General features: G+C 37.0%; 3 protein-coding genes and 1 pseudogene across 3 annotated transcripts; all 4 read right to left on the reverse strand.

The window, feature by feature from the left end:
* Positions 1 to 14,724: 14,724 nt before the first annotated feature.
* On the reverse strand, positions 14,725 to 17,619 carry LOC132936379 (tigger transposable element-derived protein 6-like). The gene is made up of 3 exons (XM_061003130.1): positions 17,014 to 17,619; positions 16,177 to 16,674; positions 14,725 to 14,811 (listed from the first exon to the last, which is right to left on the reverse strand). The coding sequence occupies exons 1-3, from the start codon at positions 17,617 to 17,619 to the stop codon at positions 14,725 to 14,727; spliced, it is 1,191 nt and encodes a 396-aa protein (XP_060859113.1).
* Positions 17,620 to 26,291: 8,672 nt separating this feature from the next.
* LOC132933619 (uncharacterized) lies at positions 26,292 to 27,182 on the reverse strand (annotated as a pseudogene).
* Positions 27,183 to 28,355: 1,173 nt separating this feature from the next.
* On the reverse strand, positions 28,356 to 29,175 carry LOC132936465 (uncharacterized). Its single transcript, XM_061003233.1, has 2 exons — positions 28,497 to 29,175; positions 28,356 to 28,441 (listed from the first exon to the last, which is right to left on the reverse strand). The coding sequence occupies exons 1-2, from the start codon at positions 29,173 to 29,175 to the stop codon at positions 28,356 to 28,358; spliced, it is 765 nt and encodes a 254-aa protein (XP_060859216.1).
* Positions 29,176 to 33,103: 3,928 nt separating this feature from the next.
* Positions 33,104 to 38,200, reverse strand: LOC132936562 (uncharacterized). Its single transcript, XM_061003336.1, has one exon. The coding sequence runs from the start codon at positions 38,198 to 38,200 to the stop codon at positions 33,104 to 33,106; it is 5,097 nt and encodes a 1,698-aa protein (XP_060859319.1).
* Between the last annotated feature and the right edge of the window lie 33,889 nt (positions 38,201 to 72,089).

Consider the following 72,089-nt stretch of genomic DNA (forward strand, 5'->3'; position numbering starts at 1 on the left):
GGTACAATGTGGGGTTTGCACACAGATTATTCCGAAAAAACAGTTTTTAGTCATATCAGTGGATTAACCAATGATAAATGTATTGTGTTTATTGCCCCCAACGTAGCTAAGGTAAGAGTTTTACAATTAAAAGAGTAAATTTGTCACATTTAATATTTATTGATGGTCATAAACGCATATTATAGGTATTTATAAGAGAGAAAGAAACAAACATTGAAGAATATATTGAGAAACGTGATGATATTGAAAATTTATTAAGTAAAATTAATTTGTTAAATATTTGTTCTGGTATTAATTTAAATCAATGGTCTTCAAAATGTATGTTGTACGTGGAAAGTAAATGTGTTAGATGTAATTACTGCAAAAATCTCAGCAAAAACCTAAATAGAAAAAAAAACCAACAGAAAACTACATTAAGAACACAATTTAAGTATAAAAGTAATAATGTGCCATACAAAATTGAATGTGTTTGAGCCTTCATCGGGTAGTCAGCGCTCCTGGTGGCAGTTACAAGTGGTGTACTTTTTTCGGCCCACTATCATAATGTAAAAGATGGGAAGTGTTTACACCTCTATATATCCACCTTGATTATAATTATTTAATTATTATATTATAACTTAAATCAATACCATAGATTAAATATATAAAATAATATAATCTATGTTAATACAAAAAAACACAATTTCTCGCATATTCTATAGAAATTCACCGCATTATAGTGAACGAATGACGGACCGACCGACATTTTAAGAGAAGCTTCGTAAAAGTCGGAACGCTGCTTAATGTTTGTGCATCGACTATAGATGAATTGTCGAATATTCAAGATGCCTGCATTTAAATAGTAAACAGTACTAATAATAAGTAAATTACTAATAATAACTTACTTTTAATTTAATTTAATTTCTATAATTTTTAAATTTTTATTCGTTTCTTTTAATTATTAAAATTTATCACAATGAAAAGGAAAATTAATTTAGGTCGTTCATCGAATATAATAAAACGTCAACGTTTACTTAGATTAAGTCAAAATAACAATGGCTCGCCAGATAACTGCAATATTAACAGCGATAATAATGATGATAATATAAATAATATATCTGTTACCAATAGTGTTGGTAGTATTAATGAAAACAATATTAATAACAACGAAAATTTAGACAAACAACAAGTTCCATGGCGTCGACGTGAAATGCCGGCATTTACTTATGATAAATTAATAGATTATAAAAATAATTCTCACATTATCATTGGAAATATGAATTTAAAATGTAATTATTGTCGTGCATTGAAATGGTCCAAAGAGCCTGCAGGTTTTTGTTGTTTAGGAGGAAAAGTTGTTTTGGAAGACATTGCTGATCCACCCGAACCATTAAAAAGTCTCTTAAATTTTTCTCACAATAATTCAAAACATTTTTTTGACATGATACGTGTTTATAATTCGGCTTTTCAAATGACATCGTTTGGTGCAACAGAAATTAGACATGGAAATTTCATGCCAACATTTAAAGTTCAAGGTCAAGTCTATCATTTGGCTGATATAAATATAATATATAATATATATAATATATATAGGTATATATAAATGAATGTTTGTGTGTAGATTAGACCTCTAGGAAGAAGAAAGATTAATTTAAAAAGGGTTAAATTTTGTTTTTTTTTATTCATCGGATTTTAATACGGTTAGGTTAGGTTAGGATTTTGTAGTAATTGATTATATTAATCCACCGTAGGTGGAATTAAGTAAAAACGACAAACTTCGTATAACTTTGATACTTAAGAGTTAAATCATACATTTACGTACAAACAGCACGGGGTCCGCGATCTACCGCAGGTAGATTGCCTACCTGATAATCTACTGCTGTAAATTAGAATTTTTATTCCAGGTAACAGAAAAGTTAAGATAAATGTTGAACACCATACACCAAATATTAAATAACGGATTGAACAAAATTTGAGTCATATAGAGTTGGTACATTTAACTGGCAACGTAGTGCATGGGGATCAGCTATTTTAGATAAAAATATATTTATCATTAATACCGCTAGAAACATTTCAATGAGTTTTCATTAACCATTTTTTAATTTACTTGCCGATAACATTAAACGATAAAATTTGAATACAAATTGAACATATCATCCTCCGGAGGCAAAATAAACAACCAATCACGGGCCATAGATTGCCTACCTGATAATGTACTGCTGTGAATCAGAATTTTTATTCCGGGCAACGGAAAAGTTAAGATAAATTTTGAACACCATACACCGAATATTAAATAACGAATTGAACAAAGTTTGAGTCATATAGTGTTGATGCATTTAACGGGCAACGAAGTGCTCGGGATCAGCTATATTTTATAAATCTGTGATTTCCATAGACCTTACACCTTAGTATAATGTCTATGCAGTGTATTTCTGTGTAACAAATAATAATTATGGACCTTATCGGCTTATTGTGCCAAAAAAAAACTTATAAGACGTACAACTAATATATATATATATACTAATATATTTATATATGTTTTTCATAATATATATTATAATATAATTATTGTTATTAGGTCGCTTTAAAGTCAATATTCTGACGTACTGTAGAACGATGTCAGTTTTTTGAATTTTTTTGAACTTTGTGTTTTTGTAATTCGCTTAAGGTTTCTTCAATGTCGTCTAATTCTGTGATCCCTTTAAAATATTTTGATAATCTATCCCTTAGTTTATCTACGGTTACTACGCTTTTTAATTGTTTAGATTTTCATAGGTCAATAAGTTCTGATTTTTATGTTAATATCTGATTTTAGATTTATGTGAATATAAATATCTATTAATTTAGTAATTTTCGAACCTAAGGCTATAAGCTCTTCGTCATTCATATCATATTAAGATTTAATTGAATTAAAGAACAATTTTGTGATGAAGGAGGTTGATTTTTATTAATATATTTATACTTAACAATAACTACTTAATTTTTGCATAATTTAAGAATTAAAATTAAATATTTTTTTGTTTAAATAAACTGAATACTATTTCAAAAGACGAAAGAAAATTAAACTAATAAAAAAACTATTTAAATTATTAAAAAAATAATCTACAATCCTAAAATTAATATGCAAGTATATTTCAAAACGTTGCTCACCTTGGCGTATATGTGTAGACGCACGGATAGCAAAATTGTACTCACGCGGCACAAACGTTGTTTTGTCGGTAAGATAAATCGAATGCGTATTTGTTAATTAATCGGTATACACGCACACAATTGCGTTCTGGGCTTCTACTGCATCTAAAACACGCAAAAAGTATATTTTACTTCAACAGGTAAATACACTAAACTTGCTCCGCATTTAACTAACCTGAATTTTGCTCAATCATAATGTGTTGGCCGGCGTATTAAATGGGCAAAATAGGTATATTATACATAGTGTTCAACCAAATTTAATTGTGTAGAAAATAATGCATGCACTATAAGTTATATTATTATACAATGTTCTTTTAATAAAATATATTATTTTAATTAATTTAGACTGCAGCCTTTTACCCTGTTAGGTGCGCACTTTTACGCCGTGATTGGGGTAAAAGGGTGCATTTTTTATTAATTTCTAATTATTTCTAATTTTGGATATTTACTTTGGTAAAATTTTCAGAACTATGGTCTATGGTTTGATATTGGTTTTCTAATCAACGGTGTTGTGACCGTGATAACGCGTATAGCACCAGATACTGAATCTGCTTCAGTTTCAATAATATCTGTCTTGTCATAGCTATTTATTGACACATTTTCGTTCGGCAAGCGATGTCTAGATATGATATACCGTCAATACAGTAACTACGGAGTGAAAGATGAGACGTTTCGATTTCAGTTGAATTAACAAAATGTACATACCAAAATGTACGGACAACAAGAAATGCAATGATATAAATTGAATCAATAACAAACAATGTACCTAATAGTTACTAGGTTACAATAACTTAGTTCTTTATATTGTATAGATACATATATTTGCCGCTTAGAACGTAACATTATATTATATTAATCATGTCAACAAATAAAAAAAATTCTTTTTATGTATTTATTTTGTTAAAATAATAAAAAAAACTCATGGGGCCTGGGAGCTGATGAAAAAAAAGTGACTTTTAGACCAATAAGCTAGTAAAAACTGGAAGAATTTGGTTTAACAGATTTTAATTTTGAAATCGCATTATGATTGATCAACAAGTTCACTAGGGTAATGATCGAGGCGATTTTGAATATTTTTTTTTCAGCTGTGATATCCAAGAATAAAAATATCAAAATATATGATATATTTGTATTTATATTATTCATTATGACACTAACAATAATTGGAATATCCAAAATCACCTCGATCATTCCCTAGTTGTTGATCAATCATAATCCGTTTTCAAAATTCCGTTCCAAAATTTATATTTATAATCTAATTGATACAGGCAAGGGTAGCAGCTGGCCAGCCGTGCACCGGCAAATTGTAAGTTTTTTTAACAATTTATTTATTATATTATATTGCATTGTCTAGCCAGTAGGCCAAATTTATACTTTCACGAGTAACGGCTCAAATAGCGGCTTATATTATTTTATCTGTTAGGCCAAAAGGGCTATATATTTACACTGTGTATTATTTAAACAATTATTATATCATCGCAATTTACTACCGTTATAATTTAGGTGTACCTAATATTATTCTTATTATTTATTTAACCATACACATATTATACTTATACATATTATACACACTCACACATCCGCACACCCTAGCAATCTCTGGTCTTGCTCGGCGATCCCATCCACTTCCTTTGAATCGCTATACATGCATCACACACACAAACACAGGTCGGTTGGTGAGTAGCCGTGTATCGTGCATAAGCCATAACGCGCGAAGTATTTTGGTGACCGGGCGTCGCGGACTATTATTGTTCGTTCCCGGCCCGTACAGTTATTTTATGTTCAAGTTTGGACGAAATTAAATATTTAAACGAAGAAGAACGATTTTATTTTTGTGTTATAATTTAAAAATATTTTTTGTAAGTACTTGAAACTTATAAAGTATATATTATTTTATAATATAAAAATGAATCGCTGAATATGTTGCTAAGATCAAATCTCGAGAGCAGCTGATCCAATTTCGCTTATTCGTTTTTTATAATATTCCTTGAAATACGAGGATGGTTTGATAGTTACGGAGAGAAAAATTTAAGAAATTAAAAAAAAAAGTCTAAAAAACTAAATACAAAAACGATAATATATAAGTAATTAACTCATAACCATATTATCATGGAAAAAACATTTATGTCATAACAAATAACTATAGCAATAATAATAATAATAATAATCACTTATTTAACATTACTCAAAAACAATGGTATGTTGTATAATATAGTCTATGGTCTAAGGTAAAATGTAAACGTCTCTTTGCTGTGCATCTATAATATTATTAAATCTAAAAGCCACAAATTTCTATAAAATTAAAAAAGTGTTGTGTTTTTGTGACTTACTAAATATGCCTCATATAAGGTACCGGACAAATTTAGGCAGAAGAACCCGAAATGTAACGAACCAAATTAATTATCAATCTAATCGTACTGCCCTACGTGTGTTATGATTGAACTCTCCTAAACGGATTTAAATGAATTTTTTTGTATGCGTTTGGGTGACGCCCCGGATTTGCCAAGGGATGTGCTCAAACGGGGATTTAGAGATTTCTTTTGTTTATAAATGGTTGCCATGGGTTTCAAAACTATAATAATAATAATTATTGGTTGCCTTGAAATCAATGCGTTCGTTCAATGCATTTAATTTTTTTGTATACTGTGTTTTGATATTATATGTATCGCAATTACGTAAATTTTGAGCGTATTATTCTTACATATAATTTACGTACATACAAAATGCCACGTTTTCGTGGACGATGAGGAAATATTGGTCGACAGACTCGGCATTCACAATTATTAGTCCAGCCGTTTAGGAGGAGTTCAGTGGCAAACTTGGTATAACTTTGATACTTTAGAGTTAAATCATAAAGTTACGTACATACAGCACGGGGTTCACGATTTACCGCAGGTAAATTGCCTACCTGATAATATACTGCTGCGAATCAGAATTTTTATACCAGGCAACAGAAAAGTTATGATAATATTTGAACACCATACACCTAATATTAAATAACGAATTGAACCAAATTTGAGTCATATAGAGTTGATACATTTAACGGGAAACAAAGTGCACAGAATCAGCTAGTTATTTTTACAAATATGATAAAAAACAAATAATAATGATTTAACTTAGCCAGTTACCGTATTAATAATAACAATATAAATATAATATCAAATATCCTTTAAACCGTCTGTGCTAAGACAAAAAGTATGTACTATGCTCGTAAAAAACCACTTCCTTATAATCATAAATCTGTGTCTGATATTCATAAAGCATTAAATTATATAAATTTGACTGCATCTAAACTCTAAAGTCAAAGATTTTTTATTAATTAATGGTAATTAAAAAGAAGATTAATTAAAGAATTATTGTAAATAATCATACCTGTAAAAAAAAGTGCAAGAGCCATTCTTCGAAGCCCTTTTATAGTTAATATTATCCAGGGTCGTTATGTTTAAGACACAATGTATTAAACAAATTGCCTCAAACTTATTTAAAAATTAATTTAAAACATTTGTCTTAAACATTTTGTCCATTGTTTAAAACGAACAAAACATATGTTTAAAACAGTAAAAAATATGCTAGTAGACAACTACATATTAGCATATAATTAAATTGCTTATTAAATAAAAATTTAGTTATTTTAAATATACTGTTTAAAACATTATTTTTAACTTTTTAGACTAAGACATTTTATTTTCAAAAAAACAGTTGAAACAAAATACTTAACAGATTTTTTTTATTTTTTGCCAAAAAATGTGAAAAACACACCAACTCTGGTAATAACGAATTTTTTTTAGAAACAATTTTTAATATAAATACTCATTAATCCAACCAATATTTGTTGTATATAGGTTTATATTATGTGAATAATCTTTATTTAATTTATCTTTACTAGCACCTAATGTTTATTTATTTATTTATTTATTAAGATAAATAGATAACCTTAATATTTAAGTTATTGACTGATAATTTATTTTTGTTTTTTATACAGTTAAGTGATTATTAAAAAAAAATAATATATTATCATATCTGAGTTTACATTAAATGGAATATATTTTAAATCAATTAAAACTTATATTAAAAATGTCAGTAAAATTTCTTAAACATTTTTTAGTTAATGGATTATTTTTAAATCAATTGAGACAGCATTTAGCATGATCTCAAAAGCAACTTTTTCAGATAGTGATAACTATAACAAAACGGGAGGCGTTCAAAATCCCGACAATGATAATCCCGAATGGTCAAAAACCCGAAACCAAAATCCCGACAGTCTAAAATACCGACAGTTCAAAATACCGACAGTTCAAAATACCGACAGTTCAAAATACCGACAGTTCAAAATATCGACAAAATAAAATAATTTTATCTTATCTTATAAAAGTTTAATTTAGTACCTATATTATCTAAAACGCTCAATTACTTGTCCCAAGTCTCAGTGAACGATCGAACATTTCAACTGAACAAACGTATTTTTGCGTGTTAATTGTATAGTACCTTTGTTTTAAATATAAGTTAGGAGTTTTTTAATTATGAGTGAAATATGTCAAATTATCCCATCTCAAAAAGGAAATGCCAAAATATGTGTCAAGGGATATTTAATGACAAAAGACAAGAATCGAGAGGACATATATTATTGGTGCTGCGAAAAAAAAAAACTAATGGCCTGCACAGGTAAGTTATTATTTCATTAACCGGAAAGACAAATTAATAAATTGGTTATATGACATAAGCGCCAAAGGTACGAAAATGACATATCATTTGCGCCAAAATAAATATTGTATATAAGTAGTTTTTCAAAATTGATATATCTTATAAAAATGATATTATATGTATACTATATTATATTAATATTAATAAATCATAAATTATGATACATAACATTTTTTTTTTTTGGTACACCTCAATGACACATTACCACTGGCCATTTCTCGTAAAAATCTATATTTTTGCTCTTTAAACAAAATACACACAACACCTATATTCGTAACAGTTTTTGTGAATTTATAATGATTTTAGTTAATTTGTTGAAATTTAAAAATATTATTCGTGGGTATTTGACATTATATACGTTAAAGACGTTTATGGGTGTCAACATTCCTTATCGATATTACCGTGCCGTTAAATTGCGATATGAAATAAGGTGATTGACGTGTACCGTGTACGTTATTATTTCGTGTACATTGTCATTGTGTGGTACCGTTTATCCAAAAAATATATGTATAATAAGTTTCATTTGGGACATACTATTATGTTAATTGATAAATGAACAAATTTCAGTGGACTCGATATTTTAACTCACATTTTAATATAAATAATAATAACAATAGAAGTAATAATTAAAAATTATTTTTAATTTTTGCGTTTCATTCATAGGACGTGCAACCACTATACTTATCAACAAAAAACATTTATTACGTAAATGTTCTGATCATAATCACGCACCTGAAGCAGCTAGGGTTGATGTATGTTCTACTCTTAGCCATTTATAAGATCAAGCACGAAATACCAATGACCAACCCTGCCAAATTATTCAAAGTTGCGTTACAAATATGCCAAGTACTGCTCATCCATACATGCCGAATAGAAATGCTCTACGGCAACAAATAAAGCGTGTTAGAAGGGAAAATACGCCATCGCAACCTCAATCATTAGAAGATCTAACAATTCCCGATTCACTGAGAACTACAATTGGCGGGGAGTTATTTTTAATTAAAGATTCAACCATTAATGATGAAAAACTTCTACTATTTTGTACTAAAAATAATGTTCAACGGCTGTCGCATGCTCGTTATTTAATTATGGATGGTACGTTTTGGACAGTCCCGACAATATTTTTAATGTATTGCTTGAGTTATTAAAATAAATTATTAAATAATGATTAATGAATACATAATAGTATAAATATAATGTAATAATTACATTATATTACTACAATTATTGTAGTGTAATGTATTGTTTGAGTTTTTAAATGAAATTGTTGAATAATGAACATGATAATATTATGTAAATATGTTTGGTCGGGATTTTAAACCGTCGGTATTATGATTTGTCGGGATTTTAAACAGTCGGTACTGTGACTTGTCGGGATTTTAAACTGTCGGTATTGTGATTTGTCGGGATTTGGTATGTCGGGATTTTACATGTCGGGATTATAATTGTCGGGATTTCGACCCAGACCCTAACAAAACTATTTAACTGTCTGTATATAACGGTCGAAAACATAGCTCAAGACTTTAATCACTACGCCCAATATAATATTCCAATATTAATTTTGAAAGCAGATTTGAATTCATCACTAAAATATTGCCGGTTTAATTTTCCTGATTTTAATTTTATTTACTTAGAAATTCACTTACAAAAAGAGTAAAAATAGATCATATTCATAATTCAAATTTAAATAAATTGATATAGAATATGAAAAACAGACGACAGTCAAAGCATAGTAAATTTAGTGGAGATTTCAAATCTGCTTTTAAAATTCAAATTGGAACATTCTACTGAGCGTAGTAATTGGAGTCACGGGCAGTATTTTTTGAAAAAAAATGTTTGTAGTTTTATAAAGTAATATGTTGTGAAATGTGCATGCGCGTATGTAAAATGCAGACGTACATGTCCGGTCACTATGATGCCTCTTGTAACATCACAGCATTTTTTGCCTTATTATTATAAAAATAATGAACATACCCATACCCATATTATCGTTTACGAGCATACCTTATTGTTCTATTGTTATGGTATCGCGCGCTAATGCAGAAATGACCGCAGTATTATGTAACAATCGTCCCCCGGCCCCCACAACCCGCAGTGATCGGTGTCTGCACGTCGCAGCTGACGGCCGCCGATGCTGTCGGCGCCTCCATCGTGTCCGGCGGTACCGCACCGGCATAGAACAAACTGTGAACATCCCCGATTATTGTAAAAGTTCCCGTTACGATACGACACTGACCTGCCCCACTTCAACAAAGAGCTACATCGCCAGCTCGGCCCCATCGCCGTCGTCGGGTCTCTACAGTACTATTCTATTCGATTTCTCCGTTCAACGACGCTCCACCTGTCTGGTCGACGATTCTTTTCAACGACGCTCCACCTTTCTGGTCGACGTTCTGACCCTTGATTCACATTTGTCTACGTCAACCACGTGTCCACGTTACGCCGTCCGACATGATCACCAGCATGATGGGCTAAGTACACCACGAGGGTCCTGACTGCGGGCCCGGCTAATCCAGTCAACGTCACCACCACGCAGTCAACCGTCGTAATATAATTTTTCCACCCTGTCCCCCCTTTTTTTATAACATTTTCCCGGTAACCCTGTGAGGGCACACCATGAACAACATGGAGTGCCGCCTCCAGTGGGCCGAGAAAAATATGTCAAAATTGCCATGTGCCAACCCGTATTATATTATACCTTAATGCCGAAATTTTCATTCTACCTAATGTCAAAACTTATTATTATTTAACATAACCATGTAAAATAAATCCACATTTTTACCAAAAACTCCCATATTATTATTTAACTTAACTATGTTTCCCCAAATAAATCCTCGGCATTCAGCTTGCCGTTGCGTGTAACAAAGCCTATGAGCTCCACCGACTTGGCCCTCGGGTCATCACGCGGTGTGGCTCATAGGTCACGACGAAAGTGTTCCCCTTTGGTCGTGGGTGGTTTTTGGTAGTCTCACAAACTACCAGATTCTCACACTCTTTACAACGTGATCGGTACTACGAATTACACACACGAATGCTCCAGTCCCATTTACACCTAAAACCCTTTAACATTAACTGGCTCTAAACTGGAGCCTCATTGATGGTACGTATTATATATTTGATAGGAATATAAAATATTATATAGACGCACAATTTTTTATTTCTCTTTCCGAGTACGCGTTACGTTTAGCAGAATCATTCATGTGTAGTTGTTGTGTCGTTTGATTTAATGTCGGAGCGAATATTATGAAACTAATGTCGAGAATACATTCTCCGGTTCGGTTTTTTATTCTTATTTTAGTTTAATACACGAAGTAGTTTTAATCAAATATTATAGTATATTGTTCGTACCTAAGTCTTATCTTTAAATTTCAAGTATGGATGGTCATAAATGCTAACCAGCGCTAATTATAAAAAAAATCAAGCGTACAAAATTATTACTATATTGCAAAGAAATTTAATGTAAAATATTTAAGGCTTTTACAAAATCGATTTCAGTTTTTGAGATAGCTCTATAAAAAAAACATTACTGTATATATATGACATTTTCAACAAACGTTTATATTAGCATTTTCCATACACCATGAAAATTAAAAAATATTTTGTCTCTTTTCGAGTTAATTATAAGCATAATACAATTTCGATTTTTATTAGTTTTCTTTAAAATTATTGATGTCGATAAAAATTTATTGCTTGGCTAAAAACATTGAAAATTTAATAGAAGGTTCGTCGAAAGTTGTTAGTGGAAATTATATAAATGAAAAATGAGCATAAATCCATGGTAATTTTTATGAGCGTCTGCGGATTTAGAATTTTTGATAGAATTCGTTAAAACACAGAAAACTTCAAATTATTTCGCATTAGAAATTCTTAAAAAAAATTATTTTTGTATCCAAGTTTTGATAAATTAATATATGATTCCTCATAAGTTTTCCACATTCAATCATCGGTAGAAACAATAAGTTAGGTTTCTTAAAAAACATATACATAGGTAGAATACAATATTCGAGGTTTGTATACTTATATATTGCTGGTATGGGTCTTACACCGTCGTTTTACGTTACTTAGGATAATATTTTTTGTTAAATGTCCATATCTAGGTACCTATATTATAGTAATGATTAGTGATTCGACAACAGTTAATGTGGCCGTGAGTAACCCAGTATCCGTTAATACAATATACTCGGTGCATATTATTCACTTAAAATCGTTGTTAATACTGAACAAACTCAGGTATTGGTATACAAAATATAAATATTATAAATAATTGTACATGTATTGTCAAGTAGTACCATACCTGCATTTTGCTCAAGCATAAAGTGTTGGCCGGCGTATTGTATAGGCAAAATAGGTACATTTGCAGTGTTCAATATAATTATCCATAATTGTTACATTTTAGCACGTCGCAATTTCGTTCGTCGATAGAATATGGTTGCGCACAAAACAAACCACATCGTACCCCACAGTTAATACTTAAATACTGTTGGAGTACACAGATATACAGAAGTTAAAGTTAAATACTAATAGTATAATGATACGATGTACAATAGTGTTACGAGGCGTAATATACATCAACGACTAACTATGTATACCCCCGACTACACTACACAAGACATATATGCTGTAGTATTATAAAAATGTATAGTCAGCGTCTGCTGAACTACAGTGTCAATATAGTACTTATATACTACATTATTTAGGGTGTTTTGTTTATAATTTAAACAAATACACTAATGTACTTATATGTATATTTCAAAAATGTTAAAATGAAATAAACTACATTACTTATTTGAATGTTCTTAATTTTTCTTTAAATTTTTCTCAATAGCAGATTTACAAATTGGCTATTTTAAAAATATATTTAGATATTTTTATTTTCAGTATTAATAAACGAAAATGTTATACTTATGTGTAGACCAAGTTGTCAACTATTGTAATAATGGTTCAATAAAATTCTTAGGGGCTGTCATTTGGTTGGTTATCACTTATTTTTCAAAACTAAAACATAATTTAAAATATTGGAATGTAGAATGCATCGTAACTATACCACAGTATCAGATACAAAGGTATGGACGAATTCTTATTGAATTCAGTAGGTTAGTGAAAACTAAATGGATTTAATCGTTTTATTAAAATATATCACGTTTAATTCATCTTTTCAGGTTATCTCCTATCTAAAATTGATAGACAATCGGGAACACCAGAAAAACCACTTTTCAGCTTAGGCCAACTGACACACAGTGCATATTGGATATGTGTTATATTGGAAGATTTAGATAAATACTTAGGTAGTAATCTATATATTTGTTAATAATATCATCACTAAAATTGGTAATTCAAACATTTAGTATTATATACTAACTAGTATTATAACCTAACCTAACCTAACCTATTTATATTAACTTTTCGTATAATTTTGCTTGGTCGAGTTGAAACTGAATCGCTAGCTTTTCATTTGCAATTTTCTATGAAAACTTGAAGCTCAATATTTTGTGGTGTTATTGCTTCATGATTGTGCTCCCCGATTACTGCATTAACTTGGGATTTGTTGACAATATTTTCTTTGCATGTAAAATTGAATATTATAATTAATTGAGCGACGAGCGTTAGTAGGTAGAAGATACCTATATACGCCATCCGCCAATACCGTAACGTAAAACCTCCAACAGCCATAACTTTGAAACTATAGATCCGACCTCCAAATTCTGACTCAACCATCGTTTTAAATATAACTAACTATATAAATTTGAAAAAAAAATTAAATTGCAAAAATAGAAGGGTGTCCGGTAAAAAAATTAATATATTTTAAATATTTTAAGCTTAAAACATGGTAGACAATTAAATACCGCTCTGCTGGACAGTATGTATAGTTACAGAGCGCATGTCGTTGTAATGAGTGTGTTCTGGCCGGGACGATACAAATATAGACCGTGCCCCCGGTACCACTAGGATTTCGCGCAACTCTCACACACCGACCGACCTATGTATTTGTGTGTATATCTGTTATAGCTCAGCTAGAATTGGTTGGGTTCGCCGCGCAAATACTAGTGAGCTATGTGGTGTGGTGAAGTGTAAGGTGTGTATATGTGTGGGTGTGTATGCTTAAAAACTAGTGACAAAAAAGGTAGGTCTAATAAATAAATAAATGAGTGACACGGTTGCTGGTAAAAATGAATTGCTGTATTGTACACAATAATCAAAAACAGTAATATATAAATCACAGCAACATCAAGTATAAAATATAAAAACAATCTAGATAGATAATAATATTGGCCGTTTTAGCTGTAAGCTCGTAAAGGTGTAATATAAGCTACTGAGTACTAGCTCAACAATACAATAAACTAATAATATGGCAAGCTATTTGAGCTGCTAAGGAATAATATAAATATGTGGCCCAACAATATAATAATTGAAGGCAGCTAATTGAGCTGTAATATAAAATATATAATAACAATAAATAACCCACAGATCGTGGAGCGCAGACTGGCCAGCTGGTCCTGTAGCTAATCACTATACAATGTTAACACAATAAATTATGAGAAATATAATAATTGACAAGTTACAATAATTGCAAATTAGGTATGATATATAACAATAAATAAAATAAGTCTTCGTGGCGATTTGCGCTAACGACAATAATACAAATTCGGTGACGATTCGCGTCCACAACAACGGTATAATAGATAGTAGTTGGCGATTTGCGCTTGCACAATATATTATTATAATAATACTTTAGTAGCGATTAGCGCTCACTAAAAATGAATTAATAAAAATACAAAGATGGCAATTCGCGCCCACAATTTTCAATATAGTATATTGTAATAATATAAAAAGAACGGCGCTTTGCGCACGTAAAAATTATAGTTCTACGTTAACACTACGTAACGGACTGGTGACATCTTGGGCGGCCGTGCTACACGTACTGGCTCGTCCGGCCTTTCTAATCTACATATTATATAACTCACAGCTGACACGGACAATTATACTAAAATAAAAACAATAATATCAACATAATATAGGGACGAACGGGTAACAGATATGTGTGTGTGTGTGAGTGTATGCGTGTGCCGGCCGGTGGCGAGATATGCGTTACGGTCTTAACAGAGTGTGTTATATTTGGTATACATATACTATACCAAAGAGTCCGTGGTGAAAAAGTCCGGGACATATAATTAGGTAAAAACAAAAATACGATGTCATGCACAAATAGTCAATAAAATAACTTCCAAATATAACTAAATTATTTACCTGTACGAAATTAATAAACAATCTTGTAGGTACCAATATCGTTAATATCACAACTTTTTTGGACTTTGAACACTGCTTGACTTTTGGATGCATTGAATAATCAAATACCTCTGCATCCGAGTGTAGACCAAAGGTATGGTTAAAAATAATTTTAAACCATTTATTTATCTTGGTTTCTTTGCCATTATAAAATATATAAACCACAAGAATTTCACATGTCATAATATGATAAAAAAAATATACATATTAGGTAGGTTACTTATTATATTATACAAATAAAAACAAAATATATTTTTAAAAAAAAATTTATTTTTTATTTTGTGTTGGTAAAAATTATATATTATATATTATTTAATATTATTATTATTTAATTATATATCACCTAATTATACACTTATTATAGCATAAAAAAACAATAAAATACTAAGTAAAATTTGTTAAAATTTAAAATAATATATCTTAAATACCTAGTGATTGTCATTTTTACAAAATTAAGTAAAACTGTCATTTTTTTAAATAGATTTATAGTAAAAATAATAAAATATTCGATGGAAAAGTATGGGTACCTACTTTTCTATTTGATATTTAAATTATTATCATATAATTACAGTAATAGTGTGTACCTACTAATGAAATACAACATATTTTGTTTCATAAAATAGCATTGATATAAATGCAAATGTACGCCTTTTACATTTTGTTATTACAGTCAACTCACGATATAACGAATTTCAAGGGACCGAGAAAAAAATTCGTTATATCGAAAGTTCGTTACATCGAAATTCGTTATATCAAGAGAATATACCAATTGAATTCGTTATAACGAGAATAAAAATAAAAATTCAAAATTTTATTATTCGTATTTTATTATGTATAAAATATATGAGTCATATAAGTATATACATATTTATTGTTTAATTTCAATATAAATGTATGTAATAATATTTCTAATAAAAATATGCTATAATAATAATATGTACATATAATAAATCGCTATACATGTGTGCATTTATTTTTTAAAAAATCAGATATTTTTGATTGTTTGCAACTGCTTGAGTTTACCTTATCAATAGTATTGTCCAGATTTAAAATGCTAGAAAACACATTGTCGTCAATATCATGTCTCTGTAAGTAACTTAAGACGGCGCGAAGACCTAATTTGGCTTCCTTCGAGTTTACGATGGGGTCTTCAGGAGATTCTTCTTCGTCATTTTCTTCGTCATAACCTTCTTCGTTATTAAAACTGACAAAAATCTCATCGTCTGTAAGAGACCCACAGACAGCCAAATCATCGTCGATAGCAACATAATCTTCAAACGTCAATTGATTGTTTAGAACAGTCGATAATGTGTTATGTTGAGTGTCAACTTCTAAAGTGATAGGGAATTCTTCTTCTTCATTATCAATAGTTTTCACAAATCCACATTTTCTAAAGCAGTTTCGAATTGTTTGTGTAGTCACATTGTTCCAATCTTTGTGGCTGATTATTATAGCAGTCAAAACGGTTACTTTCGGAGAATCATTATTATCCAAGCAAGCCAAAAATTCAGATACAATTTCCTTTCGATATAGAAGTTTGAAGTTTTTAATAATGCCTTAGTCCAGAGGTTGGAGTTTCGAGGTTGTGTTTGCTGGAAGAAACTCAATTCGTACATTAGAGAGAGTTGGGGGGTTGTTATGTGCAGTGCAATTATCAACAAAAATTATAATTTTTCTATGTTGTTTTCGCATGTCATTATTGAGAGTTTCAAGCTATTCGTTCCACAGTTTGGTTGTCATCCACGATTTTTTGTTGTTTTTATACGTCACCGGCAAAGATTTGACATTTTTAAAGCACCTAGGTTTAGCGGACTTGCCTATAAATAAAGGCCTTAACTTCTCCGATCCATCCATATTTACCGCAAAAAGTAAAGTGACTCGCTCCTTACTAAGTTTCCCTCCATGGCATTTTTCATTTTTAAACGTTAGTGTTCGGACAGGTAAACATTTAAAAAACAGTCCTGTCTCGTCAGCATTGAACACATTTTTCGGATCGTACTCACATAATAAGTCTTGAAGTTTCATCTGCCAGTCGTTACAGATATCTTCATCGACACTTGCACTTTCTCCACAAATTTTTTTGAACACCAAGTTATGTGGCTTTTTAAAATTAGATAACCAACCGTCACAAGCATTAAAATCAGAGATTCCAAACATTTTAGCATAACTTTTAGCTTTTTCTTTGATTAAAATACCACTCACGGGAATATTTTGCTGCCTAACTTGATTGAACCAAGTGAATAAACATTGTTCTATACGGGGAAACTCACATAGTCGTTTCTTTTTCCGGCTACTTTGTGCGTCAGTTGTATTAAGAATTACTTCTTTCTGTTTCAAAATTGTAGAAAGTGACGAAAAAGGAATTTTAAAACTATCTACGACTTCTTTTTTCTTTTTACCACTCTCGATTTCTTCAATAATTTTTTTCTTGTCCGAAATTGACAAACACTTTAGTTTTGAACTCATAATTGTAACTCATAAAACGCGACGTATTTTCGAATGTACGGTCACGTTTAACACAATGAACAGAACTTAAACGGTACCGATAAGTTACATAGTATGTTACGTTCATTTTGCGTAGAGCCACTAATCGACATAAGTCTTATCTTAATTGCGATACTGTACTTGAGTGTACTATCGCATGATAATCATCAGAAAAACTTCGTAATCTATTATGTGGTAATAGCAACATACTTATTTTTATATATTTTTCATAGAGTTATACACTAGAGACATGTATCATATCTTATTTAAAATTAAAAATTCGTAATAGAAAGCTCCAAATTTATAAAAATTCGTTACATCGCGAGAGTTTTGATCAAAAACGCTTCGCTACATCAAGGGGACCAAAATACATTACATTTGTTCGTAATACCGCGATATTTTCAAGGGACCGGTAGTTTTATTCGTTATATCGCGAGTTGACTGTATTAAAATTAATAATTTTCAAATATTCGGCGGACTTATAGCCGGCGGAATCAATATGTAAAGAAGTTCAGCAGAGTCGATACATGGCACAATCGATAGATTTCTTAAGGTAAAAATGTAATTCCATTGCAATTGATGTACGCCATACTAGCGTAGTACTTAAAATAATCCCGGACCCAACTAGTGCAGTATCTAGTGCAAATTACATACGGCCATCTCAGGTACTTCACTAGTTGGGTCCGGGATTATTTTCAGTTGGTACTACGCTACTTGGGCGTGAGTGTATGTAATTTGCTCCACATCTAAAAATTAATATTGGTAATTTGCACCGCTTTTTTATGTTGTAGTTTCCGCCGGGAAAATATGCCAACATATATAATTTAATAATTCTATATATAATATAATTTAAGTTGTTGAGACTTGATTTAAAATGTATATCATATTGTAAAAACTACCAGAAAAACAACAAAACAATTATTATTGTAAATACTTAGTATTTTCATATACAAAAATCAAATACATTTAAAAATTATTCTAATTAGTAATTCAGAATACTGTTGGAAAAAGTATTTTAAAAGTATTCTAAATACTTATAAAGTATATATAACTTCCGAATATAACTTTATTCAGAATACTACACAAGACTTCTTATATTTTTATTTAATTTTATTACTGAAAAGTACCTGTGGCTATTGAGTTAATAAGATAAACAATAAACAATATATTGTAACGGTCGTCGCGGTCATACAATACTATAGTCAGTGTGAGGTTAACGAAAATCGTGGAATACAGGTTAGGCGTAGCCCCCACGCAGTCTTGTAAAAATACTCTTGAAAAAGTATTAAGGTACTAATACCAGTTTTCGAATAAAAAAGTATTAAAAAAAATGTTGAAATAATACGTCGGACCAGGCCAGGGGACTGTTTTTTTGTAGAGCCGCGGTTCAGGCAAATGTATTGTCCATAATTTTTGCCAATCGTGTGCCGGAAGGTGGCGACGCATTAAACCTATATATTTGGAAAGCCAGGAATTTTCTATATAAGCCGATCATAGTTCAAAAGAGTACTCGGCTTTCGGGGACATAGTTATATGCGTCAGACCAAGCCAGGGGACCGTTTTTTTGTAGATCCTATTGTACAGGAAAACGTGCCATTTATAATTTTTCCGACCGTGTTCCGGAAGGTGCCGACGCATCAAACCTATATATTCGGAAAGCCAGGAAAATTTTCCATAAGTCGTTCATAGTTCAAAAGTGTACACGGCTTTTGGGTACATGGTAATATGCCTCAGACCAGGCCAGGGGACCGTTTTTTTGTAGAACCGTGGGTCAAGCAAACGTATCGTCCATACTTTTTGCCGATCGTGTGCCGGAAAGAGTCGTCACATTAAACCTATATATTGGGAAAGCCAGAAAAATTCTCTATAAGTCGATCATAGTTCAAAAGTGTACACGGCTTTCGAGGACTTAGTAATATGCCTCAGACCAGGCCAGGGGACCGTTTTTTTTAGAGCCGCGGTACAGGCAAACGTATCGTTTATCATTTTTCCGACCATGTTCCGGAAGGTGGCGACACATCAAACCTATATATTCGGAAAGCCAGGAAAATTTTCCATACGTCGTTCATAGTTCAAAAGTGTACACAGCTTTTGGGTACATGGTAATATGCCTCAGACCAGGCCAGGGGACAGTTTTTTTGTAGAGCTGATTGTACAGGCAAAAGTGCAGTTTATAATTTTTCCGACTGTGTTCCGGTAAGTAGCGACGCATAAGGCCTATATATTCGATAAGCCAGGAAAATTCTCTGTAAGTCGATCATAGTTCAAAAGTATCCACGGCTTTTGGGTACATAGTAATATGCCTCAGACCAGGCTATGGGACTGTTGTTTTTATAGAGCTGCGGTACAGGGAAACGTAACATTTATAATTTTTCTGACCGTGTTCCGGAAAGAGTAGTCACATTAAACCTATATATTGGGAAAGCCAGAAAAATTCTCTATAAGTCGATCATAGTTCAAAAGTGTACACGGCTTTCGAGGACTTAGTAATATGCCTCAGACCAGGCCAGGGGACCGTTTTTTTTAGAGCCGCGGTAAGGCAAACGTATCGTTTATCATTTTTCCGACCATGTTCCGGAAGGTGGCGACACATCAAACCTATATATTCGGAAAGCCAGGAAAATTTTCCATACGTCGTTCATAGTTCAAAAGTGTACACAGCTTTTGGGTACATGGTAATATGCCTCAGACCAGGCCAGGGGACAGTTTTTTTGTAGAGCTGATTGTACAGGCAAAAGTGTAGTTTATAATTTTTCCGACTGTGTTCCGGTAAGTAGCGACGCATAAGGCCTATATATTCGATAAGCCAGGAAAATTCTCTATAAGTCGATCATAGTTCAAAAGTATCCACGGCTTTTGGGTACATAGTAATATGCCTCAGACCAGGCTATGGGACTGTTGTTTTTATAGAGCTGCGGTACAGGGAAACGTAACATTTATAATTTTTCTGACCGTGTTCCGGAAGGTGGCGACGTATTAGGCCTATTTATTCGGTAAGCCAAAAATTTTCTCTATAAGCCGATCATAGTTCAATAGTGTACACAGCTTTCAGTGACTTAGTAATATGCGTCAGACCAGGCGAGGGGACCGTTTTATTGTAGATCCGTGGGTCAAGAAAAAGTATCGTCCATACTTTTTGCCGATCGTGTGCCGGAAAGTGTCGACAAATTAAACCTATATATTGGGAAAGCCAGAAAAATTCTCTATAAGTTGTTCATAATTCAAAAGTGTACACGGCTTTCGGGGACATAGTAATATGCCTCAGACCAGACAAGGGTACTGTTTTTTTGACGAGTTACCGTACAGGCAAACGTATCGTTTATCATTTTTCCGACCGTGTTCCGGAAGGTGGCGACACATTAAACATATATATTCGGAAAGCTAAGAAAATTATCTATAAGCCGATCATAGTTCAATAGTGTACACAGCTTTCAGTGACTTAGTAATATGCCTGAGACCAGGCCAGGGGACCGTTTTTTTGTATAGCCGCGGTACAGGCAAACGTATCGTCCATACTTTTTGCCGATCGTGCCGGAAAGTGGCGACGCATTAAACCGATATATTTGGAAAGCCAGGAAAATTTTCTGTATGTCGATCATAGTTCATAAGTGTACACGGCTTTCGGGTGAATAGTAATATGCCTCAGACCAGGCCAGGGGACCGTTTTTTTGTAGAACCGTGGGTCAAGCAAACGTATCGTCCATACTTTTTGCCGATCGTGTGCCGGAAAGAGTCATCACATTAAACCTATATATTGGGAAAGTCAGAAAAATTCTCTATAAGTCGATCATAGTTCAAAAGTGTACACGGCTTTCGGGTACATAGTAATATGCGAAAGACCAGACCATGGGACTGTTGTTTTTATAGAGCTGCGGTACTTGGAAACGTATCGTTTATAATTTTTCTGACCTCGTTCCGGTAAGTGATGACGCATTAAGCCTATATATTCAGAAAATTAGGCAAGTTCTCTATAAGTCGTCCATAGTTCAAAAGTGTATAAGGCTTTCGAGGACTTAGTAATATGCCTCAGACCAGGCCAGGGGACCGTTTTTTGTAGAGCCGCGGTACAGGCAAACGTATCGTTTATCATTCTTCCGACCGTGTTCCGGAAGGTGGCGACACAATTAACATATATACTCGGAAAGCTAAGAAAATTCTCCATATGTCGTTCATAGTTCAGAAGTGTACACGGCTTTCGGGTACATAGTAATATGCCTCTGACCAGGCCAGGGGACTGTTTTTTTATAGAGCCACGGTACAGGCAAACGTATCGTTTATCATTTTTCCGACCATGTTCCATAAGGTGACGACGCACCAAACCGATATATTCTGAAACCCAGGAAAATTCTCCATATGTCGTTCATAGTTCAGAAGTGTACACGGTTTTCGAAGACATACTAATATGCGCCAGACCAGGCCAGGGGACCGTTTTTTTGTAGAGCCGCGGTACAGGCAAACGTATCGTTTATCATTTTTCCGACCGTGTTTTGGAAGGTGGTGACACATTAAACATACATATTCTGAAAGCTAAGAAAGTTTTCCATATGTCATTCATAGTTCAGAAGTGTACACGGCTTTCGAGGACTTAGTAATATGCGTCAGACCAGGCCAGAGGACCGTTTTTTCGTAGATCAGCGGTACAGGCAAACGTATGGTTTATCATTTTTCCGACCGTGTTCCGGAAGGTGGCGACGCATTAAACCTATATATTCTGAAACCCAGGAAAATTCTCCATATGTCGTTCATAGTTCAGAAGTGTACACGGTTTTCGAAGACATACTAATATGCGCCAGACCAGGCCAGGGGACCGTTTTTTTGTAGAGCCGCGGTACAGGCAAACGTATCGTTTATCATTTTTCCGACCGTGTTTTGGAAGGTGGTGACACATTAAACATATATATTCTGAAAGCTAAGAAAGTTTTCCATATGTCGTTCATAGGTCAGAAGTGTACACGGCTTTCGAGAACTTAGTAATATGCGTCAGACCAGGCCAGAGGACCGTTTTTTCGTAGATCAGCGGTACAGGCAAACGTATCGTTTATCATTTTTCCGACCGTGTTTCGGAAGGTGGCGACGCATTTAACATACATATTCTGAAAGCTAAGAAAGTTTTCCATATGTCATTCATAGTTCAGAAGTGTACACGGCTTTCGAGGACTTAGTAATATGCGTCAGACCAGGCCAGAGGACCGTTTTTTCGTAGATCAGCGGTACAGGCAAACGTATGGTTTATCATTTTTCCGACCGTGTTCCGGAAGGTGGCGACGCATTAAACCTATATATTCAGACAGCCAGGAAAATTCTCCATAAGTCGTTCATAGTTCATTAGTGTACAAGGCTTTCAGTGGCATAGTTATGTGCGTCAGACCACGCCAGAGGACCGTTTTTTTGTAGAGCCACGGTACAAGCCAACGTATCGTTTATAATTTTTCTGACTGTGTTCCGGAAGGTGGCGACCTATTAGGCCTATTTATTTGGAAAGCCAGAAATTTTTTCTTTAAGCCGATCATAGTTCAATACTGTACAAGGCTTTCGGTGGCATAGTAATATGCGTCAGACCAGGCCAGGGGACCGTTTTTTTGTAGAGCCTATTGTACGGGCAAACGTGCCATTTATAATTTTTCCGACCATTTTCCGCAAGGTGGCGATGCATCAAACCTATTTATTCTGAAAGCCAGGAAAATTCTCCATAAGTTGTTCATAGTTCAGATGTGTACACGGCTTTCGAGGACATAGTAATATGCCTCAGACCAGGCCAGGGGACCGTTTTTTTGTAGAGCCTCGGTACAGGCAAACGTATCGTTCATACTTTTTGCCGATCATATTGTGCTGAAAAGTTGCGACGCATTAAACCTATATATTTTGAAACCCAGGAAAATTATCCATATGTCGTTCATAGTTGTGTACACGGTTTTCGAAGACTTAGTAATACCCAGACAGCAATCCAATATTAGTAAAACTTTCTAGGAATGTTTTTAGTCAAATGATTACCTTGTGAGAAAGTTTTATTGTCATTTCCACATAATTATTCAAAGTTCCTATAATCTTCTAACAAAATTATTTGGCCACAAAAGTAACTATTTTCTAATATTTTGTCGAAAGATTCTGTTAACATAATTTTAAAAGATTCTTAAAACATTAATTCAAAAGATTCTGTAAACATTATTTTAAAAGATTCTTAAATTAATATTTCTACATATTCTTAAATTAGGTATTATAATATTTTCAGTCACATTTACTTTTAGAATATTATGTTAATATTCTAAATAACTTTTCATTTTTAAACTAGTAAAATATTATTATAAATTAATATTATGACAACTTCCACACTTTTAAATTGAGAGAGCTCGAAAGTTACCTCCACCTATATTAAAGTTTGGAATAAAAAGGATAATATGTAAAACAAACTATTTATTTAAGATCTCTTTATTATTATAATAACTTTTTATAATAATTGTATTAATACAATTATTTAATTTATCAATTTAATATCTTTGTTCTTTTTTTCATTTTTCTCCTTAATTCTGAATTTTGCATAATCCAACCAGACCCGAAGTGGAACATCAATTTTTTTATCAGGTACTTTAGTATATTGCAAATTTAATCTCACAGCATCTAAAACAAATTAAATGATTTATTAAAAATATAAAGAAATAAAGTAAAATTGCAACAATTGCTGTTTATGATCAGCAGGTGAAATATTATTGACAAACACATTGAAGGTTATATATAATTAAAGATTTTTTTGTCTGGTAGCTATTGTATATATTACACTATATAGGTGTAATTAAATAATTATAAACTATGAGAGTTGCTAGCTAATATTTATTCAGAAAGAATAGTTTATGATAGGTTATTTAAGCGCATACACTAAGAATATTTAAAAGCTATAATAAATGATACAAAATATAATAAAATAAATGTATAGATGTAAGAGAAACAATGATTTAAAACAAACTATACAACCACGTGGGCAAGAATGTTAAACTAAAATAGAGGAACCATGAAAATTACCTTTAAATAAATATATATTATTATTAATATAAAATATTAATATACAATAATACTAAAAAATAGGTAGGTAATTGTTCTGCTGTATAGTATAGATGTCGAGTGTTGGTACCTCACCATTGAGTAAGATATATCAATGCATACAAAAAACGACATTGGGAGAATATGGTTTGTCAGCCAATATTACTATAGTATAACTAATAAGTATATTTTATCATATGTTTATATTGCTATTAAAGTTAGTTTAGTTTAGTTTTAGTATATCATTAGTATTATGGTAAGTTAAATTAATTTTTGCCGAAAACATAACATTTGGAAATGTTTTTGAGTATATAAAATGTAATAATAATAAATGTAACTTTAAAGGCTTACGAAAAAATATCAAAAATAATGAAAACACATATTATCATTCATTGCTCTGAATCTAATCTAATTATATATTATATTGTATGGCCTATATAAACAAAAAACAAAATGGTTTACTGTATTGAACATATTAAAATGTATTAATTTTATTTTAAAAGAATGTAGTGTTTTAACTTATATGTGCTGGTGAAAATGGTGGTCATCATATATATATCATAAGAGTTATAAAAACTAAAATATATAAACATTTGTTATACAGAGTACTTACCAATAATAACCTGGTATATTTTAAGACTTCCAAATGGCTTATTCCAACAATGATAATTTACAAATCTAAAATAAATAAATAAAATATTAAAAATTCAATATATGTTAATATATATTATATTATTATGGATATTATAAAAACATATACTTATGTCTTATATTGTATCAATATCACAATAGAAGTGTAAGTTAAAAATAATCAACACAAAAAAATACATTTTATTTTTTTTCATTATTACCAATTCATTTCTATAATGAGTATCATCTAATTTTTTTTCTTCTGCCATAAGTCCATCATCACTAGTTAATGGAAATATGTTCATATCAATTGAATTTTGTTTTGGGGAATTGTGGATATAAAATTATTGTTTGATTGTGCCATTAGTGCTTGCACCTTTTCGTTAGTATCCTTAATAATATGCATCATAGCACTCATGTCATATTTTAAGTGAGTTAATGATGTGAATGTAAACTTTTGAAAATCTACAAATATACAAAACAAATATAAATAATATAAAATGATTGGTTTCAAATTATTATAGTTATAATAGATATTATTTTCTTGACATAGGTATTTAATTTAAATAGACTGTTTATTATATTATATAAATATATAAGCATATTGAAAAAAATTATTCACAGTCCTCCAGTTACTACCAGTTAATTCCTATTAATAAACATCGGTATCATACTAATCTTGATTTATTTTTTATTTTTAAGTATAGGTAGTTTAATTTAAACATATAGCTAGGTATTAAAATATTTTTAATGAGTATCATAATTATTATTAGTAAATAATTCAGTAATTCATGAATTTAATTTTACATTACCGTGAGAAGACATGAACATACCACCATCAAAATTAATACTTGAATGCAAATTATCTGCAGATTTTGTTGTAACGCTATCTCCTGAAATTAATTAAAAATATAATAAAATATTAAGGTGCTTCAAATGTTGATTTATAATATTAATTAATTATTTTTAGAAGATTTCGTTTGACTTATGTATTATTTACCATCATTCACATTTTTACTAAGGTTTTTATTATTTGCATCCAAAACCAAAGTTTTTGTTACATGTTTCAATGCTTCTGTATCTTCAGTTTGGTTGTTAGTACTTGATATATTTCATTTTCCAGGTGATTTGTGTACTCCTTGAAAATTTGGTGCTATTTCAGTTTGTTCATATCTATTTAAATGATTGACCTTCCAAACTTGGGTGTTTGGTGAAAATACAGCATTTGATGAAGATTGGATCAAAATATTTTCTTCTGAATTTGAATCGTCACTACCTAATATAAATGTGACAAAAAAAAAAAATGTAATTTAAGTTAAAATAGAATTAATGCATTTAATTTTAATTTAATTGGTTATAATTATAACATTTAAATACTATATAGTATACCTTTATTGCTTATGATGCTTGCATTTCCCCACGTTGGATCACAATCTGAATCATCATTATTATCACTCAGTGATTCGCGATTGTCAACATTGAATATAGATTCAACATCGTGTTTTGAATTTGTTACTATAGGAATTAAACATTAAATTTGTATTTATATATTATACTTAAAACACTGACATTATTATTACAAAACAAAACTTTAATAGTACCTAATTTAAAAACTAACCTTTAGAGCAATAATCTTTATACATAGGTGGTGGAAAATGCATGACAACTAATTCTGCAGATGAATTAAATGTTTTCTTTTTTTTTTTTTTTTACCTCATCTTCTGTTGTAGTAGACAAGTCCGAATTTGTAGTTGCTCTTGAGAGTTTGGCTTGTGCTTCAGCTAATGTTGCTATAAAAAAACAATCATAAGTATGTATACAAATAATATGATACTATATATAACAATAATATATGCAATAATAATTAAAAGAATAGGTACCATAGTTTTTTGTTCCCAAGATACGTGCTGGATAATAAAAAAAATCTGTTTTATTTGGCTTGTATCGGTTTTTAATTAACTTTTTTATATTTTTTGATGATTTCGGCCAAGCACAAAGATCTTTTTTGACCCGTGTATCAGGCACTGCTTCAATACTATTATCTTTAAGAAAATAGACAACTTCCCATCTACCCATCAGTTAATTAAAAATATTTAATTTTAAAAAAATATAACAAAATTAAATAAAAGTTAAATGTATGTATTTTTGATTTTAATATTGTATATTAAAACCACCATATTTATCTATAATTAAATCATGATAGTAAAATTATTAAACATATATAAGTAAACCGATATGGTATCTTCTAAACAAAATGTATTAAATTATCATATACCTAGAGGTAATTTATTGTTCTGTATGTATTATTGGCATTCCAATCATTAGTTTATCATGATTGAAAATCATAATTTTTCTTTTTATGTCTGTGATGTTCCAACAATTTAATGTTTCTGATAAATTGTTTACATAATAAATATCAAGTTTAATGGAATTTATTGGTTCAATGAAAAAAGGTGATGCATTATTATATTGTTTTCCAATTATTAAAATATTGTTATTCATTTCTATAAAATTAACCCATTTAACTACTTCTCCACTGTTTGTTAAAATAAAACAATCCGAATCTTTTTGTTTTTTAATAGAAATATGAACATTTCTGAATAATAAACTGTTATATTGAACTCCGACGATATTATCTATTAAAGGACCATTTGTGTGAGGTCTTTTAAGAATAGGGTTTTCATAATATAATTGTGTTCTTTTGAAAGTATTTAAATTAATCGAGTTTATTTCAGAATATCTATTTATAATCTGTTCCAGTGGCTTTTCATGTTTTCTTATAAAAGATTTTAGTTCTTTCATATGATTTTCAAAAACAAATGCACTGCATTGGTCAAGTGGTCCGAATTGATCATAATCATCACATAGATGTAATAAACCGTGGACATTATGTGATACAAGGTGTTCTCCATATAAATGTTGAAATTGTTTTACAAAGTAATCTAGTAGATGTCTTGCATAATCCACTAATGATTTGTGATTTGGGCTAAGAAGTATGATCATCGCAATATTTAATGACATAAAATGAAAATAACACTCATTATTTAATATAGATTTTAAAACAACTGGCCCTGAATAAAGTAAAAAAAATCGTAGCTCAACAGCTTTCCAGCGTCCAACTTCAAGGAGACTTCTACTCTTTCTAACAAAATCAGATGAAATATCAGTATTTAATGCCAATAATGATTTTGACAAACTTTTAATATCTTTAGAGGGTAAACGTGTTTTTAAAGGCCCAGATTTCCAAAGCAACAATAACTTTTTTGTTATTCCCAAACAGACTAAATGCATATAATCAAGTGGTAATGATTTTACTAAATCAAAATCATTTAATTTTGTTAAAACTGAAGGTAATTCTGATGTATGATAATCTTCATCCACCATATTTATAACTGAACTATGATCCCTTAAGGGAAATTTCCTGTTAGAGTATGGAAAACAAACTCTGTTTTTTTGATAATCACCATTAATGAAACAACGGGTACATGAATGAAATCCTGAATGGGTTTTAACACGTAAAACAAATGCTTTAGCTGGAGAATCACAACAAATGAAACTTATAGATATTTTTTTAATAACATTATTTATTCTAATTCCATTTGTTATCAAATCTTCAGCTTCTGTGACAAATTCAGAAAGAAATTCATTGCTGTCTTCTGGTTTACTTTGGCCATAGTAAATTCCTATCGGAAAAACTTTTTTGGTTGAACATTGTGTAATAATATAGGCCAATATTGGCCAAAACTGATTTCCACTACTTTTACTCAAGGGCAAACCATCGATTCCAACAGCGATTTTCAACTCTAATAAGTTTTCTGGTGCATATTTTTTAATACCCGAGGCTAAACCAAAATGGTGATAAATCCCAGGATTCATAGTTTTGATAGTTTTGGATATTTGTCTTGGTGTACATAAAACAGTTCTTGCATCAATTGGGAGGCTTTGGAAACATTCATGTTTTTTAAGCCAGATAAAAGGCCATTAAGCGCATTATGTGGAATTTTATATTGAATAGCCCAAGATGCAATAAAATCCTTAATGTTATCTGATTCTTCAACAATTTCAGGCAATGTAGTAGAAGTAGGCATATGCAGATCATTTGATAACCTTACTGACTCAATCTCGGGCTCAACTTCTGGTCTTAAAACTAATATATTGTTATTTTGAATAGATTGACATGCTAAAAGTTCTCTGGTTGTTAACTCGTCTTCAGTGGTGATCGAATTTATACGTGGATCATTTTCAGATGGGTTATTGTTGAATGGCATAAGCTCATTCCTGATTTTACGCCTTTTGGTCCGTTGACTTTTTATCATATTTACTAAAAAAAGTTATTGAAGTAGAAAATTAATATTAAAAAGGGGGAAAATGTCTATTTAATAATATAATATACACGTATAAAATTAATACCTATTATCCACTCTTAATAAAATTGTACAATAAACAGTAATTATTTTAAATTGTCATACAAAAACTTATAAAGGAGGTTATTATAGTAGTAATAAATACTAAATAGAATTGAAAGTTTATATTTATTGTCAACTAACTAGATTAAATGTTTACTAAATATTAATAATATATACAATAACTGCTAAAATAAATTACAAAATCGTTAACTGTAAATACCTAGGTATCTTTAATTTGGGTCTATATACGTATTTAAGACATAATAAATGTACAAATAAATTTAAAAAAATATGTACCCTGCAATACAGGGAAATAAATATATAATGAACATTTTTAGTTTAATTAAATCAAAGTAACAAATGAAAATACATTATAAATAAATACTTACTTATAATAATAAGTAAGTTTAATTTTAATTGTCTGATGTATATGTATCTTTTTTTTGTTTTTAAATTATAAAATATAAATTTGAACCAAAATATAATTTTACTAGGAAAGTTGATGATAATACTTATACTCTTGTTCGTTTTTTTATGAAAACATGATTAAACATTTAAATATTATACCTAGGTAGATAATAATATATTACTAAATTGATTAATTTTTCGGTCAACATTATTGTTGAGTATTAGTATTATATTATATTAGATAGTCTATAATATCTATTTATGTATGCATTTGTATCAAAAATAGTATATTTTACTGTATAAACAATTAACTATAGTATTCAAATTTATAATAATAATAATAATTAATAATAATAAAATAGCTACCTATTATAATAAATGTATTGTATACTTAATACTTACGATGTACTAAAATACAAAAGGCATGCAACAAAGCTCTGATTTATAGATACTGCTGGGCGCTAATGAAATTGATAAGCTGACATAAATCTAACAAAAAATCACAAAAAAATTAAAATTATTAGTAGTACCTACTTATTTGACCTGTAATAAATTATATTGAATTACATTGAGAGTTTATACTTTATAGGTACCCATTTTTTTAACAGAATCAGTGAAAATGTTTATCAATATGTAGATAGTTACTACAGATGCCTATGGAAAAAGATGTATTAGAATTAATTTAAATGTATTCAACTACGAGGTGTATGTGTTATATCTCAGAAAACATTATTAGAGTTCGTTCATGTGTTTTTTTTTAAATCTCACCGAATTCATGATAGAACCACAGAATAGAATCTATTATTTATAATAATTCGGGACGATTTTCAAACATAAACTATATTATTTTTAAGTCAGGGCGGAATAGCCAGGACGTGTGCTAGTGTACAAAGTGTATGTAGATACTAGATATTATAGACATGTATTAAGATTCTTTTACTACTTAAGTTAAAATATTAAACTATAAGGATTAGCCATTAGGTACCTATACAGTCCTCCAACAAAATATTTTAACGTAATATTCATGATTTATATTGAGTACTTCCAAGTTCCAACTTACCTAGATTGCTTCTTATTGCACAAAATTTAAAAAAAAACACAGAAACCGAACGGTCAAGAGTCAACGGCAAACAATAAAATAAAAACAAGCGTACCACACGGCGTTACACACGCTGCTCAGTTGCTGAAAGGCGAACGGTGAATGGCGGCTTGTAGAATGTAGGCTGTTCATAGATGTTGTAGACGAATCACTCACTAATTCACTATGATAAAATATGATAGGTTAGAACCTAACCTAATCGATAATAGTACATTACTGTTCGTAATCGTTGACATACGGAACACTGGTTTATTATTAAATAATATTATTTTTGTACTGACTATTATTTTTATTGCCGGTAACTCAGAATCCAATGTTTACTATAAACTATTTATAAACGGTATGAGCCGCGAATCATGATAAGATACCTGGTTAGTTGTTATATACACAATACACATAATATTACTGTGAAGTTGCGTCGATGTTTTTATTTTTGAAGGCTTAAAGCAAATTGCATGTATGCTGTATATACAGATATAATATATTATACACAGTCAATAATTTATGATATTATTATAAAACTTTTTGTTTCAAATATACGTACATATTAATGTAATATTCCAGACCTAACCTAACATAACCGGTAGGTCAATTGGCTCGGGATTGGGGAGGCGCAAAATTCGTTGAAAATTGGGTTTTTTACGTTTTTTTCGTTGGTTTTTCCACTATACCGCCAGAGTTTTCTGTACTATTGGCTTTTTTTCTTCCGGGGATGTGCTCCCGAATCGATTGGCACCTGTTTGTCGCGAATTCCGGTTCACTTGAACTCGGGTGAAAACTCGACTATATTAGGCTGGGTGCTATCTAATTTAGTATAAGATAAATAAGGATATAATGATAGTGGACTGTATAATTTATTTCTCTCCCTTTGAATAATAATTAATAAAATACAACGTAGACTTAATGCTATGTTAGTCCTATCACATCGCATAACATAAAATAATAATAATTAATCACGGAACGTGATATTGGGTTATCAAACTATTACAATAATAAGGTATGATACGTCTGACCTGGGTACCGGTCGGTTGCTGTCCTGTACTGGTCGGGGTCGATGTATCTGCACCGGAAGACTGGGGAACGTGACGATCTACGACGGCGACACTACTGACCCAGTGCGACTAACATCGCACACGTGAATTGAAATTAATGAGGATAACTTGCGATCACTCACCCCTTTCTATAATGCGAACACCAATTTTACTGTTCGAGCATGTAGAATGTGAGAGCGAGAATACGATCGAAAGTTCTTACAACGCGAATGTCGTTTATTCGAGCGTGTAAGAACCTATAAGGCGGCACATCAACGCGACGCTACAGCACAACGAACGCGACGATACGGCACAACGAACCAGCGATCGCACTTATTGAGGAGAAAAAAGACGACTCTCGTATGTGGTACGTCAACTACATACAACGATAGACAATATAAACTTGACTAATATGTCATACCGCGCAATGGCGACAATACTCGTAAAACACGTGACGATTTAAAAACAAAAAACAACGGCACTACGGACGCCTTCTTCCTGTAGCGCATGACGTGTAGAGTCCGTGATAAAACGAATTGACGACGAAAAACCGGCCGTTGGCCGGCACTGGGCTGCGCATGCGTGTCACGGAACCGGATCATTTTAAAATCGGAATAACCGGCGCGCTCTGGTAGTTAACCGAGTCCCAACATCCTCCCCCGCTTTGAAAGGGTACTTTCAAAACCGATACTTCTCGGTCAGACCATATCATTGTACAACTATTAAGTAATAAACAGAAACAAAAATAAACCTATGACAATTCAAATACAAAATAATGCATATATACATAAATAATTATACACAGCAAGAAAATTTTATGTTTGGGATGGTGGAAGATGGAACAAATGGAAGAAGGTAAGTTAAGCGTTGTCGGTGGGTAGTTTAACCAACTTTACCACTGGACGTTTCAGTATCCCTTCCGCTGTCTTGACAGTGGCTACACGGACCACTTGGTCAGCACCAGGGTGGACTTCGATGACCCGACCAATTTGCCACATCAAAGGAGGTCGAGAAGGTGAATTTATGACGACGATATCTCCGACACCGAGACTGGGATTTTGATGGAACCATTTCTGTCTACTCTGCAGCGTGTGCAAATACTCCCGATTCCACCGTTTCCAAAATGATTGAAGGGCTTGTTTAATTAACTGCCAGCGTTTGAGGCGATTCTGCGGAATGTCACTGATGTCGTGTTCAGGAATTGCCAAGATCGGTTGTCCGATCAAAAAATGTCCCGGTGTTAGCACAGACAAATCGTTCGGATCGCTTGACATGACAACCAAGGGTCGAGAATTGAGTACACCCTCGATCCGTGTAATCAATGTCGTCAATTCCTCTAAGGTATGCACCTGATTACCTACAACCTTTTTTAGGTGTAACTTTGTACTTTTGATAGCAGCTTCCCAAATACCGCCAAAGTGCGGAGCTGCAGGCGGGTTAAATCGCCACTGACACGGAACTCGTGCATGCAGAGCTTCTTGGAGTGCTGCGTCTTTAAATAATGTCTTAAGCTGCCTTGCTGCTCCAATGTAATTTGTACCACAATCCGAGTGGATCTGTGCAGGAATTCCTCTACGGGCTACAAATCGATCCAGCGCAGCCATAAAGGCTTCCGTTGACAAATCCGTTACCACCTCCAGGTGGACAGCCTTGGTGGATAGACAAATAAATAACGCAAGATACGCCTTATAAGTCCTTGAATTACGGCGTTGACTTTCTTTAACCGTGAATGGACCTCCGTAGTCCATCCCGACATTTGTAAATGGTCGACATTGTTGGACTCTTGCTGAGGGTAAATCTGCCATCACTGGTTGGGGAGCGGCAGCCTTGTATCTGACACACACTGTACATTTAAATATAACTTGCCGTATCGCAGCTCGACTGGAAACGATCCAAAAACGTCGCTGAATTAGTGAGGCCACTAGACGCGATCCACCATGTAAAGTGTTCTGATGGTAGTGTTGAATAATGATGTAAGCAAGGTGAGACGACTTTGGTAACAAGATAGGGTGTTTGGCGTCTATGTTCAAGTCCGAATGCTGTAGACGGCCGCCTACTCTAATCACACCGTGAGCATCGACAAAAGGTGCAAGTTGAGCGAGGGAACTCGGGGTGATGACGGAATTTGAAGTTCCTAGTTGGTGGTGCAACTCTGCGTAATATAACCTTTGAGTGTACCTCGCTACCTTTGTCAAAACATTTTCGTACTCCTTCCAAATGATTGGTCCACTCACGACTGGACGTTGTCGAGCCTTGTCGACAAATCGAAGACAATATGCTAGCACCCGTTGCATCTTGCGCAACACAGAAAACCGCTGAATCAAACTATCATCAACCTGTTGAGCTAACAGCACATTTTTCGATGGGCGTTTAAAATCAGGGAGCTCTGCAGGATCTACAATCGATGTGATGGCAACCGGCCATTGCTCTTCCGGATACTGGAGAAATTCCGGTCCATGTAGAAATGATGAACATGCTACCAAGGCATCTGGAAGCAGTCCTCGCGATGCAGGGTCGGCTGGATTATCTGCAGTACCGACGTGAGCCCATTCGCACTGGGGTACGAGATTGCGTATTTTCGATACTCGGTTTGTGACAAAGATTTTAAATAGCCTTTGTTCAGCTGTGAGCCACGATAAAACAATAGTTGAATCTGTCCATGCCCGGACACGTGTGATCTTGATTCTGCCCTGTAAAACTTTCAAACGTAGAGACAAGAGACGTGACAACAAGAGTGCGGCACAGAGCTCTAGCCGTGGTATGGTTAATGGCATATCCATTGATGATGACTTCAGTGGTGCAACCTTTGTTTTACATGCCAGGAAATACAATCGGACATTATCACTCTGGTCTACCACACGCAAATACACTGTTGCTGCATATCCAACCTGAGACGCGTCAGCGAATCCTAGTAATTGTATATCTTGACTGTTGACTACTGCAATGTGTCGTGGTAACGACAAGCATGCTAAGTCCGGCAGCTTATCGATGAAACCTTGCCACAACGATGTCAAAGCTGATGAAAGTGGTGCATCCCAATCTGATTTTTCCATCCATAGCCTCTGCATTAAACACTTGGCCCAGAAAACCATCGGACCCAACGCGCCGATTGGATCATAAAGGCGAGCAACAGTTGATAATACTGACCGTTTTGTAGGAGTAACTTGACTTATCGTCGAATGATAGCCGAATGTGTCAAGTACAGGGTCCCAATGTACTCCTAAAACTTTGACGGCCTGTTCCCTAGTTGGCTCTATCCATGGTGTCATAGCCCGGTCTTCAATGTCGATAGTGTTCAAAATCTCGGGACAATTGCTAGCCCATTTTTTCAGGCTAAATCCACCTCGATTTAACAAGTCGATGATTTGGATTTTTGCTGCTAAAACGTCCTCTAAAGTGTCAGCGCCAACGAAAATATCATCCACGTATGTATCAGTTAACAGGACATCGTGGACGAGTGGAAATTCAGGTCCATCATCCATATTGAGCTGTTGTAGGCATCGAATCGCTAAAAACGGAGCCGAACTTACGCCATATGTGACCGTACACAACTCATACTCCTGTACCTCGTCACTAGGCGAATTGCGCCATAGTATATGTTGATAAACTCTATCTGGTTCATGTAGACATATTTGACGGTACATTTTAGTGATGTCGGCTGTAAAGACAAATTTGTGTAGTCGACTGCGCAACAAAACATCACCGATTTCAGTCTGAAGCTTTGGTCCAGTCACCAAGCAGTCATTTAATGAGACTCCGGATGAAGACTTAGCTGAGGCATCAAACACCACACGAATCTTCAGTTCCTCATTACACCGTTTAACTACAGGATGGTGAGGTATAAAATATTTGCCTGGCTCGGTCGCTAACTTCATATGTCCTAACGATCTGTAATCATCCATGAAGGCCCGGTAGGCAGTATATAATTCCGGATCCTTTTCAAGGCGACGTTCTAAATTATACAATCGGTTCAGAGCAGAAGTTCTGGATGACCCTAAAACGACCGTTTTCTCATCTTGACATCCGATGTCAGCTGTATCCGGGAAACATACTATTGTTCGAAACGGTAAACCAACATAAAATCGACCGGTGGCGTCTCGTTTCGTGGTTTTAACAAACCAGTCTTCACATTGCTTGTCTTGTGTAGTTGGCATTGTTGACTCTGTGGGTTCCTCTACTGTCCAAAAACGCTGCATCAATTCTTCGATCGGAGGGGTTGTACTAATTGACAGAGACGTAAGCGGAGTATGTGTGTTATCCTGTAACGCACCAATTATGACCCAACCTAATTGTGTATTCATCGCTGATGGTAAGCCTTCGGTGTGTATAACGTCAGCTCTAGATTGAATGACGGACGGATATAAATCTCCTCCAATCAACATATCTACTGGCGCAGGGTGATCAAATTGAGGGTCGGCAAAGACAAGATGACGATAACGATCTCGTACCTCAGCTGGCAAAACCCTGTTAGGCATCGTTGACATAATTCGAGGTAAGACAATGACGTTGGTTCCCTTAAATTCGGGAGCGTCGGCTTGTACAGGAACAAAATTAAAATTAGTTTGGCCTTTGACAGTAGTAACCGGTTGTTGGGAAAGTCCGATGACCTCAACAGGACACTTCCTTCGAGTCAAACCTAACCGATTGACACAATCCACTGTCATTGCGGACACCTGTGATCCACTGTCTAACACTGCCCTGACTGCTTGTAAAACTCCTGTATTGTCACGAACCCTGACTACGACAGTTCCTAACAAAACAGTGGTTTCAGTATGTGTAACTCCCGAAAACTGTGTTGCATTACAACTTGTAGTGGCTCGTTCGGAGTTGTCATTTGTCTTATCGGTATTCGATTTTGTAATATCATCTGTCAAGTGTAGTAATGTACTATGTTTACTCGAACATATACGGCACGTAAAAGACGTAGGACACGCATTGCTCATGTGTCCACTGTTCAAACAAACAAAACATAATTGATTTTTATTGACAAAATCACGGCGACTGCTAACTGGTTGTTTTCGGAATCCAAAACACTTGTAAATTGCATGAGGATGTCCACAAAACAAACACTTTTTTGTCTTGGCCGGGGTGACCGCGGCTAACGATGTCTTCTCGGACTTCTTGCCCTGGATCTTCTTAGTCGTTGTCTTCCCTACGGTCCTTTCATTGTTTTCTACATAACTAATGCCAGAACTACTGCCAACGTTTTCCAAAACGTTACATCGTTGTGATACGAAATCTAATAATGAGTTCAAGTCAGGTATTTGATTTTTAGCGACAGTAGCTTCGAATAATCGTCGTGTCATGGGATCAATAACCCGTGAACCGATGTAGAATAGTAAAAAACCAGCAAAGTCACTAACTCCAAGAGCTTGTATAGCTGATACATTTTCCCGAAAAGTGTTGACGAACAATGAAAGTGAAGCCGGAGATTCCTTTGTTAACGGCGCAAATGCAAATAATTTTTCAATGTGCGCAGTAACTAATAAGCGTTTATTGTCGTACCGATCTTTGAGTGCGTTCCAAGCAATAGAATAATTGTCGGCTGTAAGTGGGACTGCTTTTACTATTGTTAACGCTGGACCTAATAAATAGCACAACAGATAATGGAAACGCTCAATGTCCGTGTAATGTTCGTTGACGTGCACCAAAGAAGTAAACATATCACGGAAGGAACACCATTCAATGATATTTCCATCAAATTTAGGAATCTCTATTCTCGGTAAGACAAGTGATTGTACAGAAGTCTGCCTATTATTATTGCGCAGCGTGGCTATCGAATTATTCGGTTTTAACTTTGCTACTATCACATTAATTTGATCACACATTGATTGCATTGTTTTGGTGACATCCTCATCTACTCGTATAAATTCGTCTACTTCGTCGGTCTCAGCAAATACTGACAGAATATGTTTTTGTTCATTATTGAAAGTAATGACAAGTTGATCTAACGACATAATTCGAGCTTCTAACGTAGGACGATTTTCGGAATTAATTACGGCATCATTAGCAATGCTCAATATTTTATTAATTGACCGTAACGCGACGTCTCGTGCTGCACGCGCGCGCGTTAACTCGACCCTTTTTTGTTCATTGTTAATTTGTTGTTGATTTTTTCTCGTCATTGTAAATGATGTAGTACCTAACCACCTAACAACGCAAAACAACCTAACAAGACAAAATAAAAATAACAAGGATGCTAATAGGATAAACAAATAATAATATCCTACAAAAATAATACACTAACACTCTAACAGTAATTTATTGATAGCGATCCGGTTCGAAGGACCAAATGTTTGTCGCGAATTCCGGTTCACTTGAACTCGGGTGAAAACTCGACTATATTAGGCTGGGTGCTATCTAATTTAGTATAAGATAAATAAGGATATAATGATAGTGGACTGTATAATTTATTTCTCTCCCTTTGAATAATAATTAATAAAATACAACGTAGACTTAATGCTATGTTAGTCCTATCACATCGCATAACATAAAATAATAATAATTAATCACGGAACGTGATATTGGGTTATCAAACTATTACAATAATAAGGTATGATACGTCTGACCTGGGTACCGGTCGGTTGCTGTCCTGTACTGGTCGGGGTCGATGTATCTGCACCGGAAGACTGGGGAACGTGACGATCTACGACGGCGACACTACTGACCCAGTGCGACTAACATCGCACACGTGAATTGAAATTAATGAGGATAACTTGCGATCACTCACCCCTTTCTATAATGCGAACATCAATTTTACTGTTCGAGCATGTAGAATGTGAGAGCGAGAATACGATCGAAAGTTCTTACAACGCGAATGTCGTTTATTCGAGCGTGTAAGAACCTATAAGGCGGCACATCAACGCGACGCTACAGCACAACGAACGCGACGATACGGCACAACGAACCAGCGATCGCACTTATTGAGGAGAAAAAAGACGACTCTCGTATGTGGTACGTCAACTACATACAACGATAGACAATATAAACTTGACTAATATGTCATACCGCGCAATGGCGACAATACTCGTAAAACACGTGACGATTTAAAAACAAAAAACAACGGCACTACGGACGCCTTCTTCCTGTAGCGCATGACGTGTAGAGTCCGTGATAAAACGAATTGACGACGAAAAACCGGCCGTTGGCCGGCACTGGGCTGCGCATGCGTGTCACGGAACCGGATCATTTTAAAATCGGAATAACCGGCGCGCTCTGGTAGTTAACCGAGTCCCAACAGCACCAATACCGAGGTTATCCGAATTATGGATCAGGGATTAAGAGTTATGATTCTTATTAATTATACTTATATTAGTTTTTTCACTGTGGTTTTTTTTTGTACTTAAAATTAATCTTTTTCTATTTAGCCCAGGTTAGCGACGAAAAATAATTGCCTCGATCCGTGGCTGCAACCGTCTTTAAGCTATTTTGTTAAAGGCTTATGGGTGGGGGTGGCCAAGTGCATAACATACTAGAATTTTCCCCTCCCCCCCTGTTTTTGAGTTAAGTATATCTCGGCCAGATTTTAATTTAGGTGCCGCGTTTTTTAACCAAACGTTGCGTTTAAAGACCCTCCAAAAAGTCCTCCCATCGTCAGGGTACCTGTGACCCCTCCCCCTCAAAGATATTTTGGAAAAACCTTTAGGTATTGTTTGACGTTTCTGAAACTCGAGATTCTGGGATTTTGGAGGTCGCTGATAAAAAGCGTCGTCTTGTGTCGAGACCGTAGGAGCAGTGTTCACCCCTCTATTGCGGCTTCCAATGTTCGAAAACTCCCCGTTTTCGTGTTCCCTCCTCATAGACCCAGGGTTTTAGTGTATTTGTTTTTTTTAGTATACCATCTTATGGGGCTCGACGTCCCGGTTCGATTGGTACCGCTTTGGAAAATATCCGACTTTTGATTCGGGATTCATGATTGTCCGTGTGTTATTTGGACTTGTATATATCACATTTTTTTTGGATTTACGTAATTTTTGGAATTTGAGTTTTTGTTCCGTATCTTTGAAATTCGAAATCATAGTCTTTTAATGCAAAACGAATCAAACGCGGTCTATGGTCGAAACGCGTAGGATTATTATTTACCCCATAATCAGGGTGCTAAATAGTTTAAAAACGGATTACGTGTCTTTTGGCATAATATCCTAACGTATCTTTATAGTATGCCTCTGTTAATTTGTTTTTTCGTAATTTATTTTGAACTTTTTTTGCGCATTTATTAGAGAATTTACTCTTGCAGGTGCATTAGGTAGGTATTGTAGGTTGTACTTTTACTTGTACGTTCGTGCTTTTAGTATGTGTTGTCTTTTGGTGCCAACATTTTGATTACGAAAAAAATTCTAAAACCAATTACCTACGTATTTATTTTGTTTATGATTGATATGATTATTGTTATGCTATACTCATAGATATAAACAACAACTAGATAGCCGTCTTTATACTACAGTTGTGGCCAATGTTGAAATCGGCCGCCATTTATAAAGCAGGCAATGTTTACATTTATTTTACATTTATTTATATACATATATACTATGGTAATATTATTTTGTAAACATAGCCTGCTTTGTAAATGTTGCCGACTTCGATGAAAAGAAGGAGACGGCTATTATTTTAGTTGTTATATATAATATGATATATCTATATGGCTTTACTTTCCTTCCACGATCAATTGGTATTTGACCTCTTTACGTTTACGAACGCCGTCGTCTGTCCCCCAGCCCAGTACCATTATTTGCTGTTTGTTGCTAACATGTAAGTCTTAACTCGTATTTGGTATTTTTAAATTTTTTAATATAATAACATGCGGTCCCCTGTAACGGAAATCCGATGTTTGATAAGCAGTTGATTATTGGCGATTGTTCCGTGATAAAAGGTTGTCGTCAGTTATATCTCTCAATTATCGCTACCCGGGTTTCAAATGGCGCGAAATTTTAATTACGAAAACCGTGTTTGCCTATACGGTGTGTTTAAAGCGACAGTAGTATACGTAGTGGTGCAGCGCAACTTTGTTCGAGAAAAATGTTTACCGCCATTGCGACCGTCTTAGAGTGGTTTTGTTAACGGTATAAGGGGGGGGGGAGGGACGTGCCAATGAGTGGAGTCAGTGGCGTTGACGTGACTTCAGAAAGGGGGGGGGGGGGGGTAAAAAAAACCGATATAAAATATTATAGCTAAATGGGAGGGGAAAAATGGAAAATCCCCCACCATCTCAAAACTTTTTACTAAGCCAATGGAAGGGATCTGACCCCCACGCCCCCCCTTGACTACGCCAATGAGTGGAGTGATCATCATGATTTTGATACTTTACCGGTAAATTCAAAAGATAAAATTTAACATTCATACAAATTTTAAATCATTATTTTTTCTGAATGTTGATAATATTGAGTTGATAAAACATACAATTCATAATTGTCTTTAAACTTATTACAAATAAAATTATCAAAATGTTAAGTAGAAGTTTAATTGATAACATTAAAAAAATAAAATTAGTGGAATTATATAATTATAACGTTTTACTAGTATTGAATTCAAAATATTTTCAGAACTTTGATATTAAATTAAATACTCAATGTTATTGTAATAACGTTTTCTTAAACTAATCAAAACGATGATAATATACTATTTATCATGGAATGTTCTTAAAACGATGATCCAAGTTTATGTATAAAATATTTCAAGAAAAGTTAGAATATAACTTTATCAGAACATCAAAGTTATGGAATTGCTGTCTGGGTATGCGCAAAACCAGGCCAGGGGACCGTTTTTTTGTAGAGCCGTGGTACAGGCAAACGTATCGTTTATCGTTTTTCCGACCGTGTTCCGGAAGGTGGCGACACATTAAACATATATATTCGGAAAGGTAAGAAAATTCTCCATAAGTCGTTCATAGTTCAGATGTGTACACGGCTTTCGAGGACATAGTAATATGCCTCAGACCAGGCCAGGGGACCGTTTTTTTGTAGATCCGTGGGTCAGGCAAACGTATCGTCCATACTTTTGGCCGATCGTGTGCCGGAAAGTGGCGACACATTAAATCTATATATTTGGAAAGCCAGGAAAATTCTCTATATGTCGATCATAGTTCAAAAGTGTACACGGCTTTCGGGGACATAGTTATATGCCTCAGACCAGGCCAGGGGACCATTTATTTGTAGAGCCTCGGTACAGGCAAACGTATCGTCCATACTTTTTGCCGATCATGTGCTAGAAAGTGGCGACGCATTAAACCTATATATTCTGAAACCCAGGAAAATTCTCCATATGTCGTTCATAGTTCAGGAGTGTACACGGTTTTCGAAGACTTAGTAATATGCACCAGACCAGGCCAGGGGACCGTTTTTTTGTAGAGCCGCGGTACAGGCAAACGTATCGTCCATACTTTTTGCCGATCATGTGCTAGAAAGTGGCGACACAATAAACATATATATTCGGAAAGCTAAGAAAATTCTCCATAAGTCGTTCATAGTTCAAAAAAGTACACGGCTTTCGAGGACATAGTAATATGCCTCAGACCAGGCAAGGGGACTGTTTTTTCGTAGATCCGCGATACAGGCAAACGTATTGTTTATCATTTTTCCGACCGTGTTCCAGAAGGTGGCGACACATTAAACATATATATTCGGAAAGTTAAGAAAATTCTCCGTAAGTCGTTCATAGTTCAGATGTATACTCGGCTTTGGAGGACATAGTAATATGCCTCAGACCAGGCCAGGGGACCGTTTTTTTATAGAGCTGCGGTACAGGCAAACGTATCGTCCATACTTTTTGTTGATCGTGTGCCGGAAAGTGGCGACACATTAAATCTATATATTTGGAAAGCCAGGAAAATTCTCTATATGTCGATCATAGTTCAAAAGTGTACACGGCTTTCGGGGACATAGTTATATGCCTCAGACCAGGCCAGGGGACCGTTTATTTGTAGAGCCTCGGTACAGGCAAACGTATCGTCCATACTTTTTGCCGATCATGTGCGAGAAAGTGGCGACGCATTAAACCTATATATTCTGAAACCCAGGAAAATTCTCCATATGTCGTTCATAGTTCAGGAGTGTACACGGTTTTCGAAGACTTAGTAATATGCACCAGACCAGGCCAGGGGACCGTTTTTTTGTAGAGCCGCGGTACAGGCAAACGTATCGTTTATCATTTTTCCGACCGTGTTCCAGAAGGTGGCGACACATTAAACATATATATTCGGAAAGTTAAGAAAATTCTCCGTAAGTCGTTCATAGTTCAGATGTATACTCGGCATTGGAGGACATAGTAATATGCCTCAGACCAGGCCAGGGGACCGTTTTTTTATAGAGCCACGGTACAAGCCAACGTATCGTTTATAATTTTTCTGACCATGTTCCTGTAAGTGACGACGCATTAATCCTATATATTTAGAAAGCCAGAAAAATTTTCTATAAGTCGATCATTGTTAAAAAGTGTACACGGTTTTCGGATACATAGTTATATGCTTCGGACCAGGCCAGGGGACCGTTTTTTCGTAGATCCGCGGGTCAGGCAAACGTATCGTCCATACATTTGCCGTTCGTGTGCCGGAAAGTGGCGACGCATTAAACCTATATATTTGGAAAGCCAGAAATATTCTCTATAAGTCGATCATAGTTAAAAAGTTTACAAGGCTTACGGTGGCATAGTAACATGCGTCAGACCAGGCCAGGGGACCGTTTTTTTGTAGAGCCGCGGTACAGACAAAAGTATCGTCCATACTTAGGCAAACGTGCCATTTATAATTATTCCAACCGTGTTCCGGAAGGTTGTGACGCATTAAGCCTAAATATTCGGAAAATTAGGCAAGTTCTCTATAAGACGTTCATAGTTCAAAAGTGTTCACGGCTTTCGGGTACATAGTAATATACCTCAGACCAGGCAAGGGGACCGTTTTTTTTGTAGAGCCGCGATACAGGCAAACGTGCTATTTATAATTTTTCCGACCGTGTTCCGGAAAATGGCGACGCAACAAACCTATATATTTGGAAAGCCAGGAAAATTCTCCATAAGTCGTTCATAATTCAAAAGTGTACACGGCTTTCGGGGACATGGTAATATGTCTCAGACCAGGCCAGGGGACTGTTTTTTTATAGAGCTGCGGTACAGGGAAACGTATTGTTTATCATTTTTCCGACCGTGTTCAAGAAGGTGGCGACACATTAAACATATATATTCAGAAAGTAAAGAAAATTCTCCATAAGTTGTTCGTAGTTCAGGAGTGTACACGGCTTTCGGGGACATAGTAATATGCCTCAGACCAGGCCAGGGGACCGTTATTTTATAGATCTGCGGTACAGGCAAACGTGCCATTTATAATTTTTCTGACCGTGTTTTGGAAGGTGGCCACGCACCAAATCTATATATTCGAAAAGCCAGGAAAATTCTCCATAAGTCGTTCATAGTTTAAAAGTGTACACGGCTTTCGGAGACATAGTTATATGCCTCAGACCAGGCCAGGGGACCGTTTTTTCGTAAATCCTCTTGTACAGACAAACGTGCCATTTATAATTATTCCAACCGTGTTCCGGAAGGTTGTGACGCATTAAGCCTATATATTCGGAAAATTAGGCAAGTTCTCTATAAGACGTTCATAGTTCAAAAGTGTTCACGACTTTCGGGTACATAGTAATATACCTCAGACCAGGCAAGGGGACCGTTTTTTTGTAGAGCCGCGATATAGGCAAACGTGCTATTTATAATTTTTCCGACCGTGTTCCGGAAAATGGCGACGCATCAAACCTATATATTTGGAAAGCCAGGAAAATTCTCCATAAGTCGTTCATAATTCAAAAGTGTACACGGCTTTCGGGGACATAGTAATATGCCTCAGACCAGGCCATGGGACTGTTATTTTTATAGAGCTGCGGTACAGGGAAACGTATTGTTTATCATTTTTCCGACCGTGTTTAAGAAGGTGGCGACACATTAAACATATATATTCAGAAAGTAAAGAAAATTCTCCATAAGTTGTTCGTAGTTCAGGAGTGTACACGGCTTTCGGGGACATAGTAATATGCCTCAGACCAGACCAGGGGACCGTTATTTTATAGATCTGCGGTACAGGCAAACGTGCCATTTATAATTTTTCTGACCGTGTTTTGGAAGGTGGCCACGCACCAAACCTATATATTCGAAAAGCCAGGAAAATTCTCCATAAGTCGTTCATAGTTTAAAAGTGTACACGGCTTTCGGAGACATAGTTATATGCCTCAGACCAGGCCAGGGGACCGTTTTTTCGTAGATCCTCTTGTACAGACAAACGAGCAATTTATAATTATTCCAACCGTGTTCCGGAAGGTTGTGACGCATTAAGCCTAAATATTCGGAAAATTAGGCAAGTTCTCTATAAGACGTTCATAGTTCAAAAGTGTTCACGGCTTTCGGGTACATAGTAATATACCTCAGACCAGGCAAGGGGACCGTTTTTTTGTAGAGCCGCGATACAGGCAAACGTGCTATTTATAATTTTTCCGACCGTGTTCCGGAAAATGGCGACGCAACAAACCTATATATTTGGAAAGCCAGGAAAATTCTCCATAAGTCGTTCATAATTCAAAAGTGTACACGGCTTTCGGGGACATGGTAATATGTCTCAGACCAGGCCAGGGGACTGTTTTTTTATAGAGCTGCGGTACAGGGAAACGTATTGTTTATCATTTTTCCGACCGTGTTCAAGAAGGTGGCGACACATTAAACATATATATTCAGAAAGTAAAGAAAATTCTCCATAAGTTGTTCGTAGTTCAGGAGTGTACACGGCTTTCGGGGACATAGTAATATGCCTCAGACCAGGCCAGGGGACCGTTATTTTATAGATCTGCGGTACAGGCAAACGTGCCATTTATAATTTTTCTGACCGTGTTTTGGAAGGTGGCCACGCACCAAATCTATATATTCGAAAAGCCAGGAAAATTCTCCATAAGTCGTTCATAGTTTAAAAGTGTACACGGCTTTCGGAGACATAGTTATATGCCTCAGACCAGGCCAGGGGACCGTTTTTTCGTAAATCCTCTTGTACAGACAAACGTGCCATTTATAATTATTCCAACCGTGTTCCGGAAGGTTGTGACGCATTAAGCCTATATATTCGGAAAATTAGGCAAGTTCTCTATAAGACGTTCATAGTTCAAAAGTGTTCACGACTTTCGGGTACATAGTAATATACCTCAGACCAGGCAAGGGGACCGTTTTTTTGTAGAGCCGCGATATAGGCAAACGTGCTATTTATAATTTTTCCGACCGTGTTCCGGAAAATGGCGACGCATCAAACCTATATATTTGGAAAGCCAGGAAAATTCTCCATAAGTCGTTCATAATTCAAAAGTGTACACGGCTTTCGGGGACATAGTAATATGCCTCAGACCAGGCCATGGGACTGTTATTTTTATAGAGCTGCGGTACAGGGAAACGTATTGTTTATCATTTTTCCGACCGTGTTTAAGAAGGTGGCGACACATTAAACATATATATTCAGAAAGTAAAGAAAATTCTCCATAAGTTGTTCGTAGTTCAGGAGTGTACACGGCTTTCGGGGACATAGTAATATGCCTCAGACCAGACCAGGGGACCGTTATTTTATAGATCTGCGGTACAGGCAAACGTGCCATTTATAATTTTTCTGACCGTGTTTTGGAAGGTGGCCACGCACCAAACCTATATATTCGAAAAGCCAGGAAAAGTCTCCATAAGTCGTTCATAGTTCAAAAGTGTACACGGCTTTCGCAGACATAGTAATATACCTCAGACCAGGCCAGGGGACCGTTTTTTCGTAGATCCTCTTGTACAGACAAACGTGCTATTTATAATTTTTCCAACCGTCTTCCGGAAGTTTGTGACGCATTAAGCCTATATATTCGGAAAATTAGGCAAGTTCTCTATAAGTCGTCCATAGTTCAAAAGTGTACAAGGCTTTCGGGGACATAGTAATATGTCTCAGACCAGGCCAGGGGACTGTTTTTTTCATTAAGCTGCGGTACAGGGAAACGTGCTATTTATAATTTTTCCGACCGTGTTCCGGAAAATGGCGACGCATCAAACCTATATATTTGGAAAGCCATGAAAATTCTCCATAAGTCGTTCATAATTCAAAAGTGTACACGGCTTTCGGGGACATGGTAATATGTCTCAGACCAGGCCAGGGGACTGTTTTTTTATAGAGCTGCGGTACAGGGAAACGTATTGTTTATCATTTTTCCGACCGTGTTCAAGAAGGTGGCGACACATTAAACATATATATTCAGAAAGTAAAGAAAATTCTCCATAAGTTGTTCGTAGTTCAGGAGTGTACACGGCTTTCGGGGACATAGTAATATGCCTCAGACCAGGCCAGGGGACCGTTATTTTATAGATCTGCGGTACAGGCAAACGTGCCATTTATAATTTTTCTGACCGTGTTTTGGAAGGTGGCCACGCACCAAATCTATATATTCGAAAAGCCAGGAAAATTCTCCATAAGTCGTTCATAGTTTAAAAGTGTACACGGCTTTCGGAGACATAGTTATATGCCTCAGACCAGGCCAGGGGACCGTTTTTTCGTAGATCCTCTTGTAGAGACAAACGTGCCATTTATAATTATTCCAACCGTGTTCCGGAAGGTTGTGACGCATTAAGCCTATATATTCGGAAAATTAGGCAAGTTCTCTATAAGACGTTCATAGTTCAAAAGTGTTCACGGCTTTCGGGTACATAGTAATATACCTCAGACCAGGCAAGGGGACAGTTTTTTTGTAGAGCCGCGATACAGGCAAACGTGCTATTTATAATTTTTCCGACCGTGTTCCGGAAAATGGCGACGCATCAAACCTATATATTTGGAAAGCCATGAAAATTCTCCATAAGTCGTTCATAATTCAAAAGTGTACATGGCTTTCGGGTACATAGTAATATGCCTCAGACCAGGCCATGGGACTGTTATTTTTATAGAGCTGCGGTAGAGGGAAACGTATTGTTTATCATTTTTCCGACCGTGTTCAAGAAGGTGGCGACACATTAAACATATATATTCAGAAAGTAAAGAAAATTCTCCATAAGTTGTTCGTAGTTCAGGAGTGTACACGGCTTTCGGGGACATAGTAATATGCCTCAGACCAGGCCAGGGGACCGTTATTTTATAGATCTGCGGTACAGGCAAACGTGCCATTTATAATTTTTCTGACCGTGTTCCGGAAGTTTGTGACGCATTAAGCCTATATATTCGGAAAATTAGGCAAGTTCTCTATAAGTCGTCCATAGTTCAAAAGTGTACAAGGCTTTCGGGGACATAGTAATATGTCTCAGACCAGGCCAGGGGACTGTTTTTTTCATTAAGCTGCGGTACAGGGAAACGTGCTATTTATAATTTTTCCGACCGTGTTCCGGAAAATGGCGACGCATCAAACCTATATATTTGGAAAGCCAGGAAAATTTTCCATAAGTCGTTCATAATTCAAAAGTGTACATGGCTTTCGGGTACATAGTAATATGCCTCAGACCAGGCCATGGGACTGTTATTTTTATAGAGCTGCGGTAGAGGGAAACGTATTGTTTATCATTTTTCCGACCGTGTTCAAGAAGGTGGCGACACATTAAACATATATATTCAGAAAGTAAAGAAAATTCTCCATAAGTTGTTCGTAGTTCAGGAGTGTACACGGCTTTCGGGGACATAGTAATATGCCTCAGACCAGGCCAGGGGACCGTTATTTTATAGATCTGCGGTACAGGCAAACGTGCTATTTATAATTTTTCCGACCGTGTTCCGGAAAATGGCGACGCATCAAACCTATATATTTGGAAAGCCAGGAAAATTCTCCATAAGTCGTTCATAATTCAAAAGTGTACACGGCTTTCGGGGACATAGTAATATGCCTCAGACCAGGCCAGGGGACCGTTTTTTTATAGAGCTGCGGTACTGGGAAACGTATCGTTTAAAATTTTCTGACCGTGTTCTGGAAGGTGGCCACGCATAAACCTATATATTCGAAAAGCCAGGAAAAGTCTCCATAAGTCGTTCATAGTTCAAAAGTGTACACGGCTTTCGCAGACATAGTAATATACCTCAGACCAGGCCAAGGGACCGTTTTTTCGTAGATCCTCTTGTACAGACAAACGTGCTATTTATAATTTTTCCAACCGTGTTCCGGAAGTTTGTGACGCATTAAGCCTATATATTCGGAAAATTAGGCAAGTTCTCTATAAGTCGTCCATAGTTCAAAAGTGTTCACGGCTTTCGGGTACATAGTAATATACCTCAGACCAGGCAAGGGGACAGTTTTTTTGTAGAGCCGCGATACAGGCAAACGTGCTATTTATAATTTTTCCGACCGTGTTCCGGAAAATGGCGACGCATCAAACCTATATATTTGGAAAGCCATGAAAATTCTCCATAAGTCGTTCATAATTCAAAAGTGTACACGGCTTTCGGGGACATGGTAATATGTCTCAGACCAGGCCAGGGGACTGTTTTTTTATAGAGCTGCGGTACAGGGAAACGTATTGTTTATCATTTTTCCGACCGTGTTCAAGAAGGTGGCGACACATTAAACATATATATTCAGAAAGTAAAGAAAATTCTCCATAAGTTGTTCGTAGTTCAGGAGTGTACACGGCTTTCGGGGACATAGTAATATGCCTCAGACCAGGCCAGGGGACCGTTATTTTATAGATCTGCGGTACAGGCAAACGTGCCATTTATAATTTTTCTGACCGTGTTTTGGAAGGTGGCCACGCACCAAATCTATATATTCGAAAAGCCAGGAAAATTCTCCATAAGTCGTTCATAGTTTAAAAGTGTACACGGCTTTCGGAGACATAGTTATATGCCTCAGACCAGGCCAGGGGACCGTTTTTTCGTAGATCCTCTTGTAGAGACAAACGTGCCATTTATAATTATTCCAACCGTGTTCCGGAAGGTTGTGACGCATTAAGCCTATATATTCGGAAAATTAGGCAAGTTCTCTATAAGACGTTCATAGTTCAAAAGTGTTCACGGCTTTCGGGTACATAGTAATATACCTCAGACCAGGCAAGGGGACAGTTTTTTTGTAGAGCCGCGATACAGGCAAACGTGCTATTTATAATTTTTCCGACCGTGTTCCGGAAAATGGCGACGCATCAAACCTATATATTTGGAAAGCCATGAAAATTCTCCATAAGTCGTTCATAATTCAAAAGTGTACATGGCTTTCGGGTACATAGTAATATGCCTCAGACCAGGCCATGGGACTGTTATTTTTATAGAGCTGCGGTAGAGGGAAACGTATTGTTTATCATTTTTCCGACCGTGTTCAAGAAGGTGGCGACACATTAAACATATATATTCAGAAAGTAAAGAAAATTCTCCATAAGTTGTTCGTAGTTCAGGAGTGTACACGGCTTTCGGGGACATAGTAATATGCCTCAGACCAGGCCAGGGGACCGTTATTTTATAGATCTGCGGTACAGGCAAACGTGCCATTTATAATTTTTCTGACCGTGTTCCGGAAGTTTGTGACGCATTAAGCCTATATATTCGGAAAATTAGGCAAGTTCTCTATAAGTCGTCCATAGTTCAAAAGTGTACAAGGCTTTCGGGGACATAGTAATATGTCTCAGACCAGGCCAGGGGACTGTTTTTTTCATTAAGCTGCGGTACAGGGAAACGTGCTATTTATAATTTTTCCGACCGTGTTCCGGAAAATGGCAACGCATCAAACCTATATATTTGGAAAGCCAGGAAAATTTTCCATAAGTCGTTCATAATTCAAAAGTGTACACGGCTTTCGGGGACATAGTAATATGCCTCAGACCAGGCCAGGGGACCGTTTTTTTATAGAGCTGCGGTACTGGGAAACGTATCGTTTAAAATTTTCTGACCGTGTTCTGGAAGGTGGCCACGCATAAACCTATATATTCGAAAAGCCAGGAAAAGTCTCCATAAGTCGTTCATAGTTCAAAAGTGTACACGGCTTTCGCAGACATAGTAATATACCTCAGACCAGGCCAGGGGACCGTTTTTTCGTAGATCCTCTTGTACAGACAAACGTGCTATTTATAATTTTTCCAACCGTGTTCCGGAAGTTTGTGACGCATTAAGCCTATATATTCGGAAAATTAGGCAAGTTCTCTATAAGTCGTCCATAGTTCAAAAGTGTTCACGGCTTTCGGGTACATAGTAATATACCTCAGACCAGGCAAGGGGACAGTTTTTTTGTAGAGCCGCGATACAGGCAAACGTGCTATTTATAATTTTTCCGACCGTGTTCCGGAAAATGGCGACGCATCAAACCTATATATTTGGAAAGCCATGAAAATTCTCCATAAGTCGTTCATAATTCAAAAGTGTACACGGCTTTCGGGGACATGGTAATATGTCTCAGACCAGGCCAGGGGACTGTTTTTTTATAGAGCTGCGGTACTGGGAAACGTATCGTTTAAAATTTTCTGACCGTGTTCTGGAAGGTGGCCACGCATAAACCTATATATTCGAAAAGCCAGGAAAAGTCTCCATAAGTCGTTCATACTTCAAAAGTGTACACGGCTTTCGCAGACATAGTAATATACCTCAGACCAGGCCAGGGGACCGTTTTTTCGTAGATCCTCTTGTACAGACAAACGTGCTATTTATAATTTTTCCAACCGTGTTCCGGAAGTTTGTGACGCATTAAGCCTATATATTCGGAAAATTAGGCAAGTTCTCTATAAGTCGTCCATAGTTCAAAAGTGTACAAGGCTTTCGGGGACATAGTAATATGTCTCAGACCAGGCCAGGGGACTGTTTTTTTCATTAAGCTGCGGTACAGGGAAACGTGCTATTTATAATTTTTCCGACCGTGTTCCGGAAAATGGCGACGCATCAAACCTATATATTTGGAAAGCCAGGAAAATTTTCCATAAGTCGTTCATAATTCAAAAGTGTACATGGCTTTCGGGTACATAGTAATATGCCTCAGACCAGGCCATGGGACTGTTATTTTTATAGAGCTGCGGTACAGGGAAACGTATTGTTTATCATTTTTCCGACCGTGTTCAAGAAGGTGGCGACACATTAAACATATATATTCAGAAAGCCAGGAAAATTCTCCATAAGTCGTTCATAGTTTAAAAGTGTACACGGCTTTCGGAGACATAGTTATATGCCTCAGACCAGGCCAGGGGACCGTTTTTTCGTAGATCCTCTTGTACAGACAAACGAGCAATTTATAATTATTCCAACCATGTTCCGGAAGGTTGTGACGCATTAAGCCTAAATATTCGGAAAATTAGGCAAGTTCTCTATAAGACGTTCATAGTTCAAAAGTGTTCACGGCTTTCGGGTACATAGTAATATACCTCAGACCAGGCAAGGGGACCGTTTTTTTGTAGAGCCGCGATACAGGCAAACGTGCTATTTATAATTTTTCCGACCGTGTTCCGGAAAATGGCGACGCATCAAACCTATATATTTGGAAAGCCAGGAAAATTCTCCATAAGTCGTTCATAATTCAAAAGTGTACACGGCTTTCGGGGACATGGTAATATGTCTCAGACCAGGCCAGGGGACTGTTTTTTTATAGAGCTGCGGTACTGGGAAACGTATCGTTTAAAATTTTCTGACCGTGTTCTGGAAGGTGGCCACGCATAAACCTATATATTCGAAAAGCCAGGAAAAGTCTCCATAAGTCGTTCATAGTTCAAAAGTGTACACGGCTTTCGCAGACATAGTAATATACCTCAGACCAGGCCAGGGGACCGTTTTTTCGTAGATCCTCTTGTACAGACAAACGTGCTATTTATAATTTTTCCAACCGTGTTCCGGAAGTTTGTGACGCATTAAGCCTATATATTCGGAAAATTAGGCAAGTTCTCTATAAGTCGTCCATAGTTCAAAAGTGTTCACGGCTTTCGGGTACATAGTAATATACCTCAGACCAGGCAAGGGGACAGTTTTTTTGTAGAGCCGCGATACAGGCAAACGTGCTATTTATAATTTTTCCGACCGTGTTCCGGAAAATGGCGACGCATCAAACCTATATATTTGGAAAGCCATGAAAATTCTCCATAAGTCGTTCATAATTCAAAAGTGTACACGGCTTTCGGGGACATGGTAATATGTCTCAGACCAGGCCAGGGGACTGTTTTTTTATAGAGCTGCGGTACAGGGAAACGTATTGTTTATCATTTTTCCGACCGTGTTCAAGAAGGTGGCGACACATTAAACATATATATTCAGAAAGTAAAGAAAATTCTCCATAAGTTGTTCGTAGTTCAGAAGTGTACACGGCTTTCGGGGACATAGTAATATGCCTCAGACCAGGCCAGGGGACCGTTATTTTATAGATCTGCGGTACAGGCAAACGTGCCATTTATAATTTTTCTGACCGTGTTTTGGAAGGTGGCCACGCACCAAATCTATATATTCGAAAAGCCAGGAAAATTCTCCATAAGTCGTTCATAGTTTAAAAGTGTACACGGCTTTCGGAGACATAGTTATATGCCTCAGACCAGGCCAGGGGACCGTTTTTTCGTAGATCCTCTTGTACAGACAAACGAGCAATTTATAATTATTCCAACCATGTTCCGGAAGGTTGTGACGCATTAAGCCTAAATATTCGGAAAATTAGGCAAGTTCTCTATAAGACGTTCATAGTTCAAAAGTGTTCACGGCTTTCGGGTACATAGTAATATACCTCAGACCAGGCAAGGGGACCGTTTTTTTGTAGAGCCGCGATACAGGCAAACGTGCTATTTATAATTTTTCCGACCGTGTTCCGGAAAATGGCGACGCATCAAACCTATATATTTGGAAAGCCAGGAAAATTCTCCATAAGTCGTTCATAATTCAAAAGTGTACACAGCTTTCGGGGACATGGTAATATGTCTCAGACCAGGCCAGGGGACTGTTTTTTTATAGAGCTGCGGTACTGGGAAACGTATCGTTTAAAATTTTCTGACCGTGTTCTGGAAGGTGGCCACGCATAAACCTATATATTCGAAAAGCCAGGAAAAGTCTCCATAAGTCGTTCATAGTTCAAAAGTGTACACGGCTTTCGCAGACATAGTAATATACCTCAGACCAGGCCAGGGGACCGTTTTTTCGTAGATCCTCTTGTACAGACAAACGTGCTATTTATAATTTTTCCAACCGTGTTCCGGAAGTTTGTGACGCATTAAGCCTATATATTCGGAAAATTAGGCAAGTTCTCTATAAGTCGTCCATAGTTCAAAAGTGTTCACGGCTTTCGGGTACATAGTAATATACCTCAGACCAGGCAAGGGGACAGTTTTTTTGTAGAGCCGCGATACAGGCAAACGTGCTATTTATAATTTTTCCGACCGTGTTCCGGAAAATGGCGACGCATCAAACCTATATATTTGGAAAGCCATGAAAATTCTCCATAAGTCGTTCATAATTCAAAAGTGTACACGGCTTTCGGGGACATGGTAATATGTCTCAGACCAGGCCAGGGGACTGTTTTTTTATAGAGCTGCGGTACAGGGAAACGTATTGTTAATCATTTTTCCGACCGTGTTCAAGAAGGTGGCGACACATTAAACATATATATTCAGAAAGTAAAGAAAATTCTCCATAAGTTGTTCGTAGTTCAGGAGTGTACACGGCTTTCGGGGACATAGTAATATGCCTCAGACCAGGCCAGGGGACCGTTATTTTATAGATCTGCGGTACAGGCAAACGTGCCATTTATAATTTTTCTGACCGTGTTTTGGAAGGTGGCCACGCACCAAATCTATATATTCGAAAAGCCAGGAAAATTCTCCATAAGTCGTTCATAGTTTAAAAGTGTACACGGCTTTCGGAGACATAGTTATATGCCTCAGACCAGGCCAGGGGACCGTTTTTTCGTAGATCCTCTTGTAGAGACAAACGTGCCATTTATAATTATTCCAACCGTGTTCCGGAAGGTTGTGACGCATTAAGCCTATATATTCGGAAAATTAGGCAAGTTCTCTATAAGACGTTCATAGTTCAAAAGTGTTCACGGCTTTCGGGTACATAGTAATATACCTCAGACCAGGCAAGGGGACAGTTTTTTTGTAGAGCCGCGATACAGGCAAACGTGCTATTTATAATTTTTCCGACCGTGTTCCGGAAAATGGCGACGCATCAAACCTATATATTTGGAAAGCCATGAAAATTCTCCATAAGTCGTTCATAATTCAAAAGTGTACATGGCTTTCGGGTACATAGTAATATGCCTCAGACCAGGCTATGGGACTGTTATTTTTATAGAGCTGCGGTAGAGGGAAACGTATTGTTTATCATTTTTCCGACCGTGTTCAAGAAGGTGGCGACACATTAAACATATATATTCAGAAAGTAAAGAAAATTCTCCATAAGTTGTTCGTAGTTCAGGAGTGTACACGGCTTTCGGGGACATAGTAATATGCCTCAGACCAGGCCAGGGGACCGTTATTTTATAGATCTGCGGTACAGGCAAACGTGCCATTTATAATTTTTCTGACCGTGTTCCGGAAGTTTGTGACGCATTAAGCCTATATATTCGGAAAATTAGGCAAGTTCTCTATAAGTCGTCCATAGTTCAAAAGTGTACAAGGCTTTCGGGGACATAGTAATATGTCTCAGACCAGGCCAGGGGACTGTTTTTTTCATTAAGCTGCGGTACAGGGAAACGTGCTATTTATAATTTTTCCGACCGTGTTCCGGAAAATGGCGACGCATCAAACCTATATATTTGGAAAGCCAGGAAAATTTTCCATAAGTCGTTCATAATTCAAAAGTGTACATGGCTTTCGGGTACATAGTAATATGCCTCAGACCAGGCCATGGGACTGTTATTTTTATAGAGCTGCGGTAGAGGGAAACGTATTGTTTATCATTTTTCCGACCGTGTTCAAGAAGGTGGCGACACATTAAACATATATATTCAGAAAGTAAAGAAAATTCTCCATAAGTTGTTCGTAGTTCAGGAGTGTACACGGCTTTCGGGGACATAGTAATATGCCTCAGACCAGGCCAGGGGACCGTTATTTTATAGATCTGCGGTACAGGCAAACGTGCTATTTATAATTTTTCCGACCGTGTTCCGGAAAATGGCGACGCATCAAACCTATATATTTGGAAAGCCAGGAAAATTCTCCATAAGTCGTTCATAATTCAAAAGTGTACACGGCTTTCGGGGACATAGTAATATGCCTCAGACCAGGCCAGGGGACCGTTTTTTTATAGAGCTGCGGTACTGGGAAACGTATCGTTTAAAATTTTCTGACCGTGTTCTGGAAGGTGGCCACGCATAAACCTATATATTCGAAAAGCCAGGAAAAGTCTCCATAAGTCGTTCATAGTTCAAAAGTGTACACGGCTTTCGCAGACATAGTAATATACCTCAGACCAGGCCAGGGGACCGTTTTTTCGTAGATCCTCTTGTACAGACAAACGTGCTATTTATAATTTTTCCAACCGTGTTCCGGAAGTTTGTGACGCATTAAGCCTATATATTCGGAAAATTAGGCAAGTTCTCTATAAGTCGTCCATAGTTCAAAAGTGTACAAGGCTTTCGGGGACATAGTAATATGTCTCAGACCAGGCCAGGGGACTGTTTTTTTCATTAAGCTGCGGTACAGGGAAACGTGCTATTTATAATTTTTCCGACCGTGTTCCGGAAAATGGCGACGCATCAAACCTATATATTTGGAAAGCCAAGAAAATTTTCCATAAGTCGTTCATAATTCAAAAGTGTACATGGCTTTCGGGTACATAGTAATATGCCTCAGACCAGGCCATGGGACTGTTATTTTTATAGACCTGCGGTACAGGGAAACGTATTGTTTATCATTTTTCCGACCGTGTTCAAGAAGGTGGCGACACATTAAACATATATATTCAGAAAGCCAGGAAAATTCTCCATAAGTCGTTCATAGTTTAAAAGTGTACACGGCTTTCGGAGACATAGTTATATGCCTCAGACCAGGCCAGGGGACCGTTTTTTCGTAGATCCTCTTGTACAGACAAACGAGCAATTTATAATTATTCCAACCATGTTCCGGAAGGTTGTGACGCATTAAGCCTAAATATTCGGAAAATTAGGCAAGTTCTCTATAAGACGTTCATAGTTCAAAAGTGTTCACGGCTTTCGGGTACATAGTAATATACCTCAGACCAGGCAAGGGGACCGTTTTTTTGTAGAGCCGCGATACAGGCAAACGTGCTATTTATAATTTTTCCGACCGTGTTCCGGAAAATGGCGACGCATCAAACCTATATATTTGGAAAGCCAGGAAAATTCTCCATAAGTCGTTCATAATTCAAAAGTGTACACGGCTTTCGGGGACATGGTAATATGTCTCAGACCAGGCCAGGGGACTGTTTTTTTATAGAGCTGCGGTACTGGGAAACGTATCGTTTAAAATTTTCTGACCGTGTTCTGGAAGGTGGCCACGCATAAACCTATATATTCGAAAAGCCAGGAAAAGTCTCCATAAGTCGTTCATAGTTCAAAAGTGTACACGGCTTTCGCAGACATAGTAATATACCTCAGACCAGGCCAGGGGACCGTTTTTTCGTAGATCCTCTTGTACAGACAAACGTGCTATTTATAATTTTTCCAACCGTGTTCCGGAAGTTTGTGACGCATTAAGCCTATATATTCGGAAAATTAGGCAAGTTCTCTATAAGTCGTCCATAGTTCAAAAGTGTTCACGGCTTTCGGGTACATAGTAATATACCTCAGACCAGGCAAGGGGACAGTTTTTTTGTAGAGCCGCGATACAGGCAAACGTGCTATTTATAATTTTTCCGACCGTGTTCCGGAAAATGGCGACGCATCAAACCTATATATTTGGAAAGCCATGAAAATTCTCCATAAGTCGTTCATAATTCAAAAGTGTACACGGCTTTCGGGGACATGGTAATATGTCTCAGACCAGGCCAGGGGACTGTTTTTTTATAGAGCTGCGGTACAGGGAAACGTATTGTTTATCATTTTTCCGACCGTGTTCAAGAAGGTGGCGACACATTAAACATATATATTCAGAAAGTAAAGAAAATTCTCCATAAGTTGTTCGTAGTTCAGGAGTGTACACGGCTTTCGGGGACATAGTAATATGCCTCAGACCAGGCCAGGGGACCGTTATTTTATAGATCTGCGGTACAGGCAAACGTGCCATTTATAATTTTTCTGACCGTGTTTTGGAAGGTGGCCACGCACCAAATCTATATATTCGAAAAGCCAGGAAAATTCTCCATAAGTCGTTCATAGTTTAAAAGTGTACACGGCTTTCGGAGACATAGTTATATGCCTCAGACCAGGCCAGGGGACCGTTTTTTCGTAGATCCTCTTGTAGAGACAAACGTGCCATTTATAATTATTCCAACCGTGTTCCGGAAGGTTGTGACGCATTAAGCCTATATATTCGGAAAATTAGGCAAGTTCTCTATAAGACGTTCATAGTTCAAAAGTGTTCACGGCTTTCGGGTACATAGTAATATACCTCAGACCAGGCAAGGGGACAGTTTTTTTGTAGAGCCGCGATACAGGCAAACGTGCTATTTATAATTTTTCCGACCGTGTTCCGGAAAATGGCGACGCATCAAACCTATATATTTGGAAAGCCATGAAAATTCTCCATAAGTCGTTCATAATTCAAAAGTGTACATGGCTTTCGGGTACATAGTAATATGCCTCAGACCAGGCCATGGGACTGTTATTTTTATAGAGCTGCGGTAGAGGGAAACGTATTGTTTATCATTTTTCCGACCGTGTTCAAGAAGGTGGCGACACATTAAACATATATATTCAGAAAGTAAAGAAAATTCTCCATAAGTTGTTCGTAGTTCAGGAGTGTACACGGCTTTCGGGGACATAGTAATATGCCTCAGACCAGGCCAGGGGACCGTTATTTTATAGATCTGCGGTACAGGCAAACGTGCCATTTATAATTTTTCTGACCGTGTTCCGGAAGTTTGTGACGCATTAAGCCTATATATTCGGAAAATTAGGCAAGTTCTCTATAAGTCGTCCATAGTTCAAAAGTGTACAAGGCTTTCGGGGACATAGTAATATGTCTCAGACCAGGCCAGGGGACTGTTTTTTTCATTAAGCTGCGGTACAGGGAAACGTGCTATTTATAATTTTTCCGACCGTGTTCCGGAAAATGGCGACGCATCAAACCTATATATTTGGAAAGCCAGGAAAATTTTCCATAAGTCGTTCATAATTCAAAAGTGTACATGGCTTTCGGGTACATAGTAATATGCCTCAGACCAGGCCATGGGACTGTTATTTTTATAGAGCTGCGGTAGAGGGAAACGTATTGTTTATCATTTTTCCGACCGTGTTCAAGAAGGTGGCGACACATTAAACATATATATTCAGAAAGTAAAGAAAATTCTCCATAAGTTGTTCGTAGTTCAGGAGTGTACACGGCTTTCGGGGACATAGTAATATGCCTCAGACCAGGCCAGGGGACCGTTATTTTATAGATCTGCGGTACAGGCAAACGTGCTATTTATAATTTTTCCGACCGTGTTCCGGAAAATGGCGACGCATCAAACCTATATATTTGGAAAGCCAGGAAAATTCTCCATAAGTCGTTCATAATTCAAAAGTGTACACGGCTTTCGGGGACATAGTAATATGCCTCAGACCAGGCCAGGGGACCGTTTTTTTATAGAGCTGCGGTACTGGGAAACGTATCGTTTAAAATTTTCTGACCGTGTTCTGGAAGGTGGCCACGCATAAACCTATATATTCGAAAAGCCAGGAAAAGTCTCCATAAGTCGTTCATAGTTCAAAAGTGTACACGGCTTTCGCAGACATAGTAATATACCTCAGACCAGGCCAGGGGACCGTTTTTTCGTAGATCCTCTTGTACAGACAAACGTGCTATTTATAATTTTTCCAACCGTGTTCCGGAAGTTTGTGACGCATTAAGCCTATATATTCGGAAAATTAGGCAAGTTCTCTATAAGTCGTCCATAGTTCAAAAGTGTACAAGGCTTTCGGGGACATAGTAATATGTCTCAGACCAGGCCAGGGGACTGTTTTTTTCATTAAGCTGCGGTACAGGGAAACGTGCTATTTATAATTTTTCCGACCGTGTTCCGGAAAATGGCGACGCATCAAACCTATATATTTGGAAAGCCAGGAAAATTTTCCATAAGTCGTTCATAATTCAAAAGTGTACATGGCTTTCGGGTACATAGTAATATGCCTCAGACCAGGCCATGGGACTGTTATTTTTATAGAGCTGCGGTACAGGGAAACGTATTGTTTATCATTTTTCCGACCGTGTTCAAGAAGGTGGCGACACATTAAACATATATATTCAGAAAGCCAGGAAAATTCTCCATAAGTCGTTCATAGTTTAAAAGTGTACACGGCTTTCGGAGACATAGTTATATGCCTCAGACCAGGCCAGGGGACCGTTTTTTCGTAGATCCTCTTGTACAGACAAACGAGCAATTTATAATTATTCCAACCATGTTCCGGAAGGTTGTGACGCATTAAGCCTAAATATTCGGAAAATTAGGCAAGTTCTCTATAAGACGTTCATAGTTCAAAAGTGTTCACGGCTTTCGGGTACATAGTAATATACCTCAGACCAGGCAAGGGGACCGTTTTTTTTGTAGAGCCGCGATACAGGCAAACGTGCTATTTATAATTTTTCCGACCGTGTTCCGGAAAATGGCGACGCATCAAACCTATATATTTGGAAAGCCAGGAAAATTCTCCATAAGTCGTTCATAATTCAAAAGTGTACACGGCTTTCGGGGACATGGTAATATGTCTCAGACCAGGCCAGGGGACTGTTTTTTTATAGAGCTGCGGTACAGGGAAACGTATTGTTTATCATTTTTCCGACCGTGTTCAAGAAGGTGGCGACACATTAAACATATATATTCAGAAAGTAAAGAAAATTCTCCATAAGTTGTTCGTAGTTCAGGAGTGTACACGGCTTTCGGGGACATAGTAATATGCCTCAGACCAGGCCAGGGGACCGTTATTTTATAGATCTGCGGTACAGGCAAACGTGCCATTTATAATTTTTCTGACCGTGTTTTGGAAGGTGGCCACGCACCAAATCTATATATTCGAAAAGCCAGGAAAATTCTCCATAAGTCGTTCATAGTTTAAAAGTGTTCACGGCTTTCGGGTACATAGTAATATACCTCAGACCAGGCAAGGGGACAGTTTTTTTGTAGAGCCGCGATACAGGCAAACGTGCTATTTATAATTTTTCCGACCGTGTTCCGGAAAATGGCGACGCATCAAACCTATATATTTGGAAAGCCAGGAAAATTTTCCATAAGTCGTTCATAATTCAAAAGTGTACATGGCTTTCGGGTACATAGTAATATGCCTCAGACCAGGCCATGGGACTGTTATTTTTATAGAGCTGCGGTAGAGGGAAACGTATTGTTTATCATTTTTCCGACCGTGTTCAAGAAGGTTGCGACACATTAAACATATATATTCAGAAAGTAAAGAAAATTCTCCGTAAGTTGTTCGTAGTTCAGGAGTGTACACGGCTTTCGGGGACATAGTAATATGCCTCAGACCAGGCCAGGGGACCGTTATTTTATAGATCTGCGGTACAGGCAAACGTGCTATTTATAATTTTTCCGACCGTGTTCCGGAAAATGGCGACGCATCAAACCTATATATTTGGAAAGCCAGGAAAATTCTCCATAAGTCGTTCATAATTCAAAAGTGTACACGGCTTTCGGGGACATAGTAATATGCCTCAGACCAGGCCAGGGGACCGTTTTTTTATAGAGCTGCGGTACTGGGAAACGTATCGTTTAAAATTTTCTGACCGTGTTCTGGAAGGTGGCCACGCATAAACCTATATATTCGAAAAGCCAGGAAAAGTCTCCATAAGTCGTTCATAGTTCAAAAGTGTACACGGCTTTCGCAGACATAGTAATATACCTCAGACCAGGCCAGGGGACCGTTTTTTCGTAGATCCTCTTGTACAGACAAACGTGCTATTTATAATTTTTCCAACCGTGTTCCGGAAGTTTGTGACGCATTAAGCCTATATATTCGGAAAATTAGGCAAGTTCTCTATAAGTCGTCCATAGTTCAAAAGTGTACAAGGCTTTCGGGGACATAGTAATATGTCTCAGACCAGGCCAGGGGACTGTTTTTTTCATTAAGCTGCGGTACAGGGAAACGTGCTATTTATAATTTTTCCGACCGTGTTCCGGAAAATGGCGACGCATCAAACCTATATATTTGGAAAGCCAGGAAAATTTTCCATAAGTCGTTCATAATTCAAAAGTGTACATGGCTTTCGGGTACATAGTAATATGCCTCAGACCAGGCCATGGGACTGTTATTTTTATAGAGCTGCGGTAGAGGGAAACGTATTGTTTATCATTTTTCCGACCGTGTTCAAGAAGGTGGCGACACATTAAACATATATATTCAGAAAGTAAAGAAAATTCTCCATAAGTTGTTCGTAGTTCAGGAGTGTACACGGCTTTCGGGGACATAGTAATATGCCTCAGACCAGGCCAGGGGACCGTTATTTTATAGATCTGCGGTACAGGCAAACGTGCTATTTATAATTTTTCCGACCGTGTTCCGGAAAATGGCGACGCATCAAACCTATATATTTGGAAAGCCAGGAAAATTCTCCATAAGTCGTTCATAATTCAAAAGTGTACACGGCTTTCGGGGACATAGTAATATGCCTCAGACCAGGCCAGGGGACCGTTTTTTTATAGAGCTGCGGTACTGGGAAACGTATCGTTTAAAATTTTCTGACCGTGTTCTGGAAGGTGGCCACGCATAAACCTATATATTCGAAAAGCCAGGAAAAGTCTCCATAAGTCGTTCATAGTTCAAAAGTGTACACGGCTTTCGCAGACATAGTAATATACCTCAGACCAGGCCAGGGGACCGTTTTTTCGTAGATCCTCTTGTACAGACAAACGTGCTATTTATAATTTTTCCAACCGTGTTCCGGAAGTTTGTGACGCATTAAGCCTATATATTCGGAAAATTAGGCAAGTTCTCTATAAGTCGTCCATAGTTCAAAAGTGTACAAGGCTTTCGGGGACATAGTAATATGTCTCAGACCAGGCCAGGGGACTGTTTTTTTCATTAAGCTGCGGTACAGGGAAACGTGCTATTTATAATTTTTCCGACCGTGTTCCGGAAAATGGCGACGCATCAAACCTATATATTTGGAAAGCCAGGAAAATTTTCCATAAGTCGTTCATAATTCAAAAGTGTACATGGCTTTCGGGTACATAGTAATATGCCTCAGACCAGGCCATGGGACTGTTATTTTTATAGAGCTGCGGTACAGGGAAACGTATTGTTTATCATTTTTCCGACCGTGTTCAAGAAGGTGGCGACACATTAAACATATATATTCAGAAAGTAAAGAAAATTCTCCATAAGTTGTTCGTAGTTCAGGAGTGTACACGGCTTTCGGGGACATAGTAATATGCCTCAGACCAGGCCAGGGGACCGTTATTTTATAGATCTGCGGTACAGGGAAACGTATCGTTTATAATTTTTCTGACCGTGTGCCGGAAATTGTCGACGCATCAAACCTATATATTTGGAAAGCCAGAAAAATTTTCCATAAGTCGTTCATGTTCAAAAGTGTTCATGGCTTTCGGGTACATAGTAATATTTCTCGGACCAGGCCAGGGGACCGTTTTTTTTGTAGAGCCGTGGTACAGGCAAACGTGCCATTTATAATTTTTCTGACCGTGTTTTGGAAGGTGGCCACGCACCAAACCTATATATTCGAAAAGCCAGGAAAATTCTCCATAAGTCGTTCATAGTTTAAAAGTGTACACGGCTTTCGGAGACATAGTTATATGCCTCAGACCAGGCCAGGGGACCGTTTTTTCGTAGATCCTCTTGTACAGACAAACGTGCCATTTATAATTATTCCAACCGTGTTCCGGAAGGTTGTGACGCAGTAATCCTATATATTCGGAAAATAAGGCAAGTTCTCTATAAGACGTTCATAGTTCAAAAGTGTTCACGGCTTTCGGGTACATAGTAATATACCTCAGACCAGGCAAGGGGACCGTTTTTTTGTAGAGCCACGATACAGGCAAACGTGCTATTTATAATTTTTCCGACCGTGTTCCGGAAAATGGCGACGCATCAAACCTATATATTTGGAAAGCCAGGAAAATTCTCCATAAGTCGTTTATAATTCAAAAGTGTACACGGCTTTCGGGGACATAGTAATATGTCTCAGACCAGGCCAGGGGACTGTTTTTTTCATTAAGCTGCGGTACAGGGAAACGTATCGTTTATAATTTTTCTGACCGTGTTCCGGAAGATGACGACGCATTAAACCTATATATTTGGAAAGCCTGGAAAATTCTCCATATGTCGCTCATAATTCAAAAGTGTTCACGGCTTCCGGGTACATAGTAATATACCTCAGACCAGGCCAGGGGACAGTTTTTTTGTAGAGCCGCGGTACAGGCAAACGAGCAATTTATAATTTTTCTGACCGCGTTCCGGAAGGTGGCGACGCATCAACATATATAATTGGAAAGCCAGGAAAATTCTCTATAAGCCGATCATAGTTCAATAGTGTACAAGGCTTTCGGTGGCATAGTACAATGCGTCAGACCATGCCAGGGGACCGTTTTTTTGTAGAGCCGCGTTACAGGCAAACGTGCCTTTTATAATTTTTCTGACCGTGTTTTGGAAGGTGGCCACGCACCAAACCTATATATTCGATAAGCCAGGAAAATTCTCCATAAGTCGTTCATAGTTTAAAAGTGTACACGGCTTTCGGAGACATAGTTATATGCCTCAGACCAGGCCAGGGGACCGTTTTTTCGTAGATCCTCTTGTACAGACAAACGTGCCATTTATAATTATTCCAACCGTGTTCCGGAAGGTTGTGACGCATTAAGCCTATATATTCGGAAAATTAGGCAAGTCCTCTATAAGACGTTCATAGTTCAAAAGTGTTCACGGCTTTCGGGCACATAGTAATATACCTCAGACCAGGCAAGGGGACCGTTTTTTCGTAGATCCTCTTGTACAGACAAACGTGCCATTTATAATTATTCCAACCGTGTTCCGGAAGGTTGTGACGCATTAAGCCTATATATTCGGAAAATTAGGCAAGTTCTCTATAAGACGTTCATAGTTCAAAAGTGTTCACGGCTTTCGGCTACATAGTAATATATCTCTGACCAGGCAAGGGGACCGTTTTTTTTGTAGAGCCGCGATACAGGCAAACGTGCTATTTACAATTTTTCCGACCGTGTTCCAAAAAATGGCGACGCATCAAACCTATATATATGGAAAGCCAGGAAAATTCTCCATAAGTCGTTCATAATTCAAAAGTGTACATGGCTTTCGGGTACATAGTAATATGCCTCAGACCAGGCCATGGGACTGTTATTTTTATAGAGTTGCGGTACAGGGAAACGTATCGTTTATAATTTTTCTGACCGTGTGCCGGAAATTGTCGACGCATCAAACCTATATATTTGGAAAGCCAGAAAAATTTTCCATAAGTCGTTCATGTTCAAAAGTGTTCATGGCTTTCGGGTACATAGTAATATTTCTCGGACCAGGCCAGGGGACCGTTTTTTTGTAGAGCCGTGGTACAGGCAAACGTTCCATTTATAATTTTTCTGACCGTGTTTTGGAAGGTGGCCACGCGCCAAACCTATATATTTGGAAAGCCAGAAAAATTCTCCATATGTCGCTCATAATTCAAAAGTGTTCACGGCTTTCGGGTACATAGTAATATGCCTCAGACCAGGCCATGGGACTGTTATTTTTATAGAGCTGCGGTACAGGAAACGTATTGTTTATCATTTTTCCGACCGTGTTCCGGAAGGTGGCGACACATTAAACATATATATTCAGAAAGTAAAGAAAATTCTCCATAAGGTTGTTCGTAGTTCAGGAGTGTACACGGCTTTCGGGGACATAGTAATATGCCTCAGACCAGGCCAGGGGACCGTTATTTTATAGATCTGCAGTACAGGGAAACGTATCGTTTATAATTTTTCTGACCGTGTGCCGGAAATTGTCGACACATCAAACCTATATATTTGGAAAGCCAGAAAAATTTTTCATAAGTCGTTCATGTTCAAAAGTGTTCATGGCTTTCGGGTACATAGTAATATGCCTCGGACCAGGCCAGGGGACAGTTTTTTTGTAGAGCCGCGGTACAGGCAAACGTGCAATTTATAATTTTTCCGACCGCGTTCCGGAAGGTGGCGACGCATCAACATATACAATTGGAAAGCCAGGATAATTCTCTATAAGCCGATCATAGTTCAATAGTGTACAAGGCTTTCGTAGGCATAGTACTATGCGTCAGACCATGCCAGGGGACCGTTTTTTTGTAGAGCCGCGGTACAGGCAAACGTGCCTTTTATAATTTTTCCGACCGTGTTCCGGAAGGTGGCGACGCATCAAACCTATATATTTGGAAAGCCAGAAAAATTCTCTATAAGTCGATCATAGTTAAAAAGTGTACACGGTTTTCGGGTACATAGTTATATGCTTCGTACCAGGCCAGGGGACCGTATTTTCGTAGATCCGCGGTACAGGCAAACGTGCCTTTTATAATTTTTCCGACCGTGTTCCGGAAGGTGGCGACGCATCAAACCTATATATTCGGAAAGCTAAGAAAATTCTCCATAAGTCGTTCATAGTTCAGAAGTGTACATGGCTTTCGGGTACATAGTAATATGCCTCAGACCAGGCCAGGGGACCGTTTTTTTATAGAGCTGCGGTACTGGGAAACGTATCGTTTAAAATTTTCTGACCGTGTTCTGGAAGGTGGCGACGCATCAAACCTATATATATGGAAAGCCAGGAAAATTCTCCATAAGTCGTTCATAATTCAAAAGTGTACATGGCTTTCGGGTACATAGTAATATGCCTCAGACCAGGCCATGGGACTGTTATTTTTATAGAGCTGCGGTACAGGAAACGTATTGTTTATCATTTTTCCGACCGTGTTCCGGAAGGTGGCGACACATTAAACATATATATTCAGAAAGTAAAGAAAATTCTCCATAAGGTTGTTCGTAGATCAGGAGTGTACACGGCTTTCGGGGACATAGTAATATGCCTCAGACCAGGCCAGGGGACCGTTATTTTATAGATCTGCAGTACAGGGAAACGTATCGTTTATAATTTTTCTGACCGTGTGCCGGAAATTGTCGACGCATCAAACCTATATATTTGGAAAGCCAGAAAAATTTTTCATAAGTCGTTCATGTTCAAAAGTGTTCATGGCTTTCGGGTACATAGTAATATTTCTCGGACCAGGCCAGGGGACCGTTTTTTTGTAGAGCCGTGGAACAGGCAAACGTGCCATTTATAATTTTTCTGACCGTTTTTTGGAAGGTGGCCACGCATCAAACCTATATATATGGAAAGCCAGGAAAATTCTCCATAAGTCGTTCATAATTCAAAAGTGTACATGGCTTTCGGGTACATAGTAATATGCCTCAGACCAGGCCATGGGACTGTTATTTTTATAGAGCTGCAGTACAGGGAAACGTATTGTTTATCATTTTTCCGACCGTGTTCCGGAAGGTGGCGACACATTAAACATATATATTCAGAAAGTAAAGAAAATTCTCCATAAGTTGTTCATAGTTCAGGAGTGTACACGGCTTTCGGGGACATAGTAATATGCCTCAGACCAGGCCAGGGTACCGTTATTTTATAGATCTGCGGTACAGGGAAACGTATCGTTTATAATTTTTCTGACCGTGTGCCGGAAATTGTCGACGCATTAAACCTATATATTTGGAAAGCCAGAAAAATTTTCCATAAGTCGTTCATTTTCAAAAGTGTTCATGGCTTTCGGGTACATAGTAATATATCTCGGACCAGGCCAGGGGACCGTTTTTTTGTAGAGCCGTGGTACAGGCAAACGTGCCATTTATAAATTTTCTGACCGTGTTTTGGAAAATGGCGACGCATCAAACCTATATATTCGATTAGCCAGGAAAATTCTCCATAAGTCGTTCATAGTTTAAAAGTGTACACGGCTTTCGGAGACATAGTTATATGCCTCAGACCAGGCCAGGGGACCGTTTTTTCGTAGATCCTCTTGTACAGACAAACGTGCCATTTATAATTATTCCAACCGTGTTCCGGAAGGTTGTGACGCATTAAGCCTATATATTCGGAAAATTAGGCAAGTCCTCTATAAGACGTTCATAGTTCAAAAGTGTTCACGGCTTTCGGGTACATAGTAATATACCTCAGACCAGGCAAGGGGACCGTTTTTTCGTAGATCCTCTTGTACAGACAAACGTGCCATTTATAATTATTCCAACCGTGTTCCGGAAGGTTGTGACGCATTAAGCCTATATATTCGGAAAATTAGGCAAGTTCTCTATAAGACGTTCATAGTTCAAAAGTGTTCACGGCTTTCGGGTACATAGTAATATATCTCTGACCAGGCAAGGGGACCGTTTTTTTTGTAGAGCCGCGATACAGGCAAACGTGCTATTTATAATTTTTCCGACCGTGTTCCAAAAAATGGCGACGCATCAAACCTATATATATGGAAAGCCAGGCAAATTCTCCATAAGTCGTTCATAATTCAAAAGTGTACATGGCTTTCGGGTACATAGTAATATGCCTCAGACCAGGCCATGGGACTGTTATTTTTATAGAGTTGCGGTACAGGGAAACGTATTGTTTATCATTTTTCCGACCGTGTTCAAGAAGGTGGCGACACATTAAACATATATATTCAGAAAGTAAAGAAAATTCTCCATAAGTTGTTCGTAGTTCAGGAGTGTACACGGCTTTCGGGGACATAGTAATATGCCTCAGACCAGGCCAGGGGACCGTTATTTTATAGATCTGCAGTACAGGGAAACGTATCGTTTATAATTTTTCTGACCGTGTGCCGGAAATTGTCGACGCATCAAACCTATATATTTGGAAAGCCAGAAAAATTTTCCATAAGTCGTTCATGTTCAAAAGTGTTCATGGCTTTCGGGTACATAGTAATATTTCTCGGAGCAGGCCAGGGGACCGTTTTTTTGTAGAGCCGTGGTACAGGCAAACGTTCCATTTATAATTTTTCTGACCGTGTTTTGGAAGGTGGCCACGCACTAAACCTATATATTTGGAAAGCCAGAAAAATTTTCCATAAGTCGTTCATGTTCAAAAGTGTTCACGGCTTTCGGGTACATAGTAATATGCCTCGGACCAGGCCAGGGGACAGTTTTTTTTGTAGAGCCGCGGTACAGGCAAACGTGCAATTTATAATTTTTCCGACCGCGTTCCGGAAGGTGGCGACGCATCAACATATACAATTGGAAAGCCAGGAAAATTCTCTATAAGCCGATCATAGTTCAATAGTGTACAAGGCTTTCGGTGGCATAGTACTATGCGTCAGACCATGCCAGGGGACCGTTTTTTTGTAGAGCCGCGGTACAGGCAAACGTGCCTTTTATAATTTTTCCGACCGTGTTCCGGAAGGTGGCGACGCATCAAACCTATATATTTGGAAAGCCAGAAAAATTCTCTATAAGTCGATCATAGTTAAAAAGTGTACACGGTTTTCGGGTACATAGTTATATGCTTCGTACCAGGCCAGGGGACCGTATTTTCGTAGATCCGCGGTACAGGCAAACGTGCCTTTTATAATTTTTCCGACCGTGTTCCGGAAGGTGGCGACGCATCAAACCTATATATTCGGAAAGCTAAGAAAATTCTCCATAAGTCGTTCATAGTTCAGAAGTGTTCACGGCTTTCGGGTACATAGTAATATGCCTCGGACCAGGCCAGGGGACAGTTTTTTTGTAGAGCCGTGGTACAGGCAAACGTGCAATTTATAATTTTTCCGACCGCGTTCCGGAAGGTGGCGACGCATCAACATATACAATTGGAAAGCCAGGAAAATTCTCTATAAGCCGATCATAGTTCAATAGTGTACAAGGCTTTCGGTGGCATAGTACTATGCGTCAGACCATGCCAGGGGACCGTTTTTTTGTAGAGCCGCTGTACAGGCAAACGTGCCTTTTATAATTTTTCCGACCGTGTTTCGGAAGGTGGCGACGCATCAAACCTATATATTTGGAAAGCCAGAAAAATTCTCTATAAGTCGATCATAGTTAAAAAGTGTACACGGTTTTCGGGTACATAGTTATATGCTTCGTACCAGGCCAGGGGACCGTATTTTCGTAGATCCGCGGTACAGGCAAACGTGCCTTTTATAATTTTTCCGACCGTGGTCCGGAAGGCGGCGACGCATCAAACCTATATATTCGGAAAGCTAAGAAAATTCTCCATAAGTCGTTTATAGTTCAGAAGTGTACATGGCTTTCGGGTACATAGTAATATGCCTCAGACCAGGCCAGGGGACAGTTTTTTTATAGAGCTGCGGTACAGGGAAACGTATCGTTTAAAATTTTCTGACCGTGTTCTGGAAGGTGGCGACGCATCAAACCTATATATATGGAAAGCCAGGAAAATTCTCCATAAGTCGTTCATAATTCAAAAGTGTACATGGCTTTCGGGTACATAGTAATATGCCTCAGACCAGGCCATGGGACTGTTATTTTTATAGAGCTGCAGTACAGGGAAACGTATTGTTTATCATTTTTCCGACCGTGTTCCGGAAGGTGGCGACACATTAAACATATATATTCAGAAAGTAAAGAAAATTCTCCATAAGTTGTTCATAGTTCAGGAGTGTACACGGCTTTCGGGGACATAGTAATATGCCTCAGACCAGGCCAGGGTACCGTTATTTTATAGATCTGCGGTACAGGGAAACGTATCGTTTATAATTTTTCTGACCGTGTGCCGGAAATTGTCGACGCATTAAACCTATATATTTGGAAAGCCAGAAAAATTTTCCATAAGTCGTTCATGTTCAAAAGTGTTCATGGCTTTCGGGTACATAGTAATATTTCTCGGAGCAGGCCAGGGGACCGTTTTTTTGTAGAGCCGTGGTACAGGCAAACGTTCCATTTATAATTTTTCTGACCGTGTTTTGGAAGGTGGCCACGCACTAAACCTATATATTTGGAAAGCCAGAAAAATTTTCCATAAGTCGTTCATGTTCAAAAGTGTTCACGGCTTTCGGGTACATAGTAATATGCCTCGGACCAGGCCAGGGGACAGTTTTTTTGTAGAGCCGCGGTACAGGCAAACGTGCAATTTATAATTTTTCCGACCGCGTTCCGGAAGGTGGCGACGCATCAACATATACAATTGGAAAGCCAGGAAAATTCTCTATAAGCCGATCATAGTTCAATAGTGTACAAGGCTTTCGGTGGCATAGTACTATGCGTCAGACCATGCCAGGGGACCGTTTTTTTGTAGAGCCACGGTACAGGCAAACGTGCCTTTTATAATTTTCCGACCGTGTTCCGGAAGGTGGCGACGCATCAAACCTATATATTTGGAAAGCCAGAAAAATTCTCTATAAGTCGATCATAGTTAAAAAGTGTACATGGTTTTCGGGTATATAGTTATATGCTTCGTACCAGAACAGGGGACCGTATTTTCGTAGATCCGCGGTACAGGCAAACGTGCCTTTTATAATTTTTCCGACCGTGGTCCGGAAGGTGGCGACGCATCAAACCTATATATTCGGAAAGCTAAGAAAATTCTCCATAAGTCGTTCATAGTTCAGAAGTGTACATGGCTTTCGGGTACATAGTAATATGCCTCAGACCAGGCCAGGGGACCGTTTTTTTTATAGAGCTGCGGTACAGGGAAACGTATCGTTTAAAATTTTCTGACCGTGTTCTGGAAGGTGGCGACGCATCAAACCTATATATATGGAAAGCCAGGAAAATTCTCCATAAGTCGTTCATAATTCAAAAGTGTACATGGCTTTCGGGTACATAGTAATATGCCTCAGACCAGGCCATGGGACTGTTATTTTTATAGAGCTGCAGTACAGGGAAACGTATTGTTTATCATT

Source organism: Metopolophium dirhodum, chromosome 1, assembly GCF_019925205.1.
Source record: "Metopolophium dirhodum isolate CAU chromosome 1, ASM1992520v1, whole genome shotgun sequence".
In the NCBI taxonomy this organism is placed as follows: domain Eukaryota; kingdom Metazoa; phylum Arthropoda; class Insecta; order Hemiptera; family Aphididae; genus Metopolophium; species Metopolophium dirhodum.

What these genes read in the sequence shown, in the direction of transcription:
- LOC132936379 (XM_061003130.1), bottom strand. Translation starts at nt 17,619, where the DNA reads ATGAGTTCAAAACTAAAGTGTTTGTCAATTTCGGACAAGAAAAAAATT. An exon ending in GAGTCACTTTACTTTTTGCG is followed by an intron (nt 16,675 to 17,013) that starts GTAAATATGGAT and finishes CTATATCGAAAG; the next exon opens with GAAATTGTATCTGAATTTTT. An exon ending in TGGACAATACTATTGATAAG is followed by an intron (nt 14,812 to 16,176) that starts GTAAACTCAAGC and finishes TATAATATGTAG; the next exon opens with ATTAGAAAGGCCGGACGAGC.
- LOC132936465 (XM_061003233.1), bottom strand. Translation starts at nt 29,175, where the DNA reads ATGAATCCTGGGATTTATCACCATTTTGGTTTAGCCTCGGGTATTAAA. An exon ending in ACCCTCTAAAGATATTAAAA is followed by an intron (nt 28,442 to 28,496) that starts GTTTGTCAAAAT and finishes TGATTTTGTTAG; the next exon opens with AAAGAGTAGAAGTCTCCTTG.
- LOC132936562 (XM_061003336.1), bottom strand. Translation starts at nt 38,200, where the DNA reads ATGTCGTTAGATCAACTTGTCATTACTTTCAATAATGAACAAAAACAT.